General features: G+C 33.4%; 1 long non-coding RNA gene across 1 annotated transcript; it reads right to left on the reverse strand.

Annotated features, from left to right (window-relative positions):
* Nucleotides 1–22,187: 22,187 nt before the first annotated feature.
* LOC107127978 (uncharacterized) lies at nt 22,188–44,482 on the reverse strand. Its single transcript, XR_001486456.3, has 5 exons — nt 44,411–44,482; nt 27,784–27,809; nt 26,814–26,952; nt 25,506–25,562; nt 22,188–22,663 (listed from the first exon to the last, which is right to left on the reverse strand). It is a non-coding gene; the product is annotated as an uncharacterized lncRNA (long non-coding RNA).
* Nucleotides 44,483–72,089: the final 27,607 nt, after the last annotated feature.

Consider the following 72,089-nt stretch of genomic DNA (forward strand, 5'->3'; position numbering starts at 1 on the left):
AACTATTAGATATAAAGCCTGGGAAAATGCTTTGGGACATTGTGTAGGCAAAGATTTTATGGCTTAAGACCTCAAAAGTAAAGGCAACAATAGCAAAAATAGACATGAAATTACATCAAGCTAAAAAAGCTTTTGCACAGCAAAGAAGACAGCAGAATAAAGAGACATCTGCAGAATGGGAGAAAATATTTACAAACCATTCATTTGACAAGGGGTTAATATCGAGAATATTTACAAGGAACTTAAACACATCCACATCAAAAATAACAGTCTCATTAAAAAGTGGACAAAGGATCTGAATAGACATTCTTAGAATAAGACATACAAAAGGAAAAAAAGTTTATGAAAAAGTGCTCAACATCACTAATCAAGGAAATTCAAATCAAAACCACAACAAATAACAAATGCTCATGGATTTGAACATGTTATTGCTAACATGTCTCTACTACTATAGCAATCTACAGCTCCAATGTAATTCTTATCAAAATATCAATGACATTTTTCACAGAAATAGAAAGAAACCCTGAAATTTGTATAAATTCACAAAAGACCCCAAATGGCCAGAGCAAAATTGAGCAAAAGAACAAATCTGAAGGCATCACACCATCTCATTTCAAATTACACTAAACATCTGTAGTAACTAAAACAGAATAGTACCGGCATAAAAATAGAACATAGACCAATGGAGCAGAATAAAGAATACAGAAACAAATTCACTAATTTATGGCACCATTACTGCTGTCAAAGGTGCCAAGAATATAAATTGGGGTAAAGACACACTTCAATAAATATTGCTAGGAAAACTGGATATTCATATGTAGAAGAATGGAACTAGATCCTCATCTTTCACCATATAGAAAAATCAAGTCAAAATGTATTAAAGACTTAAATGTAGGACCTGAAACTATGAAATGACTAGAAGAAAATGTCAGGGAAACACTACAGGACATTGGTCTAGACAAAGCTTTTTTGAATAAGACCACAAAAGTACAGGTAACAAAACCAAAAATAGACAAATGGGATTACATCAAGATAAACAACTTTTATACAGCAAAGGAATTAATCAACAAGGCAGAGACAGCCTAAAGAATGGCATAAAAATTTGCAAAGTATCCATCTGATGAGGGATTAATAATAAGGCTATGTAAGTAACTCAATTCAGTAGGAAGAAAAGCAAATAATCCAGTTTTAAAATCAGCAAAAGACTTGAATAGACGTTTTTCAAAAGAAAACATACAAATGGCCAACAAGTATATATAAAAATACTCAATATCACTTATCATCAGGTAAAGGAAAATCAATAGAATGACTTATCAAAAAGATAAAAAATAACAAATGCTGGTGAGGATGTGGAGAAGGAGAAACATTCCTACATTGTTGGTGGAAATGTAAAGTAGTAAAGCCATTACAGAAAACATCATGGTTTTCCCTACAAAAACTAAAAATAGAGCAATTGTATGATCTAGTAATCCCGCTGCGGGGTATATATTCAAAGGAAAGGAAATCATCAAAGAGATATCACCACTCCCATGTTTATTGCAGCATTATTCACAATTCCCAAGATATGAATCAAACTAAGGGTCCATTAATAGACTGATAGAAAATGTGATGTAGATACACAATAGAACATTAGTCAAACATAAACTGAGAATGAAATCCTATCATTTGCAGCAACGTGGGTGGAACTGGAGGCCATTATGTTAAGTCAAATACACCAGGCACAGAAAAACAGTTATTGCATAGTCTCACTCTTATACTCAAGCTAAAAAAGTTGATCTCATGGAGATGGAGAGTAGCGATGTGGTTACTAGAGTCTTTGAAGGATAACGGGAAGGAAAAATAAAGAGAAATTGGTTCGCAGATACAAAAATGCATTTCGACAGGAGGAATATGTTCTAATATTCAATAGTACAGTAGAGAAATTATAGTTAACAGTAATTTATTATATATTTTAAAATAACTAAAAGGTTGGAATTGTAATGTTTCCAACACAAATAAAAGATACATGTTTGGGGTGATGGATAAACTAAACACCTTGATTTGATCATTGCACATTATATGCATTTACTGAAACATGTGTATAATAAGTATTTATAATATTAAATATCAATAAAAACTTTTATAAAAGGAATTAAAATTCCTGAAAGGATATAGGACTACTTAGTTTTTGTATTTCCTCTTGAGTCAGTTTTGGCAAGTTACATTTATCAAGAAATTTTCAAATTTCTTCTGAGTTTTAATGTTTTCATTACACAGTTATTCATAGTATTCTATTTACACATTTTTCTATCTGTCAAATCTCTGTTGATAACCATACTTAGATCCCATTTATGGTAATTTTTGAGCTTCGTTTTTTCTCTTGATTAATCTAGCAATTAATCCACTTTTTAAAAATTGTTTTAAAAGAATCATCTTTTGGTGTTGCTAAATTGCTCTATTTTCTATGTGTATCTCTACCATCTCCTTCTTTCTACTTATTTTGGGATTGTTAATTATATTTTACATATATTTTTTGAGATAGGGTCTCATTCTTTCATCCAGGCTGAGGTGCAGTCATGGCTCACTGCAGCCTTGGACCTTCCCAGGCTCAGATGATCCTCTCACCCCAGTCTCTCAAGTAGATGGGACTATAGGCATGCACCACCATGCTGAGCTAATTTTTGTATTTTTTGTAGAGATGGGGTTTCACCATGTTGCCTAGGCTGGTGTGGAACTCCTGGCTTAAGGGATCTACCTGCCTCAGCCTCCCAAAGTGCTGGAATTACAGGTGTAAGCCACTGTGCCTGGCCATGTATTGTATATTTTAAGACAGAATGTAAGATCATTGTTTTTTGATATTTCTTCATTGCTATTTTAAGTTTTAATATATGTTATTAATTGCTTTGTTTCTATTTTAGGCTTTATAGCTTGCTATGTTTCCAACTAAGCACTACTTTAACTGCATTGCATAAATTTTCATACATTATCTTTTAATGATCATTCAGTTCTAATTATATTTTAATTCCTCCTGTGATTTAATCTATAAGCCATTAATTATTTAAATGGGAATTAATTTATGTATTTTTAGAGTTTCCAATATAGCTTAGCATAATTTATTTTTTTAATTTATGTCTGTGTTGTCAGAGAATACACATCACATGATTTTTATATTTTTAATATGTATTTGGGAGTTCCGGTTTCTAAAATATTTTATGTCTTTAAATGTATCATGTGCACTGGAAAAAAAAAATCTGCATTCTGCAGTTGTTGGAGGGAGCATTCTGTTCTACATATGTTAATCAAATCAATAATTTTTATAATTTCATTTATATCTTTTCTGACTTCCTAAATATTTGTATAATTGTTCTATCAATTGCTGAAAGATGTATAATTTATTGCTATCCTTCCAATAAAATCTGTGAATTTTTGTCTTGTATCTTTTAAGGCTCTACTATTAGCCTTATACACATTCATAAATTAATATTCTCTTTTGTCACTGTGTGAGTAGCTAGGACTACAGGTGCCCACCACCATGCCCAGATAAGTTTTTGTATTTTTAGTAGAGTCAGGGTTTCACCGTGTTAACCCAGATGGTCTTGATCTCCTGACCTTGTGATCTGCCTGCCTTGGCCTCCCAAAGTGCTAGGATTACAGGCATGAGCCACCACGCCTGGCCCATTTTAAATAATTTAAATGAGGAAAAGAAGTATATTATATTTATACAGGTAGATACTATCATTATTGTTACTACTTCATTTCCTTTTGAGAGTGTAATTCGCCATCTGATATAGTTTGTCTCCAGCCTGAAGAATTTTCTTCATAGCACTTTTTGCAGTGTGTCTCATGACAAAACTTCTCTTAGATTTCTTTAATCAGAGAATGTCTTAATTTGGCCTTTATTTCCCCATGTGAAAATTCTTCATATTTGATTACTCAGCATAGAGTCCTCTAGTAGTTTATTAATATTCACATTTGCATTATGTATTATTATTATTTTGTTCAGAGCTTTTAGTTGTAATCAGTGGAGGGGATGATCTGTATTGGGATTCTGCTATAGCAGAATCTGTTTCTAGTATATTTGAATTTCTGTATACCTGTTTAAAAATGCTGTAGGACACATTTAAAGCAGTGTGTAGAGGGAAATTTATAGCACTAAAGGCCCACAAGGGAAAGCAGAAAAGATCTAAAATTGACACCCTAACATTGAAATTAAAAGAAACTAGGGAAGCAGCAGCAAACAAATTGAAAAACTAGCAGAAGGCAAAAAAAATAACTAAGATCAGAGCAGAACTGAAGGAAACAGAAACACGAAAAACCCCTCAAAAAGTAATTATTTCAGGAGCTGGTATTTTGAAAAGATGAACAAAATAGCTAGACCACTAGCCAGACTAATAGAGAAGAAACGAGAGAAGAATCAAATAGACGCAATAAAAAATGATATAGGGGATATCACCACCATTCCAGAGAAATACAACCATCAGAGAATACTATAAACCCCTCTATGCAAATAAGCTAGAAAATCTAAAAGAAATTGATAAATTCTTGGACACATACACCCTCCCAAGTCTGAACCAGGAAAAAGTTGAATCCCCGAATAGACCAATAACAAGTTCTGAAATTGAGGCAGCAATTCATAGCCTACCAACCTAAAAAATCCACGACCAGACAAATGAATAGCTGTATTCTACCAGAGGTACAAAGAGGAGCTGGCACCATTCCTTCTGAAACTACTCCCATCAATAGAAAAAGAGGGAATACTCCCTAACTCATTTTATGAGGCCAGCATCATCCTGACACCAAAAATGGCAGAGACACAATAAAAAAAGAAAATTTCAGGTCAATATCTCTGATGAACATTGATGCGAAAATACTCAATAACATACTGGCAAACTGAAACCAGCAGCACATCAAAAAGCTTATCCACCATGATCAAGTTGGCTTCATCCCTGGGATGCAAGGCTGGTTCACAAACATAATCCATCACATAAACAGAACCAATGACAAAAACCACATGATTATCTCAATAGGTGCAGAAAAGGCCTTCAATAAAATTCAACACCGCTTCTTGCTAAAAACTTGCAATAAACTAAGCATTAATGGAATGTATCTCAAAATATGACAAACACACAGCCAATATCATACTGAATGGGCAAGAGGTAGAAGCATTCCCTTTGAAAACCGGCATAAGACAAGGATGCCTACTATCACCCCTCCTATTCAACATAGTTTGGAAGTTCTGGCCAGGGCAGTCAGGCAAGAGAAAGAAATAAAGGGTATTCAAATAGGAAGAGAGGATGTCAAATTGTCTCTGTTTGCAGATAACATAATTGTATATTTAGAAAACCACATCATCTCAGCCCAAAATCTCAAGTTGATAAGCAACTTCAGCATAGTCTCAGGATACAAAATCAATGTGCAAAAATCACAAGCATTCCTATACACCAATAACAGATAAACGGAAAGCCAAATCATGAGTGAACTCTCATCCACAATTGCTACAAAGAGAATAAAATACCTAGGAATACAACTTACAAGTGATGTGAAGGACCTCTTCAAGGAGAACTACAAACCACTAATCAAAGAAATGAGAGGACACAAACAAATGGAAAAACATTCCATGCTCATGGATAGGAAGAGACTATATTGTGAAAATGGTCATACTGCCCAAAATAATTTATAGATTCAATGCTATCCCCATCAAGCTACCATTGACTTTCTTCACAGAATTGGAAAAAACTACTTTAAAGTTCATATGGAACCAAAAAAGAGCCTGCATCGCCAAGACAATCCTAACTAAAAAGAACACAGCTGGAGGCATCACACTACCTGACTTCAAACTATACTACAAGTCTACAGTAACCAAAACAGCATGGTACTGGTAGCAAACCAGATATATAGACCAATGGAACAGAGCAGAGGCCTCAGAAATAATACCACACATCTACAACCATCTGATCTTTGACAAACCTGACACAAACAAGCAATGGGGAAAGGATTCCCTATTTAATGGTGTTGGGAAAACTGGCTACCCATATGCAGGAAACTGGAACTGGACCCCTTCCTTACACCTTGTACAAAAATTAACTCAAGATGGATTAAAGACTTAAACATAAGACCTAAAGCCATAATAATCCTAGAGGAAAACCTAGGCAATACCATTCAGGACATAGGCATGGGCAAAGACTTCATGTCTAAAACACCAAAAACAATGGCAACAAAGCCAAAATTGACAAACGGGATCTAATTAAACTAAACAGCTTCTGCACAGCAAAAGAAACTATCATCAGAGTGAACAGGGAACCTACAGAATGGGAGAAAATTTTTGCAATCTATCCATCTGACCAAGAGCTAATATGCATAATCTACAAAGAATATAAACAAATTTCCAAAAAAAAAAAAAACAAAAAACACCAAAAATTGGGCAAAGGATATAAGCCGAAACTTCTCAAAAGAAGTCATTTATGCATCCAACAAACATGAAAAAATGCTCATCGCCACTGGTCATTAGAGAAATGCAAATCATAACCACAATGAGATACCATCTCATGCCAGTTAGAATCACTAAAAAGTCAGTAAACAACAGATGATGGAGAGGATGTGGAGAAATAGGAACGCTTTTACACTGTTGGTGGGAGTGTAAATTAGTTAAACCACTGTGGAAGAGAATGTAGCGATTCCTCAAGGATCTAGAACCAGAAATACCATTTGACCCAGCAATCCCAGTACTGGGTATATACCCAAATGATTATAAATCATTCTACTATAAAGACACATTCACATTTATGTTTATTGTGGCACTATTCACAATAGCAAAGACTTGGAACCAACAGAAATGTCCACCAATGACAAACTGGATAAATAAAATGTGACACATATACACCATGAAATACTCTGCAGCTATAAAAAAGGATGAGTTCATGCCTTTGCAGGGACATGGATGAAGCTGGAAACCATCATTCTCAGGAAACTAACACAAGAACAGAAAACCAAACACTGCACATTCTTACTCATAAGTGGGAGTTGAACAATGAGAACACATGGACACAGGGAGGGGAACATCACACACTGGGGCCTGTCAGTGGGTGGAGGGATAGGAGAGGGATAGCATTAGGAGAAATACTTAATGTAGGTGACCGATTGATGAGTGCAGCAAACCACCATGGCATATGTATACCTGTGTAACAAAACTGCATGTTCTGCACATGTACTCCAGAACTTAAACTAAAATAAAAAGCAAAAATAAAACTAGCTCTAGTCCTATAACCCAGATCAACCACCACCCAGTACCAAATTATTTGATGCCTATAACTTATAAACAATGTACATGGCTACTTCTCTTTCCCAAATAAATAACCACTTTAAAATAATATATTTTATTCATTGATAGATATAACGAGACATTTTGATTAGCTTTGCAAGTATGTTTTATAATCTTCATAGGTTCTTTTTTAAAAAGTAGGATATAGTATACTCATTCTTAGTTATGTAAAATCTGAGGCTGATGAGATACATCTTTACTAATAGACGTTTATAATCTTCCAAATTATATGTATATTCATTATATATTGTAATTTAAATATGTTGAAAAATTATAGTTATTTCTTAACATAATACAGTGATTCAAGGCACATATTCAAAAGTTTTTATTTTAACTTTAATTAAATCAAATTAAACTACATTAATTTTAGAAATTATCAGATTATTATCCATTGTTGTATAAAATTATAAAGTAAGAAAACTTTTCATAATATTAAATATTCTGGCCTATATATTAAAGGAGGTTTTTGAATGTGATACATTTTCATATTTTTTAATAAAATAAGTCTATCAGCTTATATAAAATTGTAGGTAGATATAAAAATATATTCATTATATACATATTGGAAAAATCTTTGTTTTATACTATAACTTGAATTACAAATTATGTATTTCTTTTTAAAATAAGCTTATTATTAAGCATATATATGAATATAAATGAAAGACCCAAATAAAACCGCCTGGAAAGTGACTATAATTAGAAATGAAGAGCAAGGGATAAAACCTGAGGAATTTGACTGAGCCATGGAGAATTCAGTGAAAAGACAGGAAATAGAAAAGGAGACTGAGGAATAAGTGACAATGTTGAGAAAAGCAGAGGGGTTGGTGTTCTTAGCAGCTATTAAATGAATAATGTCTAACAGGAGGGTGGTAATTACCTTTGACAAACATGGGTCCAGTAGGGTAAAAATTAGTAATTGTCTATAGACTTTTAGGATCAAAGAAGACATGAGACTTTTACAGGAGCTGTGTTTGGTACTACGCTTCCAGCAAAAGCCTGATTGGACTGTGTTTGAGAGAATAGAAGAATGGGAAAGAATCCACATATGTATGTCAGACAGGTATTTAGATTTTAAGATCAGCAAATTTCTCAACCTGTGTTCTTAGGACAATTTTGTGCCTAGAAATAAATTCTTAGGTGTTCACAAACGTCTATGTGAGTTGATAAGTTTATTGTGTCCATAAATTCCTGTATGAGTTTGTGCATATATTTTCATTATAAAATAATATAAAATTATATAAGTGTATATTCTGTCATCTGAATGAGCAGCTTATAATTTAGTACTGCTCTGCAATGACAAGACTCAACTTGCATTTCTGTTTACAATCACTTTAACAGGAAGTTATTCATCTTTAAATAGTGATTTAATGTAAACAAAAGCAAGGGGCACTTAGAAGTAAAATGAGGCATTCTAGAACAATGCTGACCACATGAGGTAATGTACTGTGCTGGATTAACATAGGTTTTAAAGTAGTCTGATTAGACAAGTAAAAATGGAAAATATGCATTCAAAACTGAAGTACATGTAGACTATATTAGTCAGAGCTAAAACCATTAGAGGTTATCTGTTTATCTTATGTGATCTTTACAACAGAAACTTATACTATGTCAAGCTACAGAAAGTAATACAAAGGAAAGAAAATGAATATGTCAACACTAAGCAAAATAAAACTGAGAGCTATATTAATATCAGAGAAAACTGACATTTGACAAAAAGCTTTAATAAAGAGAGAAATTTTGTAATAAGAGTTTCCATTTACTGGGAAGAAATTACAATTCTAAATTTATATAAATTAAAAACTTAAAGAAACAAAAACTGTCAAAATTAAGAAGAGGATGAATCAAAATGACATTCAGAATGAACAATAACACACACCTCTCAGTAATTGAGAACTGCCAGAAAGTAATTACTAAGTAAATATAGATTTGAAAAATATGATCAGCAAACATATATATTAAAATAATGGACATACATAACTAGCCTTCAAGAAATATATTTTTAAGTACATATCATATGCTTATAAAAATGTACCATAATTGGCAAATATGGATCAATTATAGGTGGATGAACTCATACTGTTGTCAGAGATCTTTCTTTAAAATTACACTTATATATTGTTTTAAAGCACGGAAATTAGTGTTCCTAAGTGATCCTCTCACACACACTCTCATGAACACAAATCTAAAGTAAAGGTTATATTTAAGGATAGAGAGACAGTGATTGCAGGGAAATTCTAGGAATTGTCAACAAGGTCCTACTTTTTAACCTTCGTTATTGTTACATGAACATTTTATTTGTGATAAATTATTGAGCAGTGCATTTTAATTTCATAAAATTAATGTGATTTGCTATAATTCAAAATTAAAAAATTATGTAAGTCAAACAATAATGGGAGAATGTTCAAAATTTTAAAATTTTTCTATTTTTAAGGTTTAAATTATGAGCAGTTTTCATAATGTTTCCTATAGTACCATAGGAAAGCACTCTCTAGAAAATGAGTGCCTCTTTAGTTGTGATAACTTCTAGGCTTCAGATAGTGTAGTCTGCACTATCTTAAGCTCAGTCACTGCATCATATACTATAAGTTTTGTTTCTTCCTCCACCTCCTTAATATGCTGCTAACATCAGTTTCAACAATGACCTCCCAAATGCTTATTACAATAAACAATTTTTAATGTTTTTACTAAACTCATTCTATTCTAGACATCATCGTTATTATTATTATTATTATTATTATTATTATTCTATGAGACATGGTCTCGCTCTGTTGCCCGGTGTAGTGGAGTGTAGTGGCGTGATTATAACTCATTGCAACCTGGAACTCCTGGGCTCAAACCATCCTCCTGCCTCAGCCTTCTGAGTAGCTGGGACCACAGTTATGCACAACTACACTAGGATAACTTTTTATTTTTCTTATTTTGGTAGAGACAGCGTTTTGCTCTGTTGCCTAGGGTAGTGTCAAACTTCTGGTCTCAAGCAATCTTCCCTTCTTGGGCTCTCAAAATGCTGGTACTACAGACATGAGCCATCATGACGGGCATCATCTAAACTCTTTCTAGAATTTGAAACTGTTCAAACTCCTTGCTTTTTACTGGTTGTTAAGATACTATTTTTTTTCCTCTTTCTCTATCTCTCTTTGTGTTACTATGACCGCCTAAAAAGATTGATCGTCTCCTGCTCCTATTTACACTACCATTTAGAGTTTCAGCGTAATCTTTCTTTCCTCCTCAGAGTCCACACTCTGCCTCATCAGGAATAGACAAAAATTAAACAAGCCCTCTAAGCAAGGTGCTACTCATGAAGTCCGAGTATGTGCCCAAATGCCTTCAAGACATCTCTAGATGGCTTTGCCGTAACAGCTGTATGTCCACATGTAAATACCTGTCTGTCTTCCAAGTCAAGTCCCCAAGATACAACACTAGGGAACTTCCCCTTCACTTCTTAGATTATTGCTCACCATTCTATCAATTTTATCCTTGAGATATCATACCTCCTACTTACTACTTCTTAGATGTGTATATTAGGGAAGTTATAGTTTTCATTTATTTGTGTGATTACTAAAAAAGTGTAGTGAATTATATATTGTTTATTTATGTAGTATTCCTCCCAGTCCTTCTACTAGCAAAGCTCCACGTTTGTATATTCCAACCATGAAATTTGAACTATTACCATATGCTTTACACCCTTCACTCTCAGATTACAGATGATTAGCTCAGCATTTAAACAGGCTGGACAAATACAATAACTTCCCTGAAATTTTAAAGAAGATTTTGTTTAATTACTGTGATAACACTTAACATGATAGCTACCCCTAATAGACTTTAAGTGTACAATGCAGTGCTTTAAGTATAAGCACAATATTGTTTAGCAAATCTATTTAATCTCTCTTTAGCCAAACAGCCACAGAAGACAAAATAAGCTTCCTGAGCAGCCTTCTTCCCCAGTATGAGGAGGAATATCATACATTTTTTCTTTAGGATTAAAAATATGCAAGAAGAACCCAGGAAGAGGAGAGGAGTGCTAGGTAGATACATAGATAAATAGATCCTTTATTTATATAAAACAGATGTTTCATGTAACTGAGCTGTATGGCTTATTGTTCCTCATTCGATCAAAACATTCTGTGATTGAACATTATACTTTTATTAAGTTTCCTTGTTATTTTCTAATATATGTTGAATCTGGCTTCTCTGTTTTGCACCCAAAATATTACTGACTGATCCAACTTCCTATTGTGTTTCCAATCTGCCTTTTTCTAGCATAGCTACTTTGTTAACAAAAAGTTTGCTTTAAAAATACAAATCTGATGATGTAATTTTTCTAAGTAAAATATTGCAGTAGCTTGTTGATACTTTTATACTATAACTAAAAATATAACTGTGACATAAAATGATATGAATTTGGGTTCCTGCTTGTTACAGTCAAATTTAGGATTTTTGTTTATTACCTGTGCAACAAATATTTAATGTGAAATTTCTAATATAGCAGGCACAGTCCTAGCGCAGGGGAGTCCCATGTTTTTATGAAGTTTTGCTCTAGTGAAATGTCACGTTTGTGTGTATTTGGCATATGTGTGTGTGCATGTGTTGTATGTGTATGTATACACATGCATGCCTGTATATGCACATATGTGCATATATATATGTTCGCATGCATACATGAACTATATATGGATTGTGTGCATAGATACATGCATGCATACTTCTATGTATACATATAAATGTAAGAGTGTATGCATACTTGTATACATATATATGTGAGTAATATAGATGACAGTTTCTTGCACTTGTCCACATGTCTTATTCTTTGTCTTTTTTTGTTTTTTGAGACAGAGTCTCACTCTGCTGTCCAGGCTGGAGTGCAGTGAAATGGTGTTTCTCTGTTTTATTATATCTAAAGATGATTTGTATTAACATTTATCCTATTTGAATTAGTGATATTTTGTACATAAAAAGAGAGAGTAGCCAACATTTCTGTGACGACCTCACCTTTTTGTTCGGTAGGTAATTTTGATGTTCTTTTTCACAAATATATTAAATGTTTATCCTCTTAATTTGAAAGATAAAAAAAGAAATAGATATCTTTTGATATCAGGCTATGATGTTTCATCATTACATTTCTGAATAAGTTGTAGACTATTCTGTGTGAAGTGAAACTAAGAGGTGGTATGTAAAAAACTAGTATAGATATTACCAAATATGCTTTCAAAAATAATTTTTTAGGTTTTTTTAGACCTTTATTTATTGTATATTCTGAGCACAGTCCTGTTTCTAATGTACTCCTTGGCATGACAATATTGTAATCTTAGTATCAAAACTTTCAAAATCTATTCCACAGAGAGGTAGTAGCATAATGACCATAGAAACTAAAAGTGTACCCTAATGAACAAATTCCATAAATTCAAATTTTAGCTCCACTGCTTCCCAGCTTTGTAACTTTGACAAATTATAGAATATATTACTTTGAAGTCTCAATTCTCTCCCCCATCCTCTCCTATATAAAATGACAATCATAAAAGTACTTAGAGCAGTGTTATGATATAGATTTATTAAGGATTAAGAGATTAAGACAGTCAATACATGTAAACTGCCTAAAAAGCTCTAAATAAATGTTGTTTGCTATTACATTCTCTTATGCTATCCTAAGCCCTAGTGCGATTCTTTTTTTTTTTTTTTTTTTTGAGACGGAGTCTTGCTCTGTAGCCCGATTCTTTTTATTAGGATGGTAGGAGAAAAGATATGGAAGGCTACGTGTCCAGTTAGCTGTCATGGAAGTTCTAGCTTCTAATCCCCACTTTTTATTGATTAATATATCTGTTCCTTATTTATGAAGTGTGATACTTCATCTTTTGGCACTTGATTTTTAAATTTCCTGTTTCTGTATGTCTACAGAGCACTCTGTAATGGTCAGTTTTATGTGTCAATTTGGCTAGTTCTAGTTTCTAGTTATTTAGTCAAACATCAATTTAGGTGTAATAATGAAGGTAATTCATAGAGGTGACTGAAGTGTGTAATTAGATGACTTCAAGTAACAGGATTCTCCTCGATATTCTAGGCAGGAGTGACTCAATTGGTTGAAAAGCCTGAAGACATCACTGAGGTTTCCAGGAACTTATGTTTGTGCATAGCTGCTTTAGCTTGTACCTGACAGTTCCTGCATGCCTTTCTGATGAGGTATTTGCTGGATTTCAGACTTGGTTTGCCAGCCTACACAACAGCATAACCCAATACCTTGCAATGCATCTTTGAATCTTTATTCTACTAGTTCTATTTCTCTGGTTGAATCCTTACTGATACACAATAATAAATTGACTTGCTATACTACTGGACTGTGAGCAGTTCAACAGTCAATTTCCTAAAGCTCCAAGTAATACTTTTATGGAATTGCAGTTATACTTGAATTATTCTTTTTAGAAATTGACTTTGAATTTATAATCAACACTTTCTTTCCAAGACAAAAAAACAACAACAAAAAAACTGATGAACATATAAAATCTGCTTTATCAGGCTTACATGCCTGAAATAAATTAACTGATGCATCTGGTATATTTTACAAATGCTCTCATTTCTTTCTCTTTCTTTTTCTTTCTTTTTTTTTTTTCCTAACTGCAGCTTTGAAAAGATAGGCTTTATAATGAAGATAAAAATGAAAACTTACTAACACCCAGTGCATTTAATCTCACTTGATTGGTAAAAATAACACCAAAGACCTGTTATATTTTACTCCTTATCCTTTTAGAGAGAAAGTCTATATTCATGACATTGATGGGGGATAATCAAGTTTATTATGTTTATTTTAACACTACTTTCTTAATAACTATAAGAAGTAAATTTATTTAGTATTTACTAGGTAATGGGCTTAGCATTACATACAGGTTTTCTCTTAGAAATAATCTTTTCAAATATTGTTTTTTGACAACTATGAACATCGAAATCATGGATGAATTGTTATTCTTACTAATTGGACATTTATACAATATGAGCACAGTATGCTTAACAACATACACATAAAATGCAAACTTCATTGTAAGATGTGGGGTGCAGGGGAGAAAGAAAGAAGAAATGAGATGAGCAGAGGGAAGGAGAAAAAGAAATGTTCTCTTTCTCTTATAAATTACTCAGTCTCGGGGAAATTCTTTTTTTTTTTTGAGACGGAGTCTCATTCTGTCGCCTAGGCTGGAGTGCAGTGGCGCAACCTTGGCTCACTGCAACCTCCACCTCCAGGGTTCAAGTGATTCTCCTGCCTCAGTCTCCAAAGTGGCTGGGACTACAGGTGTGTGCCACCACGCCCAGCTAATTTTTGTATTTTTAGTAGAGACGGGTTTTCACCATGTTGGACAGGATGGTCTCGATCTCTTGACCTCATGATCCACCCGCATTGACCTCCCAAAATGCTGGGATTACAGGCTTGAGCAGGGGAAATTCTTCATAGCAGTGTGAAAAATACGTGTATTTTTACATGTATTTAAATAAATGTAATACATACTAATACATGTATATACACATGTGTATATATACATAAATGCATATATATACACATATACTTATTTTCTGTCTGTATTCAATGAGAGGAACTATGAGCAAAAAAATTCTCTTACCAATTAGCATATCCAGCAACCAGATCTTGCTTTCTACATACTACTTTCTACTAAAATCAACCCTGAAATTAAATAGAGAAATGCCTCATTCCAGGACTGGGGCAGGGAAATAATCATTAAACATTTGTTGAAACATATGCTGTTAGACTCTCCAAGAGCGACACAAGAAACTGTAGCCAAACTACTTTCATGTCTGGTACATAAAATCTATGATGATGAAGAAAGATTTATGCTATTTGAATAAAGAGGAAGTGTAAAAAATAGAATAATGGAAAGGAAATTGGAATAAGGAGGAGCTAAACCGACCTGAAATAGTCAAGTTGTTCATAAAGAAAGGGATAAAACAGAAGGATATTCAGGAGCTTACTACTGGAGATTTTTTTCACACATTAACGCTGTCTGTGAGGGAGAGAGTTACACCAGTTCAAGCAATCACCCTTGACTAAAAGGCTCCATTATACCATCTTTATTTATTCTAGATTGAATAAATTGAAATAAAATTTTGCTGAAAGAGACTAAGAAATTAAAATATTTACTCGAGATGCTAAATTCAGCATACCTGTTTAGGTAATGGAAGAAAAACATGATTAATTGGAGAACTGGGGTTTTCTTCATCTAAACTCCAATAAAGAATATAGAAAAGAAGATACAGTTGAGGTCAAAAGGTTGGGATTGGGTGAACAAAAGCTTTTGGAATTATTGAATTCTACTATCCAATATGCTATAATACATGCTGAAGAATGGAAGAGCAATTGCAAACGACCAAAAGTTGAAATTGAAAGATACATTGATGATATGATTTAAGGCACCATATTTGTAATAAAGTTATAGGTTAAAAGGTGTGAAAGAAAAATAAATTTGAGGGCCCCAAATCACTAAGCTAAAGGCAAAAAGTCAAGCTGGGAAGTGCTTAGGGCCAACCTGCCTCCCATTCTATTCGAAGTCACCCCTCTGCTCACTGAGATAAATACATATCTGATTGCCTCTTTTGGAGAGGGTAATCAGAGACTCAAAAGAATGCAACCATTTGTCTCTTATCTCCCTGTGACCTGGAAGCCCCCTCCCTGCTTTGAGCTTCCCACCTTTGCTTTGAGTTGTCCCACTTTTTCTGGATCAAACCAGTCTTACATATGTTGATTGATGTCTCATGTCTCCTAAAACGTATACCACCAAATTGTGCTTTTGACCTCCTGAGGCTGTTTCTTGAGCACGCATCCTCAACTTGGCAAAATGAACTTTGTAAATTAACTGAGAACCGTCTCTGATTTTCAGCGTTCACAAAGATAGCAAAGTAAAGTATAAGCAACAGCTATAACTTGTGGTAGCATCACCTATACCTGACTGCTTAATTTAAATAAATATGATGTGTGGGGAAGATTAAATATTATTATATTTGTATGTTAAAGTTACAACTCCCTCACCTAGCTTTACTTTTCAGGCTACATTACCAAAATGCTCATTCCTAACAGACATAACGCATTATTAAATCTTGGGAGGAGAATAAGATGACTATTTGCATTTACTTTATCAAAGTGTCATTCTTTCCTAAATATCTCATGTCTTTATTTTACCTACACTGAGAATCTGAAAATTGAAATAACAAAAAACTCATGGTAAAATACTTTGTATACAAATTTAGATATATTATATCTAATATAATTCAAATGTTAATTAGCTGAAGAAAACAATACTATTTAGCTTCACATTTAAATATTGTCCCTGTATTTTTTTTAAAATAATTTGTTTTATTGACTTAATTTAAGTAATATATTTAAGTTAGATCAAAGTGTGTCACATTTTCCCAGTTCTGCATAAACACTCTGAGAGAGATTTTGGTCCTATTTCATTTTAGGAAGATGTGGAGATAGGTATATCATTTCCCAGTGTTTGGAATTTTGATAATTTATCTACAGTGAAATAATTGTTCCTCCCAATCTTTATTTTCCTTCCTCCGATATAGTCCAAGTTACTCTGAACTAACCTGTAGAATCTGACATATTTCAAAGTTTTAGAGCTCCACATGAGACCACCTTTAGTTTCCATGAATACAGATTGAGAGGTAAGTGCCTGAATCCAACACATTAGCAAAGTGTAGGATTGGATAGATGAAATAAAGCACATGAGCCCCATGAGGCATGGTGATATTTTTACCCTTTTTTGGCTTACTGTGTAACTAAATAACATAAAATATTTTGATATCACTTCACTATTAAGTATTCCAAGATAGCAAGCCACTTTAATAAGATTCATATGATATTATGATTATAAACATGAGTTACTTTCATGTACATATTTCTGTATATAGTTTTGTAAGAATATGAAGCAAAATAAAACTTTTTTATTAAGATAATACTTCAATATGGTAGACATTGGGTTAACTTACGATGAATTGCTACTAATAATATAAATGACGTATAAAATACATATTTATGTATACATTTTTATTATGTCCCAACACTACTATATTTGTAAGACTACTGAGTTTTCTACAGGCTCTTTTAAAATTAGTAAATCAAATGTAAAGGTGATATGTATGTATGTATGTATCTATATATCTAAGTATAATTTTGAGTGAACTATAAGTGAACCGAGAGTGATCTTAAAGGAAAATGTATTGTTTTGTTTAACAATAACAAAACATTTAAAATATTTTACATATGCAAATATAGATAAACAAAGTCATCATGTGTGGCCACAAAATGAATCATAAATTTCTAGAGAGGACAAAGATCTCATCTTCTTTGAATATTTTACCTAGTACACAAGGAAATAATACATTATCTAACTCTTTTTATGTCTCAAAATAAAACCAAGTGACTATCACTAATTAAATCTTTATTATTATTAATTATTCCAATAATGAGGCATAGTTAAATAAATAATATGAAGTAAATATCCATTGTGTATCACAAATATAATACAGGAATAAGTGATAATATACAGTTACAATTAATAATGAGATTAAGAAATTATTATGATTCTCCTTTAAATTCTCTACTTTGTAAAGTAATACCAAGAACATATTTCCCTTACACAAAGATTCAGAGGATTTATGACTTCTTCACTATCTCTCACTAATCTTGGAACACAATGTGGTAGAAAATATTACCATTTCTTTATGAAAATATCACCATCTCATTGTATCTCGTGTATGTGTGTGTGTGTGTGTGTGTGTGTTTTGGCTAAAAATGTATTGAAAGAGGATGTAACCTCCTGTAGTTTAGAAAAAAGTTGTGAAGTATAAATATAATTAATGCCACTGAATGACACATTTAAAATATTTAAAATGGTCTATTTTGTGTTATATATATTTCACCACAATAAAATAAAAAGGAATGTAAATTTCTATCTAGTGTCTGACATATATATTTATTTCAGGGATATACACAATGAAGATTAGGGTTTGTAATTCGTTGCATTCATTTGAAAGTAACTGATTGTTATGTCTTAGAATGAGTTTGTCATAATTTTAATAACTGTTTTAAACCTAAATATTTGAGTAGTGTGATATATTAGTATTAGGTGTTAGTACTACATTTATATTTTATCCTATTATTATACACATTTCATGTTTTGTTCACCCAATAAGCCATATGTTAGTGTGTATTTCTGAATGGCTACACTAAAATTGGTGAAGGGTCAAACTCTTTTCTTTTTAGTGTCAGCAGTAAGGCAGGCTTTGTAACACCTAATTGTGTGGCAAATAATTTGATCAGTAAATATTGTATCACAAATTTTCCCTTCATAGGTTTATGAACAAATATAATTCCTTAAACATAACTGAAAGTATTAAAAGTGATACACGAATGAAATTTTAGTTATAGTGATTATAGACTCTATATAATCAATATCCAGTCAATAACTTAATAAGGGATTAATTATTTTTAAAACAGTCTAACTTCAGAATTACTGCTGTCAAACAAGAAGGTATTTTAAAAATAGTCTAAAGATTTTTAAGAAAAATATAGACATATACAAACACCCCAGTAGAGAATGACATAACCTGCTCATCATTATACCCTCTCAGTATCACCACTAGCAAAAAAAAAAAAAAAAAAAAAAAAAAAAAAGAAAAGCATGACTCAGTAATGCTTACGAGATTAGTTGTTTTTATTTTGAAACGAGAAGAGCCTGAGAGTCCTGTAAGAAAATGCCATGTTGATCAGGGAGAAGGCTCTCAAAACCTGCAGTGGATAAAAGAGAAGAAGAACCTAGAATAACACAAGACCACCTAGACTGAGCCACGTATCTTTGAGAAAAAATGTGTGCCTCTATAATCTGCTAAATTTGGAGGATCAATGTAAATTTATCAAGATTTAAACATTTAGGAAAGTATCCAGCCAATAACAGTATATGCTGTCTATTTTCTTTACTGAATAAATTCTGACATAATAAAAAATTACATAAGTTCGGAAGGAAAAAAAAAATCAAGCCAATGTTGTAAACTCTATACCCACCACCTCCCGGCCAACACACACACACACACACACACACACACACACACACACACACACACGGAAGCTCTAAACATAGTTACTATTGTTTTGAATTCCTATTTATCTTCAAAGTGGCAACTGATCAAAGAATATATCAAAGGCCAGGTTGATAAATCTGCTATTAGAGCAGTGATTAAAATATATCTGAAAAAGATTTTCTTTGTTAAAGAAAGAAGTAGAAGGATACAAAAAGCTAATTGAGGGAGGTTAAGAATAGAAGTAAGCTGAAGTAAGCTCATCCAGGGAAAGGAGATCAGAATTTTCCTAGCATTTCTTTATTGCAGGTAGGTGATCATCAGTATTCAAAATCTGCTGTACTGAGTAAACAAAGCCAAAAATGAAGACAAACCACACAGGATTCCAGCAGGTTGCTGGGCTTCTTCCTGTTAACTCTATACAGTCACATTAACAAAGTGAACAATTAGAAAGGCAATAAAATCTCAGACAGAGGGAATATCATGATCATAAACATAAGATGTCTAGTACAGCTCTGTATATCATTATTATGTGAGTGTGACACTGCAGTTTTCCCCCAGCATATTATCGAAATTTAATTATAAAGTAAGGAAAATTTAAACAGACTTAATAATGGATGAAGAGATAGGAAAAGCTTTCAAAGAATTGTATCCAAGGTAGGCAACCTGCCAACATGGTACTAAAGCAAGTTTTTTTTTTTTTATTAATCATTTTCATATCATAGAAAACCATTTTTATGTTGCAGAAAAGAAATTTAGATGAAAACATTCCCATTTAATGTATTGATATTTTGAAGTTTAATATCAAATGCTGACAAAAAAGTGATTACAAAATTAATATATAGTTTTTTAAATAAGAAAGAATGGTGGTAATTTTAAACATAACAATAATAATTTAGTCTTTCAACCTGTTGTGAATTACTTTATAAATAAATGTAGTAATATGATTTAGCTTATTAGAAAAAAAGGCAAAATGTAAAATGTCTAATGGCTGTGAGATACTTAAAAACATTTTTTTTTTTTGGTAACGTAACACATAAAATCCTCAAAGTAAATTAAGAATATTTGAATAATTTTTTTAAAATTTTTGTTTTAATGTTGCCCAGGTTGGCCTTGAACGCATGGCCTCGCCTTCTTGTGCGCCAGGACAACCAGCCTGAGCCACCTCAGCTCCCTGAATAATTCTTTAACATACCATTCATGCATTTGAAACCATAACACAATGTACTTAGTTTTAAAGACAATTATCCAAGTTATTGTATAACTCATATACAAGATAAGGAAGCAAAAGTTATAATGAAAACATGTTGCACCCTTGGATATTATCATATAACTTGTTTTTTAACATAATCACACCCAAATAAAATATTTTTAATTTTTCACAATTATTCTAATTATGAAAATAATAAGAACACTTAAAAATCTTTTTTGAACACTGGGAATTTAGCACTTGTCTGGCATATACAAGGGTCACAGAATTGCTCATTTTGTCTTAAGAGTAATTTGTGTAGAACTCAAAATTTTGTGCTCAGAACAGTACGAATATAAAAAAGTAAATGGTGCGAAATAGGAACAATGGAAGTTGATTATGGGCAGATGCAATAAGTTGTCATCTGTGCCTTCTCTGCCCTGCCACCCCAATTGCTATGTCTATATGGCTAGCAATTCTTGCATAGACAATTCACTGGAGTTAACAAATGGTCAATGAAAAGTACTAGGTCTAAATTCAAAGTCAAGGGCTATCTGGTATCTTTATATCAGGTACCTTCATATTAGAGGGCAAAAAGTGACAGCATACATCTCCAACTGAGTTATATTAGTCAGATCCAAAAGAGCAAACATAGTTTTATCAATGAATATATTCCTTCTGATGCTAGAAACATGTTTGTTCCTGCACAAAATATGTATTTTATTGTGTAATATTGACATGGCCCTTAATAGCAAAATCAGAAATTGAGTTATGTACTCTATTACTACTCCTGAGGTAATATGTTGAGTATATCGAATTTACATTACCAAAAACAAAAGTTTAAATGTACTGTGGCTATTCTATTACTTAAACTCCCTTTTTCTCCGATCTATATTCAGGTAACTTTTTTATTATTTGTATCTACCTGTTTCGGTTAAATTTAATAAGAGTTCACAACTGAATACAGCACATAGTGCAGGTTAATCTTTCATTCAGCATTTGATAAAGTTAATAAAATAAACAGTTGCTATTACACTGCAAAGTTGATTACTAGGGAGTAATTAATTAACTACCAACACTCTTCAAAGGCCCACAAGAGAGGTGGCAAATTTGCAGATTTCTGAGTGCTTCAGCAATTCTTAGGTTCAAAGAGATATTAAAATGCTGCAACCCCTGATTTCATTTGGACTGTCCTTGGAAAGACTCCAACAAATTGAGTAAAAACCCTACCACAGGAAGTCAGACATATTCTATAGTCTGAGGAACAGAGTAACGTTTTTGCTGAATAGAGCACTTACTGCTTTTCATAAAAACATGATTCTCTAATATACATCTAATAATGCATAATCTATCAATCTATGCATAAGAAAGCTTTTCAAATTTTAGCATCCTACATGGTCTCTGCTGTGGGAGACAATAATGCACTTGTAAAATGGATGATGACATAAAGCCCTGTGCATATTTCAAATGAGACAAGAAGGTATTTATATAGTCGATGATGTTTGCTATTGCAATAATGGCATTATTTTTTCAATACCCCACTCAAGTACTATTGAGTATATGATTCCCTTGAAGCCTTTTCTTGTGTTATGAAGACTATTGCAGGACTTACTTTAACACTTACAATAATTGGAAATTATAAAGGAAACACATTCTGAAAGTTTTATTAAATAAACAGTACAAGCCACTCTATGTTGAAACCTATTTTTCCATAATTGGCACTGAATGAGTGATGTCATTGGTACATAATATGCAAAGGAAGAATTTCATCTTGAGAATGAGTTGGTTTTCCTTTGATAGAATCCATATTGAATGTGATGCCATAAAATGAGTCATTCAGTGGGACTCGGACAAGTGCTCGTTCTAAAACAATTACGTTTTAGGATCGTTTAAAATGTGGACCTTCACAGCACATATACTTTTTTGCTCAAAAACTTCTGTATTAGTCTATAATTTAGGTAATTGTAACATTCCATGAAAGATGAGAGAATAAAATGAAACAAATTCAATACAACAAAAATGTGTAGGGAGAGGCTCTGCAAATCAGCTTCTGGCATCTTTCATCTTCAGGTAGTGCTCTTGATCTCAGCCAGAGGCCAAAAAGTGATCTTTAGGGAGTGTAGAGATATGAAGCAGAGTGAATAGTGTCCATTCAACCCTGCTTTATTACTTGACTAAGGTTGTGAATTTCAAATAACAAAGTACAAATTTTAATGTTACTTTTTGATAAATTGTTTAAATGGCTATGTGAGTCAGGCGTGGTGACTCATTCCTGTAATGCCAGCAATTTGGGAGGCCGAGGCCGGCGGATCAACTGAGGTCAGGCATTCGAAACCAGCCTGGCCAACATCGTGAAACCCCGTCTCTACTAAAAATACACAAATTAGCAGGATGTGATGGCGGGCGCCTGTAATCCCAGCTACTCGGGAGGCTAAGACAGGAAAATCACTTGAACCCGGGAGGTAAAGGTTGCAGTGAGCCGAGATCGTGCCATTGCACTCCAGCCTGGGCCACAGAGCTAGACTCCATCTCAGAAAAAGAAAGAAAGAAAGAAAAAGTCTACGTGAAAGTGTGGGCCAGGTGCGGTGGCTCACGCCTGTAATCCCAGCACTTTGGGAGGCCGAGGCAGGTGGACTGCCTGAGGTCAGGAGTTAGAGACCAGCCTGGCCAATATGGCGAAACCCCTCTCTACTAAAAATACAAAAATTAGCCAGGTGTGGTGGTGGACACATGTAATCCCAGCTATCCAGGATGCTGAGGCAGGAGAACCACTGGAACCTGGGAGGCAGAGGCCGGCAGTGAGACTGTGCCACGGCACTCCAGCCTGGGTGACAGAGCAAGACGCCGTCTCAAAAACAAAAAGAAAAAGAAAAGAAAGAAAGAGTGTGCTAGTGTGTGTGTGTGTGTGTGTGTGTAAGTGGAGGTTTCTGTTCATTGGTACATCATACACAAACGTAAAGTTTTAGAACAATAATCATCTATATATTTGAAGTGAATTTGATAAGCATTTGTTACTGAAATGATTACTAAATATAATAGATGGTGTGACTGAGTTATATCCACAAATACATTTTCATTAGGGATTCATCAATTCATAAGAGATGAAAGATGTATTGTGGAGTCAGTATTTGGTTCCACTTCCTGCCATCATATTTCTTGATTGTCCTGTTACAACACAATGCTTTTCAAAGAATTGTAGTTTTCATCTTTTAATATAGTTCCCTTTAGTTTTCCTAGTTAAGATTCTGTTGCCCTGTCTTTAATTTCATAAAAGTAAATGAACATTTCTGCTCTCTTAATAGATTAACTATTTTTATGCATAGTCTACTTCTGTAGTTTTTGTACTATTATTATCTAATAGGATCTACATCTTATGAAATTACTTTGTCTTTACCAACTCCATTTTGAGGGAATATATTTCGTTATATTTTAGTAAAACTATTTGTTTGAATATGATTTTTTCCTTCACATTATCTGTCAATCAACCCTATTTTATAACAGCTTTTTAGCTTTGCATCAAATTGCCTACTGGCTGCCAGGAAAATAATAAGCCTTACCAGAGGATTCAAAACTGACTAAGTTTAAGGTGAAAAAATGCACTGTATCCAAAAATGCACTGTGTCCTCAGATTCTGTATTTAGCTCTATAACTATTCTTTTTCCATTTTGCTCAGTTACTACTTTTCCTTCTTTTGTTCCTAGCTGTAAAATTTCCCCAAAGATTTGTGTCCCACCCTCTATCTCTTTCTCTTTTCTCCCTAATGTCAAGAGATCCAATATTTTCTAATTGTAGACATGCTAATGGTTAAAAACAATTTTGTGTATTTCATGCTCCCTGGGGGATAGGAGTGATATTATATTTGGGCATATAGAGTATTGATTCTTGTAACTGCATACAATCCACATTTAACATCTTCTATATCAAAATATATGCATAAATTAAATGAAATTAAATGAAATAATCCTCATTTGCTTGCACAATTTAGTTTTCAGATAAGTGAAATTAAACATCAAAGTCATATATTCTCTCAAGAGTTAAGTTACTTATTTGCATTACACAATTTTAACTACTATTAAGCTTATATAAAGTTTAAGAAATAAAAATGAACAAAAAAAGAGTTTAAAAATTAGTAAAACATTGAATGTTATAGAATTTCCTCATATATTTGAGCAAAAATTAGCATAAACATATTATGAAAGCATTACAGTTTTAGTGGTAATTTATAAATTTACAATTTTGCATGCTATCAAATTATAAAATTTCTCCATTAAGGCTTTGCTTAATGGTAAGTGAAAGAGAGAAACAGTTAAGCCAGGTATTACAAAAATAATTCGAGACGTTTAATTCATCCAAGTGTAGTGACTTTATCATTTTTAGAAAAATTTAACTTTAGTCTCTTGAAAAATAACTATCATCAACTGCTGTGTCATCATGGTACATTATGAAGTAAAGTAGAAATGGCCTTTCATTTTCTTGGGGCCAACTCCCAGACTTAAATGCTTCAGAAATTAGGATAAATGATAATTTTGAAGGGAGAAATTTTCCTATTGCAAAAGATGCATTCAAAGCTTTCTTATAGATATTACTTGCTTTGAAAACGAAGTGTCTGATGAGGCTTGTCTGTAATTAGAAAACATTAGATAAACTCTTCCCATTGTAGAAACATATTGGAACAACTATTTCACAGTAAATCAGGATTTCACCATCAAGTTATGTGATAAGCTCTTCTGTATTACTCAGTAAATCATGAAGTGTGACAATAAGGACACTCAATAAGCTCCTAAGAACTGCATAATAAATCATGAAATTTCACAGTAAGTTGCACAATAAGCTCCACTGTATTAGTCTCTAAATCATGGGCTTTCACAAAAAGTTATAAAAATAATTTCTTTCTTCTTTACCATGTCTACTATTATTATGGGGCATTCATCAGTTGAGGATAAAACTTACCAATAAATGGAAGTCTTTCACTTCCATGTGTTATTGAGAAAAATAGGTATAATTTGTCTGAAATAGAAGGAAAAGCTATTGAGTTTTATAAATATTGGTAAATAATAAAATTAATTCCAGCAACAATGTTAGCTTATAAGTGATATAGAATTCATTTATAGTAGATACTATATTTTAAAACGATTGAAAATTAGTTAATATTTACTTTTTATAACATAACATATATAAATATATTAAATATAATTATTGACAAGGGAAAGATGTAAGTATCTAAAATAGAGTGAGTAACCACAATGGTAGTTCATTTTTATTGTGTGTATATGTGAAGAGTGAGAAAGAGAGATGCTTATATGTAATAATCTAAAATGTTTGTTTAATCTTGATGATCAAAAAATGTAATTAAGCTTTTAATAAGTTGAAAATTTGCTGGATACAATGGTATGTGCCGGAAGTCCCAGCTAATCAGGGGGCTGAGGTGAGAGGATAGCTTGAACCCAGGAGTTCCAACCAGTGAAACATAGTGAGACTTTATGTCTAATAAAAGTCAAAAATAATTCGAAAATTTATTTGAGAGATATGTCTTATGTGAAATAGAAGTTAAATAACCACAGAATTAGGATTCCATTGCTTAAATGATAGGTAACTAAATGTAATTAACTACGTTATTTAAATGTCAGTTCATTTTTAAAATTACCTTTAAAAAATCTATTAATAATTTTTTCAAGAAAATATTTTGAGAAAATAACAAAAGTAAGCAAATTTAGCATAAACATGGGACTTCCCAACTAAATACTACTTAGGACTATTTTATCTTTGTAATGGAAAAAAAGCCAAAATATATTTTAAAAATTTTAAATGCAGGTAAGTTAAGAAAATAAGGTTTATACAAAAAGTAAGCTTTGTTCATAATTCTATACCTAGAATTAGAAAATCCTGTTACTCCAAATACGATAAGGCAGATATTCCTATAATGATGACAACTAGGATTCTATGTGAAGAATAGCAGGACAAGAAAGTTCTTACTGCAAATGTCAACATCACTGGGGAGAGAGTTCCGTGGAATTTAGGTCCTACTTTCCTGGGGAAAATTTAGGGAGGTTTTTTTTTTTTTTTTTTTTTTTTTTTGGAGACGGAGTCTCGCTCTGTCGCCCAGGCAGGAGTGCAGTGGCCTGATCTCCGCTCACTGCAAGCTCCGCCTCCCGGGGGTCACGCCATTCTCCTGCCTCAACCTCCCGAGTAGCTGGGACAACAGGCCCCTGTCACCACGCCCAGCTTATTTTTTGTATTTTTAGTAGAGATGGGTTTCACCATGTTAGCCAGGATGGTCTTGATATCCTGACCTCGTGATCCCCTCGTTTCGGCCTCCCAAAGTGCTGGGATTACAGGCATGAGCCACCGCACCCGGCTAGGGAGTATTATTTTTAAAGTAGTATTGAACTACTGCCCCCTTAAACAGAAACACACACATAAACACAGATATATTGTTGAGTTATCTTATGATACTCTACACAAATTCTTCTCCATGTTGATAAGCCACTGAAAATAGGAATTCTGAAGAAATTCAGACATTATCCAAGATGAATCACCCCTACCACATCCATTGCAAGCTAAAGTCTTTGATAAGAAGACGTCCCAGATCTGAAAACATTTTACCCTGAGCCCAGTTATTGTTGAATAAAGTGAATTAACAATAGTTACTTTTTTTTCTTTCTTCCCTACATCAAATATTTAAGGTTTCTCATCTCTTTTTATTTTCTCTCTTTTGTTTTCCTTTAAATTGCTTGATGTTAAAAGAGCTCAATTTAGTGGGATCATGTAAGCCCCACAGAAGATTGAAATCGACTTTAATTATTTTAAATATCTCAATTTAAAAGCTTCTTTCAATAATTCTTAAATATTGTCAATTGACCCTGAGTTCGAGATAACTGTTTTTATGCAGATAATCAGCATAAATGGATTAATATTTCATCTCCAATTCTGCTCATTATATTAAAGGAAAGGCCAGTAACTACTTTTGACACCTATAATCTTTACATCTTTTGTTTTTTTAATTTAAAAAACAATCTGATTGTATCATAAAGATAAATATATAGTAGAGTTACATGGAACGATGACATCTTGTTTTCATTTACTGATACTGGATAAGTTTTTAAAACACAGAAATTTTAGGAATTCCCTGCTCAGAAATAAAGCAACACATTCTAAATTACAAATGAAAACACTGGTTGAATTTGTATGTAAAACTGTACATATGTAAGTTGAAATAAAATTCAGTTACCTTTAAAATTATATTTTCTAAAATCCCTAAGGAATATAGGAAAAACTAATATGAGCAGAATATAAACTTGTTATTAATCATTATTACAATGTTTGAAAAGCTTTGAAACATTTAAATAAAGCCCACTGCATATTCATCTAGTATTAATATACATAAACCATAAAATGCCTAAATCTTTAAGTCAACACAAAAACTCTAAGTAGATGCCTTATTAGTTCACATAGGTGATATTAAAATCTAGAAAGTAATCATTAAACTCAACATGAGTGGATGTCAAGAATATTAATGAAGAAAATGGCATAATCATTATTCTCAAAGTCCCACATGTAATATTTCTATTTTAGCAAAACTAGAAAAGATGTCAAAACTATAAGCTTAGAATTTTGAAAGATTTTTTTTTTTCAAAATGTGTGGAACATTGCAGCATTTAAAAAAAAATTAAACAAAGCGCCTTATTCAAAATAAATATTTTGTCATTTGCATTTAGTTTCAATATTTTATTCAGTATAATTAATCATTATAATTCAATCCATACACATCTGCTTCTAGCCAAGATAGATTAGCTCCATTTCCCCTAGGTGGTTTCTCTTACAAGTAGAAGACCCAGCACATAGCATAATAATATAGTCAAGAAGACTGAAAGTTTCAAAGAGGTAGGTAAACCTCATAAGGACATAGGAGCTTGAGGAATGACACAGTGTTGTATTCCCTAGGTTTTCTTTTTCTCTTCCATTTTTCCTACACAGAGCATCATAAAGGTCTCTGTCCTAGAACCAATAGGCATAAAACAAACAAACAAACAAAAAAGCTCCAAAAATAGTATGAGAAAAAAGCTCCATATTTCTATACTATGCACTGCTTTTTAGCCGACATGTAGGAAAATGGTGGCATCACCACAGGCCTTTTTTGGCAACACTGATCCAACTGTAGCCAAGCACCAACATAACAATCATACCCTATTCATGGTTTTCGTGCCAAGAATAAAGTAGATATTTAACCTCACCCAGTTGCTTGGCAGAAGGAGACAGGATGGCTTCTCCTACTGTGTAGGGCTGATCTTCTTGAGGAAGAAAATGGTGCTCCAACTTAATGCCAGGGTAGTGTCACTGGAATACAGTTAGTGATGTGATGAACGTCTGTAACAGGCCAAGTTAACCTTGCATACTGCCCAGAAAATCCAATGAACTGGGAACAGCAGGTATTGCACCAAAGCAGGTTTAATTAGCACAAGGCCAGCCAAGCAGATTAATGGGATATTTATCTCAAATCTTTCTCCTGGAAAGTTCAGAGGCTAGGACTTTAAATAATTATTTGGTGGGCAGGAAATGAAGAAATGGGTGCTGCTTATTGGTTGGAGATGAAATCATAGGAATGTCCAAATGGTCTTCATGTGCTGAGAGTTTCTAAGAGGGGGTTCCAAGACAGGTTGAGTCAGTTTCCTGGTATGAATCATGGGTCTAGAAAGAGTCAGTTGGTTTCCAGAATGCAAAAATCTGAAAAATACCTCAAATACCAATATTTAAGTTCTGACAACAGTATCATTTTCTATAGGAGAAATTGGGGAAGTTACAAATCCTGTGACCTCCATCTATGTGATTCTCAAGCAGTAAGTGATTACAGAAAGGCAAGATAGAGGACAATGACCAGTTATCATTTTACTATGCCTACATTTTAGCAGAATTCAGGGCCCTCCCATAATCCTATTCTAGTGAACTTTCATTAGTCTTGCAAAGATGGTTTTGGTCCCTGAGCAAGAAGGTAGTTGGTTTTGGAAAGCGACTATCATCTTTGTTTTAAAATTAACAAAGGCATTTAGCTTGTGAGGTTAAAAGCAAGATGGAGTCAGTTAGATTAGATTTCTCTCACTGAGATAATTTTTGCAAAGGTGGTTTTACCTCCAGCCCCACTTTATAACAATGAGACCTAATAAAGCATTGCAAGCAAGGGCTAATTACCACTTTGCTGTACCCTTGCATATTGTTGGCAGGCACTAACAGTGAGCTGAAACTCATCTGGTTGGCATCATCAAGACTGAACTCAAGACTCAAGGCTATAGGATTGAGGGCCAGTCAGAACGCCACTTGTTTTCAACCCTGTAGTCAACTGATTGCAATCCTCTACCCCTACCTAGAGGGAGCTGATCCTCTACCCCTACCCAGCAACCAAAAAAGTAGAATAAGAAAATGGAAGATAGGTCTAGATGATACTTTAGTTTCATCAACCTCCTGTGGTGACAATGAAATCAGCAGAGAGCTGAACTTCTGCCTCTACCCTACTGCAAGAAATAAATGATCAACATAATGAAATAACAGGATCTAATTGATCTATGTAGAACACGTTAGCCAACAATTTTTTAGTGCTCATAAAACATTCATCAAAGATAGAAAATATTATATTCCATAAAACTATAACTAAATTTAAAGAAGTTAAAATTTTATAGCATTTTTTTCTGACCACAATGGAATCAAACTAGATTTCAAAAACACAGAAACCCTTGGAAATTTTCTAAAATATTAGAAATTCAATAATACATTTCTAAATAATGTATGGATCAAAGAGGTAGTCTCCAAGGAAATTTAATAATATACATAGGACTGAATGAAAATAATAATACAGCAAACCAAAATAACTGGGATGCAGTTAAAACAGTGCTGAGAGGAAAATGTATATCATTAAATGTTTACATTTTAAACCACAAAAGCTCTCAAATCAATCATCTAAGTTTCATCCTCAAGAAACTAGAAAGAAAAGAGCAAAATAAACTGGAAAAAGGAAAATAATAATGTTTGATCAGGAATCAGTGAAACTGAAAAAAAAAAATAAACCAGCAGAGGAACAAAAACACTGCTTCTCTCACATAAAATAAAATTTATAAAACTTTAGCAGGAACAGCAATAAAAAGAGAAGACATAATTTAACATGTCAAGTATGAAATAGAGATATCACTGTAGACACTGCATTTAATAAAAGGATAATAAGTGAATATGAGGAGTAACTTTACATGCATAATTTCAATTAACTCAGAAGAATGGATCAATTTCTTGAAAACTAAAATCTACCAAAACTTAGCCAAGATGTAATGAACAATGTAAACAGTTCTGTAACTATTGAAGCTGTTAAATTTGTAAGTAAAATCTGTTTAAAAAATGGCCAGAGTAAGATTATTTCACTGCTTAATTCTGTCAAACAAATAAAGAATAATTAACTATGCTCCTTTTTTTATAGTTTATTGTAAGGGAACACTTCCGTACTATTTTGTAAAGTTACTGTGACTCTGATACCAAACCTAAACAAAGATGACATTTTTAAAAAGAAAAAAAAAACTGGAGAACAATGTCATCTGTAAACATAGATGATAAAACCATCAACAAAATATAGCAAATCTTATCCAGAAATGTGCAAAAAGCAGTATACCCCATGACCAAACGAACTTTATTCAAGTCATGCAAGACTTTTTTAACATTTGAAAACTGATGAAATCTTCATAAAATTGGCTGAAGAAAAGAATCAGAGTAATATTACCATTTTACACAGTACAAATTTCCACATCCATTCAGAATGACTTTTTGTTTAATTAGAAATAGAGGGAAACCTATTTGACTTGATGTAGTGCATCTACAGAACACCCACAGCTAACATTATACTTAATAGTGAAGGTCAAATGGTGTTTTTCTATGACTGGGAACAAGGCAAGGGCGCTTGCTTTTGCAACATTTCTTCAACATAATACTGGAAGATCATTCCACTGTAAGAAGGGAAAAAAAGGAAAAAAAAAACATGCATACAGATTGAAAGAAATAAAACTTTTTTTTCAGATGACATGATTGTCTATGTAGAAAATCCCAAGGGTGACACACGTGCACACACATACACACACTCTCACACACATGCACACACACAATCTCGTAGAATGAATACATGAGTTAAGTCATAGGATATAAGAGCAATTGTATAAAGATATATACAATTGATTAAAAAATACAGTTGCTACATAAATTGATATATGAATATAAATTAATTTTATTTCTATATGCTTACAACAAACAAGTGAAAATTGAAATTAAACGTGCAACATTATTTACTAGTGTTTCAAAGAAAGTAGTTAGCTCTATACTTAACCAAATATATATAGTATTTATAGGCTAAAAATTAAATTATAAAATCATGATGAAATAAACCAAAGCAGTCCTAAATAGATAAATATAGGGTATAAATGGGTAGGTAAACCAAAATAATTTATAGGTTCCTATATCTGTCCATCAAAATATCAGTGATGCTTTATAAAGCACAGAGAAGCTCATTCTAAAATTTACATGAAACAGCACAGAACAGAGGATAGCTAAAATTATCTTGAAAAAGAAGTGGTATCAATTGCTCTGTCAGATGTTAAGCCTTACTGTGAAAGTACAATTTGTAAAAGAAAGTGGTATTCATGAAGTAGAAGGCTCAGATCCATGAAACAGAAGCAAGAACCATGAGAACAGAGAATCCAGACAGAGTTTCAAAAAATTAGACCAACAGATTTTTGACAATAGTGTAAAAATGATCCAATGGAAGAAGGAGAAACTTTTCAGTACATAGTAGTGGAGTAATTGGATATCCATAAGTACAAAATCTTTTACAAAAGAACCTTTACCTAAAACTCACATATTTTATAAAAAATCAACTAAAACTAGAATCATGAGCCTAATTTAAAACGCAAATCTCAAAAACTTCTTAGAAAAAATAAAATAGTAAAGAAAACATCTATAGCTAAAACATAGGGCTAGGTGAAGAGTTCTTGGTCTTAACACTAAAAACACAATCCATAAAATAAAAATTGATAAACTGGACATCCACAAAATGAAAACTTGTTTTTTTCCTGTGAAAACTCATGTGAAGAGAAAGAAAATCTAAGCTATAGACTGAAAGAAAATATTTTCAATCCATATATCCAACAAACATATTTCATCTAAAATATATAACACACTCAAAACTCAACAGTATAAAACCAAATCGTCCAATTAGAAAATGGGCAATAGATGAAGAGACATTTTCCAAATAGTGCATACAGTTGATAATAAGCACATAAAAAAGATGTTCAACATCATTAACCATTAGGGAAAGGCAAATTAAAGCAATAGTGATATATCACTACACACTTAGAATGAGGAAAATCAAATAGGATTAACATCAAATGTTCATGAGCATATGAAGTAACCAGCTCGACCACGCTGACATTGCTAGCCAGAATGTTAAAACAGACCAGTCACCTGGAAAAGGTTGTGGCAGTTTCTTACATAACTAAACATTTGTTTATAATATATTCTAGGAATTGTACTCTGGGGCATTTAATTCAGAAAAATGAACACTTACATTCATAAAGCTTGAAAGTAAATATTTATAAGCACCTTTGTTCATAATAGCCAAAAACTGGAAATAATTCCAATATCCTTCAATACATGAATAGTTGAACAAACTGTGGTGTATCTTTACTATAAAATAATACTCAGTGATAAAAAGCAGTAAAAATGAGATAGCAATTTAGATAATGCTAAAATAATTATTCTGAGTGAAAATGCTAATCTCGAAAGGTTGCATACTGTACAATTGCATCTATATTACATTCATGGAATAATATAAATACAGAGATTCAGAGCAGGTTAGTTATTGCCAGGGATTAGGAAGCAAAGGTTAGAAGTGGCTAAGGTTACAAAAGGAGATCCTTATGATGCAGCTGTCCTATATATTGACTGTGAGGGGGTGGTAAAACAAATCTGCAGATGGGACAAAATCGCATAGAACTAAGGTCACATACACACATATCCATGCACACACATGCAAGAATGCATGTAAATCTGGTGAAATCTGAATAAAATGGATGGATCAGGTCGATGTCAATTTTCTGGTTTTGATATACTGCCGCAATGCAAGAGGTTACCACTGTAGGAAACTGGGTGAAAGGTATATAGATTTTCTCTCGGTATTAGTTTTTCCAACTGAAGGGGAATCTATAATTATGTCAAAAATAAATAAATAAATAAATCCATCCAGTGGTGACACAAATGTAATGGATAATAAAATAATGTAATTTTTAATGTTTGATGGGATATTGCTTAATGCTAAGAAAATCATTTTTGTTTACCTACTTTTATGAAAACGATATGCTCTTGAGAAGAATTTCTCACATTCCTATGTCATCAGCTCATGTGAAAGGTAGCAAGTGATGCAAACTAATGTGTGAATTGCCATAAAACAATAACTGAAATATTTAAATCAAATAAAAATTTGTTACAACAAATAAGATTATTGGTAGGGAACTGATTTCAAAGATATTTTGCTTCTATTCCAGAGTGAAACTGCCCCTTAGAGTAGTGATTACATTGTAATAGTTTTCCTAGTCTTTATTATATAAATATTACATATTATATTAACATACATATTCTTATTTAGATAATTACTTAAAAATAAATTCAGTTTTCAATTACTGTAGGATAAGCTGGTGAAAATAGTCCCCTGTACATATTATGTGCCATGATTTTCAACCCTGCCTCTAAACCAATAACCTTAGTTTATTCTATATTTGAACATCATATTTCATTTATCTGCTGCATTTTTGTTCTCCAAAAAATTACTATTGTTCTATTTAGTGCTAATTTCACTTTTTTCTCTAAAATATTTTAGGGATTTATGTGTATTTAAAACCTTGTCATGATTATGTGAGGTGAATGACTTATAGTGTTATCTTTTCTTGAAAATCAATTTTATCTTCCTGTTCAGTGCATTTTATGTTTTCTTTCCTCTCATCCTAAAAGAAGTTCTGAAATGAAGCCAACTTATAATGAGATGTCCTCTGAAGTAATCAAATATTACACTGAGAGTCATCCATCACAGAAGGCCCACAAGTTTCTGTTACCTATATCCTTGGAAAATGTGAATTAAGTAATTACAAATAAAAAGTTGACAATATCATTTATGCTGTTTCATTGTGTTAACTTATATGGCTGGTTGGCAACTCTAAAGCTGCGCCAGAGACAGGGGAATGCCATATCTTTGTATTATTTTGTGAATGAGTGACTCATAATTTGAGGTCAATATTGTGCTTCAAATACAAATGACATACCTAATGTGGAATGTAAGAGCAAAATCATATGTCCAGATTACGTATATTTCTGTTTTATTTTGGGTGAGGTCAGTTTGATCAATATACATAGCTGAGCTTTAAATATAGAATGGAATCAAGAAATTCGGTTTGGTAAAAAGTTTTAAAGAGAACAAGATGTTCAATTCTACATTAATCATAGATTACATCAAAAGTCATTAAATGGCAATAGCTAAGACAGAAAAATATCTTAGCTAATTATTTGTTTTAAAGATATTCTATAATTTATATTTCATTACTCTTTTATTGTAAATTAGAAGGTAAAATATATGTTTCTGTGTGATGTGGGCATATGTGTGTAGAAGTCAACTGTGCTTTGTCAATAAAACACCACGTAGTAATTTTAAATAGGGTTTTCTTTCTGATGAGCTCTACAGTCATCACCATTATATGCAAAATATGAAAGTAGTAAATAATATAAAATAAACCATTATGCGTCTGGGCACGGTGGGTCATGCCTGTTATCCCAGCACTTTGGGATGCCAAGGTGGAAGAATCACTTGAGGTCAGGAGTTCGAGACCAGCCTGACCAACATGGTGAAGCCCATCTCTACTAAAAATACAAAAATTAGCCAGGTGTCATTGTGGGTACCTGTAAGCTGCTCGGGAGGCTGAGGGATGAGAATCACTTGAACCCAGGACACGGAGGTTGCCATAAGCCGAGATTGCGCCAATGCACTCCAGCCTGGGCGACAGAATGAGACCCTGTCTCAAAATAAATAAATAAACAACCAACCCATTATGCTTTCTTAAAGGGCACATAAAACATTTCTCTTAAAAGTTAAAATATACTGTAGTTATAATAAAAATTTGTTTGTCTTTTGTCCACATGTTTGTACCATGGTCCTCAAACCTTTCAGAATATAGCCCATGTATCTATTCTAAGATGAAAGAAAAAATTTTGTGAATGAATATTGGGTACAGAAAGTAATTATGCAGTTGGGGTTATCAGCCCAATTCAGTGAACCTACATATGAAATAACATAGGTAGCTCAAGTGACTTAAGAAACTTCCTTCCCACCAACAGTGTATAAGCATTTCCTTTCTTCTGCAGCCTCACCAGCATTTGTTGTTGTTCGACTTTGTAGTAATAGCCATTCTGACGGGTGTGAGATGGCATCTCATTGTGGTTTTAATTTGCATTTCTCTGATGATTAGTAATGCTGAGCATTTTTTGTATGTTTGTTGGCCATTTGTATGTCTTCTTTTGAGAATTATCTGTTCATAATTTTTGCCCATTTTTAATGGAGTTATTTGGTTTTTGCTTGCTGATTTAAGTTCCCTAGAGAGTCTAGGTATTAGGCCATTGTCAGAGGCATAGTTTGCAAATATCTTCTCTCATTCTGCAGGTTGTCTGTTTGCTCTATTAATCGTTTATTTTGCTGGGAAGGAGCTCTTAATTTAATTAGGTCCCGCTAGTCTAGTTTTGTTTTCACTGCAATTGCTTTTGGGGACTTAGCAAAAAAAACCTTTTGCCAAGCTTGATGTCGAGAAGAGTATTTCCTATTTTTGTCTTCCAGGATTTTTATAGTTTGAAGTCTTATGTTTAAAGCTTTAATACATTTTGAGTTAATTTTTATATATGGTGAAATGTAGGGGTCTGGCTTCAATCTTCTGCATATGGCTAGCCATCTATCCCAGCACCATTTTTTTAATGAGGTGTCCTTTCTCCATTGTTTGTCTTTGTTGACCTTGTTGAAGATCAGATGATTGTAAGTGTATGGCTTTCTTTCAAAGTTTTCTATTTTGTTCCATTGGTCTATGGGTCTGTTTTTGTACCAGTACTGTGACAATTTGGTTAATTTAGCCTTATAGTATAATTTGAAGACAGATTGTCTGATGCCTTCAGCTTTGCTCTTTCGCTTAGGATTACTTTGTTTGGGCTCTATTTTGTTTCTATATAAATTTTAGAATTTATTTTTTCTAATTCTGTGAAGAATGATGTTGGTAGTTCGATTGGAATAGCACTGAATTGATAAATTACTTTGTGCATTATGACCATTTAAAAAATATTGATTCTTCCAATCAAGAGTGGAATGTTTTTCCATTTATTTGTATAATTTCTGATTTCTTTCAGCAGTGCGTTTCAGTTCTCCTTGTAGAGATCTTTCACCTCTTTTGTTAGATATATTTCTAGGTATTTCTCTTTTTTGTTATTGTAAGTGGGATTGTGTTCTTGGTTTCACTCAGTCTGGACATTGTTGGTGCATAGAAATGCTACTGATTTTTATACATTCATTTTATATCCTAAAACTTTATTAAAGTTGTTTATCAATTCTAGGAGTCTTTTGGCAGTCTTTAGGATTTTCTAGGTTTAGAATTATATCATCAATGAAGAAAGATAGTTTTACTTCTTTTTTTTTTTTTTTTTTCCTATTTTGGTGCCTTTTATTTATTTCTCTTGCCTGATTGCTCTGACTAGGACTTCTAGAACTACATTGAATAGGAGTTGTGAGCATGGGCATCCTTGTCTTGTTCCAGTTCTCAAAGGGGATAGTTCGAGCTTTCGCTCAGTCAGTATGATGTTGGCTGTAGGTTTGTCATAAATGGCTCCTATTATCTTGAGGCATATTTTCAATGCCCGGTCTTTTGAGAATTTTTATCATGCATCTTATCGAAAGCTTTCTCTGCATCTATTGAGATGATCTTATGGTTTCTATTTTTGATTCTGTTTATATGGTGAATCACATTTGTTGATTCCTGGATGTTGAACCAGCCTTGCATCTGAGGGACAAAACCTACTTGATCATGGTGTATGAACTTCTTGATATGCTGCTGGATTTGATTTGCTGGTGTTTTGTTGAGGATTTTTGCATCTATGTTCATTTGAAATATTGGTCTGAAGTTTTCTTTTTCTGTTGAGTCTCTGCCAGATTTTGGTAACAGGCTGATGCTGGCTATACAGAATGGATTAGGGAGGAGCTCATTCTGCTCAATTTTTAGATTAGTTTTAGTAGGATTGGTACCAGTTCTTCTTTGTGTGTCTGATAGCATTCAGCAGTGAATCCATCCTCCAGAACTCTTTTGCTTGACAAGTTCTTTATTAGTCATTCAACTTCAGAAGTTGCAGTCTGGAGATTTCTCAAAGAACTTCAAACAGGGCTAATGTTTAACCCAGCAATGACATTACTAGATATATACACCCCCCCCCAAAAATAAATCATGTTACCTAAAAGACACATGCATTTGTATGTTCATCACTGTGCTATTAACAATAGCAAAGACATAGAATTAACCCAAGTGCCCATCAATGGTAGGTCGGATAAAGAAAATGTGGTACATATAAACCATGGAATACTACACAGCCATAAAAAGAATAAAATTATGTCCTTTGCAGCAACATGGATAGAGCCATAATCCTAAGCAAATTAATACAGGACTACCCAACTAAATACCCTATGTTCTCATTTATAACTGAGAGCTAAGCATTCAGAACATATGGGCATAACTATAGAAACAATAGACACTGTGAATTACTAGAGGGTGGAGTGAGGGGAGTTGGATTTATGAACTACCTAGCAGGTACTAAGCTCACTACCAGGGTGACCAGATCTGTACTCCAAACCTTAGCATCATGCAGTATCCCCACGTAAACAATCTGTACATGTATGCCCTGTATCTAAAATAAAATTTGAATTTTTTTCAAAAAAGAAAATTCAAAGGATTTACCTCCTCCAAAGAATTCCACCTTCAGCCAATTGTACCTCAATTTCTTTTCTTTTCTTTTTTTCTTTTCTTTTTTTTTTTTTTTTTGGAGACAGAGTCTTGCTAGGTTGCCCAGGCTGGAGTGCAGTGGCGCCATCTTGGCTCACTGCAAGCTCCGCCCCCCAGGTTCCCGCCATTCTCCTGCCTCAGCCTCCCGAGTAGCTGGGACCACAGGCGCCCCGCCATCAGGCCCGGCCCATTTTTTGTATTTTTAGTAGAGACGGGGTTTCACCGTGTTAGCCAGGATGGTCTTGATTTCCTGACCTCGTGATCCGCCCGTCTCGGCCTCCCCAAGTGCAGGGATTACAGGCGTGAGTCACTGCGCCCGGCCGATTTTACCTCAATTTCACAGTGGAATTTATGTGTTTATTAAACTTAGGCACCTCCTTGGCTATATAAATCTTTCCAGTACAATGCAAATACCAGATTGTTAGCATACATTAAACAAATAAGGGCTCCTTGGGAATAGGCAGAACCCCTGGTTGTGGTAGGAAGATAAAGGGGCTCAAAGTTAATTCATGGGACTCCTTGTGTGCAGATAAGGGTCTAAGTGCTGATCAATGTCCTAAAACAAGAATGGCCCCATTTTTGAATAATAAAAAAATACAAATCTGTGTTCTGCTTGGTGTGCAAAAGAGCACGTTGATGCATTTTCTCATGCATTTGATCAGCCTAGACTTGGTCTGCAATCAAACTAATAAACTACTATTAAATGAATTCTGAAAATAATGCTGGAGAATATGTATAGTTTTATGTAGAAAAAGTAAATTAAGAAATTAATTCTTCTAATTTTTCTGTGAATTTTAAATTTATTTTCACTTAAAAATGAGACTGGCCAACTACCCTATGATTGGAATTTTAGGTAATTAATTTTACTAAAGGAAGGTAGATTGCACATAACAAGAACTGAATATTTATGATACAAATAAAATTATTTAAATATGTTATATTCACATATAACCCAGGAAATTTAAAACAAATATGAGTGTATGTTCTGATTGGTGTGCGAAAGGGCAAGTTGATGCATTTCCACACGCATTTGATCAGTTATTACCAATCTTTGAATAGACAGACTGAAGGGAGGTATTTTTTAAAAACCTTGTTAGATAAATTTGGTCTGTACACATATTTCACTAACAATGAAGTTCTTAAATTACACTGCCTTAATAATATATTATATAAATGAGAAATTAAAATAATACCCTCCAAACAGCATCTTTTGTAATGTTTGAATCAATAGGTTAAAGTAATATTATGCCAAAATTTAAACTAAGCATTTTAGATGGCCCCAAGATACCAGTGTACCAACAAAAATTATCAGATTGGAAGATACTAGATTTGACCTCATACAGGCGTTTAAGAGATATCCTTAAAGAAGACTCCCGATAAATCACAAGGAACAGAAAGGATATTTCTGCTCGCCTCATTTCTAGGCTGACCTTTTGTGATTTTACAGCCACCCACGGTAACAATTTGCAGTCTTATATTCACCTTCCTTATGCTGAAAACATGTTTGTCCCCTTCATGTGTGTTAATGTGCCTGAAATCCCCAAATCGGATGGAAGCAAATGGGCACTTTCAATGTCACTTTTCATCTTGGGATAAGAGTTTATCACAGTCTTGTGGAAACATATGTTAACAGTTTACTTACGTAGACACAATAATAAGCAGTTAAAGTGTTGTCTTTTTGGGGAATGGGAAAGACCAAGAAGTAGGTGATATAAAAATCGGATTGTTTGGTTTTCCTTTTCTCTCCCTCTTAGCTCCTAGAATGAATGCTCTTACAGCTCAGACGTCTCTTTTTTTAAGACAAATTTTGACTGTGCTGAGACCAGGGCTAATCAATTTTTGTATCCAAAGAAATATTTGTATTTATAAATCGATGCTGTAGGTTAAAGGCAGCTTTCTATAACTGTGGGTTAGCGCTCTTAAAGTGCTTATCCAAATTCCTATTCTACAAGAATGAGAATTTACATTTTATCTGTGTCTCCCAAGATTGCCACAATGGTGACCTCACTTGTGTCTAGTAATTTTATTTATTACTAAATTTAGCACATTAGAAACAGGAAATTTTGAACTTTTCTTTGAAGTTAGCAACTTTGTGACTTCCATTTGCTTAAGTATTCGTTACATGCTCTCATGCCTTCATCCCGTTTAATAAACTAATTCGTAAATTTTAAATTTCATGTCACTCTGTATAGCATGATAAAATCTCATGCTGTCCCTCCCTTTAGTCATCCTCATCCCATGCTCCTGTCAGAGGCATTTTATCATCTGACATCAACACAAGAAGGGTGAGTACAGTACAACAAGATATTTTGAGACAGAGACCACATTTACATAATTTTTTACAGCATATTGTTACAATTGTTATATTTTATTGTCAGTTATTGTTGTTAATCTCTTATTATGCCTGGTATATTAGTTAAACTTTACTATAGGTATGCATGTGTAGGGGAATAATGGCATCTATAGGGTTTGGCACTATCCACAGTTTCAGACAGTCCTTAGGGGTCTTGGAGCACGTCACTCATGGATAAGGGCAGATTACTGCATATTATGCTACATGATTATTACTTAGAAGTAAATATTATATCGCATATATTTTTACTTGACTCTTTTAAATGTTCTATTGTGAAATAAGAATGTGGAAAACTGCATGGAATCAAACCATATAATTTAGCCAATAATTATGAAGCAAACATCCGAGTAAATACTATTTATGTCCAGAGCTTGCCTTCACCCGTCCTGTCAGTTATAACTCGTCCCTCCTCTCTTAAGCTAGTCACTATAATGGATATATTTTTCCTGTGTAGCTCACTTTTAAGCACATTTAACACCTGGAGAAGTGTGCTTTCAAATAATATATATAAATATGAATTGCAAATTAAACTGTAGCAAGCTATTATAAACTAAATTACTACTATCACATATTTTTATAATCTAAGCAAATTATAGGGAAAAGTATTATTTATCCCAATTGAACCATGATGAAATTGAAATTGTTCTCCATAAAATATCATAATTTACAGAGTTGTAAATTTTAGAACCAGTTCTGACACCCAGTCTTCATGCCTCTTTCACTCATTTCTTTATTTTCCTGACAAAATAGAAAGACACTTAATGTTGTAAAAAGAAACTGCATTAAGAATACAAAAGCATTCTTGGTTCTCTTCCAAGGTCGGCTGTCATCTTTGCTTTGTGTGCTGGGTAAATCATTTAATTTTTTTTATATAGAAATAAATATAAAATTGAATGACAGACATCAAACTACCTCATAAATTAAGTGACTGTCAAAACTGTGACTTTTTTCTCTTAAACAGAAATTCTAGTCATGGGACAAAATAATTATTAAACATAATAATGATTATGGTGATAACTATCATTTATGAATTGCTTATTGTCAAGCATGCTAAGTACTGTATATACAGTTTATGATTTATCTTTATTGACTTAAAATCAAGAATGAAATCCAAATCCGCTCCATCTAGATTCCTCACTTTTATCAGTTCTCCCAAATCATTAGCTGTATATGTCTATAGCTGTTATCTGTATTTATTCATCTATGTATCTAGCTACCTATACATGTGAATACACAAACCTGTACAATAAAATAGGAAAGACATTTTACAGTTTAATTTTTGATTAAGATAATTATATACATTGTATATGTGCCTATAAATGTGATTTTTAGTGTGAAAAAACATTCTAAATTATTTGTTAAATCAAATACTTGTACTATTTTAAAAGTTAATGATTGTTCAATATGTGAATACATTTAAGAACCAAAAGAAATGAAAACATTTTAACTTAAATGATGTGTCACTAAACCTATTTATTAAACTAATATCACATAATAGTTTTATAGTTGACAATCTCTTTAGAAAAGCATGTGATAACCAGTAATTTAGTCAAGATTTCAATAAAAAGCATATTCCTTTCATTAATATGTTTATAGAATGTCTAATATTGATAAGGATCATCTATGTAGAATTATATGTAAAAGGACTTATGTCTTATTTTACCAAAATAAAATACTGTTTCAAAGGTACTGTTATGATTTGGCTGTGTCTCCACCCAAATCTCATCTTGAATTGTAGTTCTCAGAATTCCCATGTGTTATGAGAAGGACCTGGTGAGAGAAACTTGAATCATGGGGGTGGTTTCACCCATACTGTTCTCATGGTAGTGAATAAGTATCATGAGAACTGATGGTTTTATAAGGGTTTTCCACTTTCACTGCTCTCTCATTCTGTCTTTGCCGGCTGCCATGTAAGACATGCCTTTCACCTTCCACCATGATTGTGAGGCCTCCCCAGAACCTGGAACTGTGAGTTCATTAAACCTCTTTTTCTTTATAAATTACACAGTCTCGAGTATGTCTTTATCAGCAGCATGAAAATGGACTAATACAAGTACTATTCAAAATCAGTAATTATTTCAATTACTTAATTGACTAAGTTAGCTGAATTTATGTGATATTTAAACAGCTTGATAGTTTTTATTTGAGCTAGTTTATCTGCTAGTATTTTTATGTTTTTATGTATTTCATCATAATTGTATATTTCTACTTTCTTCTTTTTCTTCCTGTCTCCCTTCCTTTCCTCTTTTACTCCCTCCCTTCCTTCATGTGGACAGAATATGGTGATCAAATTTAATTTCAATTTTAATTGATAATTGTTAAAGTTAGTTAAGATTCAATAATATTAAAGTAATTTAGCCCAGTGTTTACCAATATTGGGCTATGTAGCAGATAACTATGTTAGCAAATAAATCTGTGACATTAATTAGCTCTTAAAATAAATAAAATTTTAAGAAAGTCATTTCCTGAAAGAGTAATTCAAATTAGGAAAAAAATACAATATCTCTCTCCCTTACTTTTCTGCTATATTTGAACTTTCATTGCATTCTGCCTCATTCATAACTAGATAAAATGAATGTAATTAATTATTGCTAGCTTTATTATTAGAGAGTTAAATAGAAGAACTGATGGGGAAAAAATTAACAGCACACTGTACCACTATTTACTGTTTCATTCTTGGGATTTTGGGTAACTCATTATTTCTGAGTTTAAAACTTCCCAAGCCATTTTTCTAACAACTTTGGCCAGCAGGCTTGAGGTAGGTAACCTGCTTTAAATTGCTTTGCATAACTCATGAAGAAATATTCTCAATGCGTCCAATTGCATTGTGTATTTATAAGCTCTAGTGCTCTACCATGAACTTTGAATTAACACAACTATAGAAATGAGCTGATAATGCCTTTAATTTCTTAAACTATATCTGTCATTTCAAGACTTTCCCATCAGTGCTTTTAGAAAAAGATACAACGTCTCTGATTTTTATTCACATTTTCCTAGAATACGAACACAATATGCACTTATCTTTATTTTCAATGTCTCAATATTAAAAATTACAATATTTGACATTTGTATGCTACTTTAATTTTTACAATATGGCCAGAGTTTTCTAATATGTACTTTAAGGTGTTTCCAAGTTACAGGTCTACAAATTAACACGAACAAAAATATTCAACAATATTTCCCTGAAGAAACCATTTAATCATGGTAACGCAATCAAATCTGCTAACTCGCATAAGCCCGCATATTTATTATAACTATTTAATTTTAGAAATCAACAACCCTCATGAACATTAAAAGTGTCATCCACGCACTTTTAACAACTATATTTTAATGCCATAAGCATCAAGTGGTTAAAAGAAATCACCATAAGGTAGGTTTTATGAATTTTCAGTGGACTGTATGCTTCGTCAAATGCACACCTAAAACATATGTGACATTCTTTCTGTCCTACTACCACTCATATGAATAATCTTTTGTCAAATGAGTGGTGTCCCATCTTTCCAGATAGAAGCCACATTTTAAAGAAGAATCCTGGGCCATGGCTTCATTTTGCCTAGATTCAAATCCCCTGCATTTCTTATTGTATTCAAAACCTTACTAAGGCATATAGAAAGGAGGTTAAGTAGCTATAAGACATATCTGTCTCTTTGTGTATTTTATCTAAATGTCTTTAATGCTCTCTATTATTCTAAAATTAGGTTTTATTTTAAAGTAAATATGTCAACAACTTCATGTTGTAATGTATGTATCTATGTAATCCTTGTGCACGTCTCCTTCAGCACATACATGACCATTTCTCTAGAGTACATACTGGTGGAACCATAAGCAAATAATTACGGGAAAAAAAGGAGCAAATGAATCTGGAGAGAATCTGGAAGGCAATGAATTCCATTCTTTTAAACTGAATTTTGAAAAACACCAAGAATAGACAATCATATGTAGAATTCTAATAAAAGACATTCAAACAGATGCATATATAGAATTCTAATAAAAATGTATTCAAATAGAGGCGTATGTAGAATTCTAATAAAAGTATATTCAAATAGAGGCATATGTAGAATTCTGTTTGTTTACTAATTGCAATTCTAACTATGTAGAAGAGAATATAATCGAGAGCTATAGTTTAGGGAAATATTAAGTGTTATTTTCATGGAGATGTAAAAAAGTAGACTGCTTTAAAAATATTTAGCAATAGTTGATGTGTGGATAACAGAAAACGTGAGAAATAAGCTTAGATTTGTTGAAAGAGAGCAGAAAAATATACTACAGACATGACAGATCAGGCTAGTGGAATCAGTGTATTTCATCTTAGAAAAAAAACATAAGTGTAGGTATAAAATAGACTAGATTTGAGGGTCAGAGTCCAGAGACAGGACTACCTTTATTTATTTTATTTTAAAAAAGCATGCACATGGCATTTATCATGCTTCAAGGACATCAGTAATAATCTGTAAGTCATAATAAATAGTTAAAACATCACCATAACAACAATGTGAAGTAAATCAAGAGCTTCAAGTAGAGGAGTAGGCACAGGCATATATTGCCTTTAAACATGCTATACCTGTGTCAGTGGTAGCAAGAATGAAACAGGAGCACTAACTCAGAAACCTATGCAGAACTCCTGCTTGGACAGAAGTCAGGCCGCCTTGGGAAGTGCTGGGATTACAGGTGTGAGCCAGCGCGCCCGGCTCAGAAATTTCTTATAATCAACATTACTCACTGGCATTCTCTTAAATAAGCCGTGAAGTACATTTAGGGACATCTACCAACAAGTCTGTCACACCTGGTTTTTCTGCCAGCGACAGAACAGATCACAGCTTCTTGGCTGAGTCCATTGTAAAGTAGCTTGTATTTAGGGGGCATGAACAAAATAATTTTCACTGTATCTTTAAATATTGGATTCACACTCAGGAAAGTGAGAATGTCACACTGTGAGACACACAGGAGACAAAATTGAATGAAGGCAAAGACGTGTAACATCTCCCATCTCATTTTCATTCTATGGCATATGCTCATTGAATAAATTCATGAATTGTTTTAAATACTTGTCTCTGTTACATTACCATTTCTTTCATCCTTTCCCCTCTCTCCTTCCAACCTTTCTTTCTTTGTTTCTTCTATTCTTTTTTTGTTGTTGTCTTCTCTGAGTACATATCTTAAATACATGTACACTAAATGCATAACTCATTTGACCTGAAACCCAGCAGTTTCTCTTAAAAATCATTAGTATGTGTAAATAAATTTTTTATTAAGTTTTTTAAATGTCTTCTACTTACCTGAGTAATATCTAATTAACTGAACACTGAGTTCCTAAATCATTGCTATGTGATCAAATAGATACCCATTATCTACAAGCTGTCTTTTTGAAAAACAAATTATTTTTCTTCAATCAGAAGTTAATACAGATATAAATGAATTAAAAAACATGTGGTTTATGTATTGATATCTTTCCTTATTACGACTTCTTTCACCCAACATTTTCCACAATGTGCAAGGAGGCAACTGGAACATGAAACATTAGGATAAAAAAAATGGTGAGCCGGGGAACTGAACACATTATCTGCATAGACCATATCTTTAGGCAGCTGTGGGATGACTTTTCTAAAAACAAAAAACTGTCCTAAAAAAACAAAGCTGTCTCATTGTTTCTCTCTCCACTGTTATAGAGTGTATTTCAACACGTTTCAAAGTCTGTGAACTAACAGGATATTACCAAACACAGAGGATACTCACTTTTCTAATTTAGTAAGGCAAAAAATTCAAAGATTGACTGATTTTTTGGACAACAAAAAGAAAAATGTTATCAAAATCTCAATTTTGGTATTTCTTAAAAATGTATCTAATGCTCTTTTAAGAATCCAATTTTCATGAGCCCAAGAATTTCCATGTTTGAGTGTACTGTTTGTCTCCTCCTGGTATGGAACAGTTTATCTTCATGATTCACTCAACAAAGATACATTCTGAAAAGTGTGTCATTAGATGATTTTGTCATTGTGCAAACATCATAGAGTGTAATTATGCAGACCTAGATAGTATAGGCTACTACACACCTAGGCTGTATCTGTATGGTTTAGCCTATTACTCCTAAGCTACAAAGCTGCACAGCATGTTACTGTGTTGAATACTGTAGGCAATTGTAACTATTTGCGTATCTAAACATATCCAAACACAGAAAAGTTACAATAAAAGTATAGCACAAAATACAAATAATGGTGCACCTGTATAGGGCATTTACAATGGGTAGAGCTTGCAGGACTGGAAGTTGCTCTGGGTGTCAGACAGTGAGGGGTGAGTGAATGTGAATGCCTAGGACATTACTGTACACTACTATAGACTTTATAAACACTGTATACTTAGGATACACAAAATGTATTTAATTTTTTTCTTCAATAATAAATTAAACTTAGCTCATTTAAACTGTTCTTACTTTATAAACTTTAAAACTTTTTTTTAAACTTTTGCCTCTTTTGTAACAACTCAGCTTGAAACACAAATTATACAACTTTACAAAAATATTTTTTCTTTATATTCCTATTCTTATTTTTGTATTTAAAATAATTTAAAACTGTTTTGTTAAAAATTAAGACCCAAACACATACATTAGCCTAGGCCCACATAGGGTCAGAATCATCATTACCACTGTCTTCCATCGGCACATCTTGCCCCACTGGAAGGTCTTCAGGGACCATGATAGGTATGAAGCTGTCATCTCCTGTGATAATAATGCTTCCTTCTGGAATACCACCTGAAGCTGTTTTACAGTTCACAATTTTTATAAGTAGAAGGAGTGCACTATAAAATAAAAATAAAATATGCTAAATACGTAAACTAGTAACATTATCGTTTATTACCATTATCAACTATTGTGGACTGTCCATGATCTCATGTGTCCTGTTTTTATACCACTGGCAGAACAATAGGTTTATTAACACCAGCATCACCACCACAAACACGTGAGTAATGGATTGTGCTACAAAATTAAGATGGCTATGATGTCTCAAGGTGCTTGGAATTTTTCAGCTACATCGTAACCTTATGAGACCACCATTGTATATACAGTCCCTGCTTGACTGAAACTTCATTATGCAGCATATGACTGTGTGAATGGGCCATCAACAGGCCTAATCTACCGATTTATGGCCTTTCTCCCTTAGCAAAAGTAGTAGCAAGAATTTACCTTTACATAAAGCATTTAATATAAATTATATGTAAAAATACAATCAAATATATAAGCACATAGTGGAACTCATTGACCAATCACAAGCATGATAAGAATTCTGCAACTAACAATAGTGAGTTGCCAGTTAGGCAAAATATACTTCCAAATCCTAAATTGAACCAATGATATCCAAGAAACTTGATATTAGATAAATGATAAAATAACCTTAGCTCAGGTATCTTTTCTAATTATAAAAATAATGCAAATTATGTAGAAAAAATATTTTTGTTGTAATTATGTATTGAAGTTTTATTTTTGCTTTCTTTTTGGACTACTGAATTATACTGTGTTGTAGTTTTGGAAAAGCTCTCAAACTGTGTGTTCCCTGTGATCTCACACCAACACAACTAATAGAATACTTCTGTGACCTCAAAATATATAGTGATATCTTCCCACCAGCAAGCAAGAAATCAGTTTTGTAGTGGACACCAACTGGGTTTCCTCCATTCAATTCCAACAATATCTACCTGGAGATAATGTCAGATCCCACAGACTGGGGTCTCAGTCCCCCAAACTGACCCTTCTTCAGACACCAGTAACAAGTGTAAGCCTCCGCAACTTCTGACCAAATGGCTTCAAGTTAGGGTTCCTACAACCCCTTCTTTTTTTTTTTTTTTCTTTTGTTTTTTTTTTTTTAAATTTATTTATTATTATTATACTTTAAGTTGTAGGGTACATGTGCATAACGTGCAGGTTTGTTACATATGTATACTTGTGCCATGTTGCTGTGCTGCACCCATCAAGTCGTCATTTACATCAGGTATAACTCCCAATGCAATCCCTCCCCCCTCCCCCCTCCCCATGATAGGCCCCGGTGTGTGATGTTCCCCTTCCTGAGTCCAAGTGATCTCATTGTTCAGTTCCCACCTATGAGTGAGAACATGCGGTGTTTGGTTTTCTGTTCTTGTGATAGTTTGCTAAGAATGATGGTTTCCAGCTGCATCCATGTCCCTACAAAGGACACAAACTCATCCTTTTTTATGGCTGCATAGTATTCCATGGTGTATATGTGCCACATTTTCTTAATCCAATCTGTCACTGATGGACATTTGCCTACAACCCCTTCTTTATGTTTGATTAATTTACTGGAGCAGTTCACAGGACTCAGAGAAGCACTGATGTTTCCCAGTTTATTCTAGAGGGTATTCTAAAAGATAAAGATGCAGAGATGCACAGGGCAAAGTATGGGGGACAGGGCAGCACTTACATGTCACCTCTGGGTGCACTGCCCTCCAGGAACCTTCATGGGTTTGGTTATCAGGAGGCACTCTGAACCCAGTCCTCCTGGGTTTGCATGGAAGCTTCATGATGGCAGCATCCTTCTCCAAGGGTATGGGGCAGGTTCTTCTCTAGAATGGGAGTCTTATGACCTGCAATCAGAAAGGCAGGCCGGGGAAGTTTAAAGTCCTGCTATGGGGCAGGTGAAAGGAGGGCAGGAGAAGGTCAGAAAGATTCTCATTCCTGAGGCCTGCTCCTGAGGCCAGGCACACAAAACATTATAACAAAAGACAATTATAGCAAGGGCTATGGGTGTTAGGAACCAGGAACCGGGAAGGAAAAAGCAATGTTATGTATATATCCTTACACCACAATTGCATTATATTTTCTCAGTTATTTTCAAGAGAACTCCATTTGTTAGGTACAATTATATTTACGTTATATAAAAAGAAGCTACAGCAGAGACTTAAGCAATTTACTCAAGGACACACAACTGTTAAATATTAAAGAAGTAAAACCAAGAAAAGTACTGGGATTAAAGTACTTACAAATTTAACCACAGTAATTATTCAATATTTATTTGCTTCTTTTAGTATATTAACATTCTGGCCTTCTTTCTATCCTTTTTATCTCCATAGCTCTGGCTCCCTCATATTTTTCTTCAATGTATGTATTTTAAAATGTGCGATTATAAACCATCTTAAAAGTTGCGTAATCATGTTTTATTCTTAATGTGTAAAAATCTACTAAAACATTTTTCAAAGGTTTCTGGTGATATTTATATTAAACCCTTAGAGAGAAATTAATTGAGATTTGGCTTTTTAAAAATATCTTCAAATCTCTCTTTAAATATTTTAATTATTTACACATAACTTGTCTATCACAGACTATTATAATAGCATATAGTATTTATTTTAATATATATGAATAATATATACAATATATGTAATATGTGCAATAAATTTTATACATTATATGTTATACATTATCTATAGTGTATAATATATAAGTATCAAATAAAATATATTGTAAAAATTTGCATGCATACAATAACTGTTTTATCTATTATACCAGAAAATCCTACACATGTATGATATTGCCTGTTTCATTCATTCTCACCATTGTTGTTATTTTGTCTTTGACTTAATTTTAAATTTTATGAAAGGCATGTTTGTTGATATGATTTGGGTTTGTGTCCCCCGCCTGGTGGAAGGTGATTGAATCATGGGCCGATTTCTGCCTTGCTGTTCTTGTGATAGTGAGCTCTCATGAGATCTTGTTGTTTAGAAGTGTGTAGTACCTCCCGCTTCACTCTCTTCCTCCTGCTCTGGCCATGTAAGATGTGCCTGCTTCCCCTTCACTTTCTGCCATGATTGTTAGTTTCCTGAGGCCTCCCAGCCATGCTTCCTGTACAGCCTGTGGAACTGTGAGCCAACTAAACCTCTTTTCCTTATAAATTACCTAGTCTCAGGTAGTTCTTTATAGCAGTATGAGAATGGACTAATACCTTTGTCTTAAAAACAGAAAGCATTCATAAGAGTGAAGTTAAAATAATATAAACAATAAAAGTTTAGATATTCGGAAAACATGTCTGTGCATAGAAAATTAACACTTTTTAGCATTTTAAATTTATTTTGTACAACATAAGCACGAAATCATATTTCATATACTGTTTTGTAAAATGAATTTCAAATATTTTATATATTGTTTAATTAAATGAAAAAGTCAAAACCAAAATATAGAAGACATTTTTCATGCATTACACAGATTAATGAAAAAATCCATTATTGAAGACTGAGGTATCTTGCCCCATTCTCCTCCTCTATCAACCCATGTCATCATGTTGTATTCATCATATACATGAATGACTTTATAATCTTACTGCAAATACAATAAACCCGTAAATTATATTTCCACTAAGTTTACATCATCTCGCTGATCATACTTTATCATCTTCCTGAAACAATGTTTGATATTGATGGTGGTGGGTGAAAACTTTTCCTATGTTTGAACTCTGTTCAAAATTAATAATATAAAAATACAAACTAAGATGATGATTGAAATGCAATATTACATTAACTCAGGGCTCTAGTTTTAGCCCCATTGAAAAATGTGGTGAGGTGTTAGAACCACTCCAGATTTACCCAGTGATGGACTGAGAAAGTGAAAAATATCTCCCTGCCTGTGATCGAGGAAAGTGGGTTAATCCTTTCCCTAGTTTATTTAAAGAGTTGTACACTATTGGCATGAAAAATCAATCATCAGGTCCAATGCAAGAGAAGTGATAGTCACAAGAAGTGATGAGTAGTGAGCAATAACATATATTAGCCTATGCCAGCATACAAGTACAGATACATGAAAATTAGAATTTCAACATCAAATAATGCCCTCTGAATACAGCATTAAAAAATAAGTGGATGGCCAAAACTTTTCTCAACATCTTAAGTGATTGCCCGCCTATTATTAAAAGTCATTTTATATTTCCTCTTGTGGGTAAAAATATTGTTGAAAGTTTCTCAATTGTGGCCAATGATTGTGTTTTGGAATGAGGGAAATAACAGTGTCTAGAGTGTCATTCATTTGGACGTGACTTAAAAGAAAGATAAAAAATATTCTTGGACATATCATAAAACTCAAGTCAAGAAAAATGGTTGAATATCAAGGACAAATGTACATAGGACCCAGTTTGTTGTCTGTATTTCTCTCTGTGACTTCCCCTGTCTTAGCTCTCATCCTTTCTTTTTTGTTTTTGTTTGCTTGTTTGTTTTGTTTTTTCTTTTTCTGGGTTCTGGAACTCTTAATTTTTCTACTTTATACAATAGTAAAGTACACAAGTTATCCTCAAAGCTTTGCATCTGACAAGCCAAGATACCAAATTCTCTGAATCCTTGTTTGAAAAGTTCTTATTTAGAACTCTGATTTATTATAGGACAGTAGCCACCAATTGCAGATGGCAAAAACACTTTGCAAGTAAACTAGCAGGTAATGAAGAGAGAAAAAGGGCAAAGTCAGGAAAAGTTGTACTGTGCAGATAATGTCGTTGTTTGCATGAAAATCTGATATCAGATAATCAAAGCATAAATTTAGTCTTACCACTTACACTCTTGTTGCCACAAATGACTTTCAATAATATTGAATGCATTGCAATGATTCCACATAAAATGCAATTACATGCCTAAATAACACAATCCAAATGAATATCCAACTGTAGCAACTAGAGGGGTTGAGGGGTGGCTACTATTGTGAGTTCACATACTTACTTCGGCATTAAGTCTAATGGTTCCGCAAACTAAGGTCTTAATGATGATAGCTTACTACCATCAAGTACCATGTATGCAATAGGCAGTTAAAGGAAGATTGCTCTTAACTTTCATATTCACCAAACGGGGAACTGAATAGCAGTTTTGCAATGGTCTTTAGGCTAGAAAATATATTAAGTGGTTAAGGGCTCTGATGTACATAAGAGAAGTAACAGTCAACAGACACAATTTATTGACCTCCTCCTATTATTTTTTTAATAAGCAATATATTGAGAAGAATAGCTAATTGTAGCTTATTTTGCCTTAATTGACTAATTTCTGTTTATGTAGATTCCTGCATCTAGCCTTTTCCAAAAGGATAGTATTAACAATCTCTTGTTCATCACACTTGGTGTTTTTTTGGACTCATAACTCTTTTAAACATCAATTGATTTATTTATTTCACATTGTGGGCTTTATTAACACTGAATTTCATAATTATTCCTTAAACATACTATTTGAATACCCCAAATATGTTTTTTTTGAGACAGAATTTCACTCTTGTTGCCCAGGCTGGAGTGCAGTGGCATGATCTTGGCTCACTGCAACCTCCACCTCCTGGGTTCAAGCAATTCTCCTGTCTCAGCATCCCGAGTAGCTGGGATTACAGGCTCCAGCCACCACGCCGGCTAATCTTTTGTATTTCTTTTTAGTGGAGATGGGGTTTCATCATGTTGGCCAGACTGGTCTAGAAATCCCGACTTCAGGTGATCCACTGGCCTCAGCCTCCCAAAGTGCTGGGATTAAAGGCATGAACCACTGTGCCCGGCCAAATCCCTCAAATTCTTAAAACCACTATCCAAAGCTGAGGTATATGCTTTAAGTTTTTATTGTTAGCGGAAAATCTTGCTTTTATTTTCATCTTATCAAGCCATAAAAAAATGCTTCAAAGGGCATGGATCTAAACAACTTTAAAGGATATGTTTATCTGGTATGACTAATATTCTTTGTGAAGTGTCATCACAAAGATCAATATGCATTGTAATTTAACATTCTTTAATCATAGTGGAAAAATACACAAGGACTTGTCAGGGTGAGATGTAGCACAACTTGGAAGTAGTTTTCAGATCATTTTGTGCCCACTCCTGAGGCTCCCCTGAGATATCTTAATTCAAATGCATAGGTGTCCATAATTTCCTAGCAAGCATTGTAATTTCAGGTTTAAATGCTATGTAGCAGTGTTTCATCATGTTTCGTGATTATCCGAGTCTTTTTTTTTTTTTTTAGATCAGTGATTCTATCTAAAAGTCTTCCCACCTAACAAAATCACTGATTGTTTGCTTTGACTGTTTCAAATCAAGGCATGGAGGACGGATGTTTCTCTTCTGTGATGACTTCTTAAAGGCTAAAATTTTCAGAAAAGAAGGTCTAAATAAGTAATACCATACAAGCTCGTTATTTTTTATTTATTTATTTATTTATTTATTTGAGATGGAGTCTCGCTTTGTCACCAGGCTGGAATGCAGTGGCGTGATCTCGGCTCCCTGCAACCTCTACAGTGAGGTTCAAGCAATTCTCTTGCCACAACCTCCTGAGTAGCTGGCATTACAGGCACCCGCCACCACACCTGGTTAATTTTTATATTTTTAGTAGAGACGGGGTTTCACCATGTTGGCCAGGATGGTCTTGCTCTCCTGACCTCATAATGTGCCCGCCTCAGCCTCCCAAAGTGCCAGGATTACAGGCGTGAGCCACCGCACCCAGCCATATTGTATTTTTATAATTAAAAAAGGTACAAGATGTTGTATTAATCAAGGTTTGATAAACAAACAGAACCAATAGAATATATGTGTGTATTTATGTATGTTCGTACATGTCTGTGTGCATATATCAATATATGGATATATACATAGAGAGATTTATTATAAGGAAATGGTTCTCCTGATTGTACATGCTTGCTAGTCCAAAATCTGCAGAGAATAGCAGCAGGCTGGAGATCCCAAGGAAGAGTTGATGTCAAGGATCCTGTCTCCAGAAGGTTGACTGCAGAGAGATTTTTCACTTCCTCAGGAAATTTCTGTCTTTTTTTCTCTTAAATCTTTTGACTAATTGGTTGAGGCCCACCTATATTATGAAGAATAATCTGCTTTATTCAAAGTCTACTGACTTAAATATTAGTCTTGTCTAAAAAATACCTTCACTAACAACATTTAGACTAATGTTTGATTAAATATTTTGATACAGCCTAGCCACATTGACACATAAAATTATAGTAGTATAAATTTGCTAAGTAATATAAATCTCAGATATTTCATCTCAAAATCTCAAAACACTTGATGATCGACACCCAAAGTATCTATGAAATTTGTATTGCTACCATGCTTTTACAGTTGCTGAAAATAAGGAAAAAGAAACTCTTCTGGTTTTTAAGGTGTAAAACTTAATCAAAATCACTGAGACTAAATTTACTGGCTAAGTTATACTTGCAAATGGAAAGAAAATGAAAAGAAACAGTTGTGTTCCAGGTACTTTGTCTTCCGTAGTCTGTTACCAAAGAGATTTTTAAGAGCTCCAGAAATCTGTTCTACTACAAAAATAATGTCAAAGGGCTTCTGTAAAATAACCATTAAAAGTGTACAGAAGAAATCTATAAATTCTTAATATTATAGGGAACTTCACCAAACTGATAGTATAGAAAAATGCCCATCTTCCTGGGTCTTAATATTGGAAGAAGCTGGATTCTCTTAGGACTCAATACAATATAACTGCTCTGAGCATATCCCCCGATTGCCCAAGAATCACCCAGAAATAATAGCTGATTCTGTCATTTCTGAGCAAGACAGTCTTGAGAACCCCTCAACATCTATTTAAGCTTGTTACTCAATTCTACCTCCCAGTAATGTCTGCCATAATTACATTTCTTAGAAGCTGGAGAGCAGAGCAGAGATAAAGCTTTCTTGTTTTATAATAAAGATTGTGTTTTGTCTTTCCATATTACATAATCTTTCTGTACTCAAATATGTTAAGCTGAGGATGTGCTGTTTCAAGATACAGAATCACATCTACTTGAAATAGCTTAATAATTTTGTCCAGCCCAGAATTTTGTAGAAGACAGAATTCATATTTTTTAATCAAAATAAAAATAAATCAGAATATTTTAAGTTTCTGTCATTTAGCTAAATACATGTAACTTCAGTAATTCCAGTTCAGAGTGCACATATGTGCTTTCTACTTCCCTCATTAGATATTTTAATGTGAATACATGATCTGATAATTGTGTAAGGTTTTTAAGTTTTTATAATTTCCATCCCTTCATCTTGCATCTACCTAATAATAGTCTCTTGATCACTCAGTGAAAACAATTTAACTTGCTAAAATTCAGAACGTATTTCTTCTCTCCTACATTTTTTTCAGCTCCACTGATTTGTTGGCTTACAAATTTATCACTGTTTCAATTCCTTCCACACTGATCATCAAATTCAATGCTACATTTAAGAATTTTCCTGTGGTAGAGGCAGCATTCTTAATGGGGCAAATGGAGTGCTTTCATTGTTTTGAGGAGAAACTTCATTGTATTTACAAAACCTCTAGGTCCTTTTCACAGAGAAGAGTCAGAAACCGATTATATTTATTACCTGGTATTCTATCCTGTGTTTTCTTGTTGTTTTTTTCTGATCTGCATATCGTAGCAATTTCAGTCAAATTACCAAGCTAGGGATTTTGCCTGAAGTTCTCGTCTGGGCAGTAAAAATGGCAGACAGAATTGGAAAAGGTATCATCTAGAACTTTCCAGGATATATTGATACAGGAGCCACAAATATTGTGCCCATCGTTGATGGCCAATGAGTCTTTCAAGTAATCCAGAAGGATGGCCAGCTAAACTTCTCTTGGAGGTTTGTAAGGGCTGTCACAAATTCTACTAAGCCATGACCAAAGGTGGTGGACTACGGAAAGCAAGGCCTCCCTCTCTAGAGCTCAAGACTGAGTGAAAATGAGTGTCTCCCCAGAAACCTCAAAGACTGACTGGCTGTAGGTTTCATTGGTCCTACCAAAGTCTCATTTAGGCTTGCATGTCCATCACATATCAGACCACCTAACGTTAAGTATGATGACTTTCTTCAAGAAAGTAGCCAGAGGTCCAAGAAAGTAATCATTTCTTTACAATCTAGACATCTAAGTAACACTAACTTTATCCGGTAGTGGGACAAACTGATTGCCTGGAGTAAATGGCTCAGAGACTTTGGCCTGAGGTTGTGCAGAAGCCTCTGAGTTATGTTCAGCCCAGGAATGGTGAAACCCCAACATGCCCCTGAGGATGCGTTTCTGCAAAAAAGGTGAACACGGAGTCCACACCATGATTGAGGATTGCCCTGGAAGTAGCCTCTATAGTCTTTTGAAAATCACGCACACACACACACACACTACTCACACACACAAACACAATACAACTAAACCATGTAAACCTGAAACTAAATTCAGCCACAATCTTCAGAGAAAGAAGTTTGCCACCTTTGCTTTATCCTTGACCTGCTTTAGTCTATTGCCAAAAGTAAACCAGATCAATTGGATTAAAACATGTCATGTTGCTCTTCCATGCCCATGATTTTTAGTGTGGCCATTGATCCAAAAATACATTCCGGAGACAGATTCTAGAACTACTGAATCAGAAATTCTAGAGAGAGAGCTCTGCAGTATTTTTGACAGTCCTTTCAGGTAATTTTAATGCAACTAAATGTTGACAGCCATTGCTCTCCACAAAATATTGCAATGGGTTCCTCATAGTTAAACATCCTTACAATGCTCTAGAACTTCATATTTTTTCTTCTCATAGTTTTTCTCTGCTTGTTAACCTCTTTAGATGCACTGCTTTGTTGGCTGTTTGTTCCTTAAATAAACCATTTTCCATAACATCTCCTTACACTGTACTTTTTCTTTCCATTGCCTAATGTTTTCTCCAGAGATCCACATTCTTCAATAGGCCACCTCTTGACTTCAGTGTCACCCTTCCAGTGAGTCCCTTTTTACTCCATGCCTAAAATTTCCACCTTCCCACTGAGTATCTCTATCACTCCTTGTTGAAGATTAATACTCATCACTACTTACCATGTTCTATTTTCATTTAATTTAATTTTCCTGGTAATTGTCTACTCCCTAGAATAGATCCTGAGGTCTGAGATCCTTGAAAACAGATGTGTGTTTCTTATTTTTCATTGTTTGGTTCATTTTTGAGGTCCAAGAATATCTAGTAATGGCATGGAAATGCATGATAAATTGGTGTGTCATGACTGAATATAACATTTCACATAGATTAAAAATACATTCTAAATATTAATATATCAGATATTTATTTTATAGTACAATTGGATATTCTGTCTTTCAAAATATATTTGCTACATCTATAGTTTACATTTTAAAAATCCACACTTACTCTCAAATGTAGGTTTTCTACTTGGGAGTTTAGAATGGATATTACGTAATTGTGTTTTATACATCACCGAACTATTGCATATGAAAGTCTTTATATTTATAACAAATTTATGTGTTTTAGTTTTCATTTTCCCTATGTTATATTTTCATTTTTTCATCCTACAGTGAAAAACCAATACTTTATGCATATTTTTCCCATTTTTTTCAGAAATCTTTAAGAAATATTGGAATTATAACACATTTTCTCATTTTATGTATTTAAAAGTATGTAGAACATGTCCTATAGTAGAGAAAAATGTATTATTTCAGTGAACAAAGTGGACAATTATCTCAACTAATATGTTATTCACAAAGAGAGGAAACTCTTTTCAACTTTTTTGCAAAATTTTTTTTGTTCAAAGGTTAGTTTTTACCCCTTAAGTTTGCGAACTATCTTTTATATGTGACTTACTCTGAAATTGCTTTAACATTGTATATTAGAAACTACAAAGCATGTTAATGGCTACTCCCTAAAGAATTAGTTTCAGGACTCTACCTAATTTTACTGGTCCTGAAATAGAACAGTCTCTTTGAACAAGTAAAAACCACATGAACTTGAACTGAGAAATCTGGATTTTAATGAATTTGCTGCCCATGCCTTTAATGAAGTCATTTAATCTCACTGGGTATCTGATTCCTTATCTACAAACTTAACATTTTGGTTTCTAGAATTCCGTAGTTTGTTCTAATTTTATCTTCTTAAAAATTGCGATTGTTTTAGGTTTAAATTTGCCTTTTTCCCCCCAAACAGATTTCTGTGCAAAATATAGATTTCAAGATTCTTCATTTAATTTTTTGGCACCTGAAATGTTTATTACCAGGGAATATGAACAAAAGAGCTTCTTGAAGAGTGTATGTTGGCTTTTTTTATTGGTCAGCCTGTATACTAAATATATATTTATCACATTAAGCTAATTAATATTTTTTCTAATTCTCAGTATTTATCCATTTTCAGAAAGTTTATTCTGACCAGATAGGGAAATGTATGTTAATATATTTTCTGTTTTATCAGTTTGGATTCAAATGGTTTTGTAGCTCAAAGTTTGCAGTTCAATATGGGACCTCTATTAGATTCAGTAATGATAGCATACTTGCAGTATTTCTTCTAGTTTTTTTGTTCTTTTTCGTCAGTCATATGAAATAAATTTCACAGTAAAACTCAGTTTTTCTAATTACTTTGTTTCAAGGATCATCTTTTTTCTTTTATTTTTATTCTTGGAAAAAGTTGAGGGAAGGATGAATAAAGAGATGGATGGTCAGTTTCATCCATGAAAATAATATTACATCTACAGACACTAAATCACATAAACATAACAGTGGCAAAAGAACAGATAGTCATATGAAATCACATTGCTCCAAACTTTTTAGGAGACACAAACATTTTTACAGAAAATCTAGGGGATGAAAAAAATAAAATATTTTGTTTGCTTGTTAAGAAAATGATTTGTGTGACATACAATTTTAACTATAAATGATTTTCTTTATAGGAAATGCTAAATGAAAAGGATAGGTGTTTTGTGTAGTTCTGAAGCCCTGAGGTTTCAGTTATGTAAATAAGGATTGAACAAAAGAACATATTAAAAATGTATAAATTGTATTTATTTATCAGAAGCATATGGTGCCTTTTGTTTTGCAACGTCAATAAATAAATTGCTTACTTCCAGCGTTAAGGCCAACTTTCCTTTGGAGGGACCATAGAATTTCTCCAAGTGCTGCTATAAGTTATTATTGCTAGTTCCTTTTTGATTACCTCTGTAGATATCATCTGTCTGCAGTTCTTTACATATCAAAGTAAGCCTTGCCATTTTATCAACTGTAGATATGTTTGAGGGATAAAAGAAAAAAATAAAATAACTCAGAATATACAATATAATATTTTCTTTCCTCATCTTTTGAATTTTATTTAGAACTGTTTCACCTATAATACCAACGATCATAATGGTTCCCATGCTACTAATTTTTTTGCTACTGCAAAAATATTAATTTTCATAAAAATTCTATTTAACAAAGAAAATTCTTACCAAAAAACCCATAGCTACACTTTGGGAGGTCAAGGTGGGAAAATCACAAGGTCAGGAGATCGAGACCATCCTGGCTAACAAGGTGAAACTCTGTCTCTATTAAAAATACAAAAAAATTAGCCAGGCGTGGTGGCGGGTGCCTGTAGTCCCAGCTAGTCGGGAGGCTGAGGCAGGAGAATAGCGTGAACCTGGGAGGTGGAGCTTGCAGTGAGCGAAGATTGTGCCACTGCACTCCAGACTGGGCGACAGAGCTAGACTCTGTCTCAAAAACAAAAAACAAAAAACTCGTATCTAAATGGTCTGATTTTGGAACATATTTTTCTGCAATGTACTTATATTTCTGAACTGCCTAATTTTTTTACTGCTTAAATAATTATGTGCTAAACTTTTTCTTAAATAATTATGTGGTAAACTTGATGTATTTATGACTCAAACTTTCTGACAAGATATTTTTTATCATCAACAAAGAAATGGCAGATGAAATAGCTACTGTAAACGTATGAATACAATTTTTAATACAATCAATGGTGGTAGTAATGAATAAGCTAACTTCTTCATCCCAAAAGAGTTTAACATTTAGTCTATATTTTGTGTTTACTTAGAATTAGTTTTTAAAGTGCATTGAATTTCTTTTTCTAAGAATAAGCCTTTTTATCCTACTTATAGGTACAATTACAAGACCTAAATTAATCCATTATGGTTCTTGTCAAGAGTACTGTATGTGGTGACTAATGAGGAATAGATAGAGATTGAGGATAACATGAAAGAGAAAAGTAATGAAAGTGATACAAACTAAACTGAGTACCTAGAGGCACTCACAGACCACTAAAGGAGGATAATTATAAATTTATGAGAGATAATGACTAATAAATAAGGGATATGATTAACTTAATGTACCTGAATTATCAAAGATTTAAAGAGAAAAAAGGAGACCACAAGAAGGATATTTTAGTTTTGGTGTTCAGAGAAGTTCATGGGAGGAAGTGATGTAGACCAATAAGAAGATAAAGGAAAGATGGGCATGTGGGTAAAGATAGGGCTGCTGGGGAGAGAATTCCAGATACCAGATAGAGAAAGGAGAAAGCAGATTCCTTTCTGGTGCTTTTCTTTCTGTTTTTTTTTTTTTTTTTTTTTTTTTTAACATTGTTAATTTATTTTACTCTTTAACGAACATTTGAGGGTTTATTTTTCTGAGCACATACTTAACTATAACATGAGTTTTATTGTATAGTACCTTTTTTTTTTTACTGTTCTCATCTATAAAATGGAGATAAAAATAGCACACATTGGGCCGGGCACGGTGGCTCACGCCTGTAATCCCAACACTTTAGGAGGCCGAGGCAGGTGGATCACCTGAGATCAGGAGTTCAAGACCAGCCTGGCCAACATGGTAAAACCCCGTCTCTATTCAAAATGCAAAAAATTAGCCAGGCCTCATAGTGGGCACCTGTAATCCCAGCTACTCAGGAGGCTGAGACAGGAGAATTGCGTGAACCCTGGAGGCAGAGGTTGCAATGAGCTGAGATCGTGACATTGCACTCTAGTCTGGGTAACAGAGTGAGATTCCATCTCAAAATCAATCAATCAATCAATCAATCACAGTTTTTCTAGGGTTGTTGTGAGGATTGAATTAGTTAATGAATATAAAGGGCTAAAAAGATGGACAGCAATTGATACGGTTTTGCAGTGTCCCCACTCAAATCTCACCTTGAATTGTAGCTCCCATAAACTCCACATGGGAAGTACCAGATAGGAGGTAACTGAATCATGGGGGTGGGTTATTCCTGTGCTAGTCTCGTGATAGTGAATAAGTCTCATGAGATCTGTTCCTTTTATAAAGAGCAGTTCTCTTGCACATGCTTTCTTTGCCTGCTGCCATGTAAGATGTGTCTTTGCCTGTCCTTTGCCTTCTGCCATGATTGTGAGGCCTCTTCAGCCATGTGGAATTCTGAGTCTATTAAACCTCTTTTTCTTTATAAATTACCCAGTCTTGTGTATTTCTTCATAGCAGTATGAAAATTGACTAATACAGCAATAACAAAATTGTGATGTTAGCTACTTCCCCCTTCCTCTTTCTCTTCATTATTATTCTTAATAATATCCATGTTTCATTATGCATTATTTGTGCACTATTTTATGTTATTTGGTTTCATTTAGTGCGCATTATTGACAAATCATATTCTTATATTTACATTTTGTAACTTTTGAAATCTAAATAGTATTTTTACTCCACTATAACATCCATTTAAAAATTAGAACACATATATTTCTTTGTACTAGCACTTAACTCACACTATACTATTTCTTTTGTCACCTCCAACTACACTATCCATTTTAGCTTTATTCATATACATAAAAATTATATTCAGTTCCATAACAGAAGACATGTAGCATTATCTCTATAGTTAAATATTTTTTATTGCCATGTAAACAATTATCCCAAAGCTTCATGACTTAAGCTTGCAAACATTTACTACTTGTACATTTCTGTGGACCAAGATTCCAAATGTTGCTTAGCTGAGTGCCTCTGGTTCCTGATCTTTGATAAGCTACAGGCTGGAATGCAGTTGTTGGCAGAATTCCAAACCTGATGGTAGGCAGAAGCCCTGAGTTTCTCACGGACTCAGGGCCTCTCCACTTAATGCCTCTCCTTACTACAGAGCACATAATGACAGCTGGCTTATCTCAGAGCAAGCAAGGGAGAAACAGGACACAAGATGAAAGACATGGTCCTTTTCCAACCTATACTTGAAACTGACTTCTGCCATACTCTTTTCATGAGAAGGAAACATCTAAATGTAGCCCACTTTCAAGAGGAAAGAATTACTCAAGGGTGTAAGTACCAGGAGGCAGGGACCATCAGGAGGCCTCTTATCAGCTGCCTATCCTATTCCAAGTGGGTACAGCACTCAGTACTTGATCTTTTGTCCCCACAGAAACAGCAAGCATGCATTATTTATTTTGACTTTTCTTATATTTGCTCCTAGTTTTCACCATCAAATAAGTCTTCCTATTTTGAAACTTGAGATTTGAGTTTCTTATTTTAGAATTTGTCCTTTATGGTTACATTTTTGCCTGACCTCCTGACAAAAAAACAAAAATAAAATAAAATTAATAAAATTTTAAAAATTCAAACCCTAGGTCAGGTAGTTCTGGAATCTTTGCATAGTCTGAAGATATCATACCACTCTTTTATAAATCTTGATGCTGAGAAAGATTATCTGTCTCAAGTTAACCTTATTTTTTTCACTTTATGTGATTTTCTTTATAGACATTGGCCATCTGTATGCTAAAGAAATGGAAGTAGGGCAATGATCTGGGTCAGATAGAAATTTCAAGTTACTTAGAATATCCTATAAGAGTTTCTTTAAAAGTCAGTTTTGACTTTTACCCTGAGAGTATATTAATGATAGTAAATGTGGACTGAGTAATTAAAATAAGAGGCAGATATTGAGCTCAGTAACTAATCTACATTATTTTAATTGCCATGAAAATTCTATATGAGAGATACTTTTTTCCTCCAATTCTACAATTGATCAAAAAGGACCAAAAATATACTATGCAGAATTATTTAAACTAGACATGTAGAGCATACAAAATATTTTAGAAATATGATGTGATCGATTTACTCTCTATTTGATAACAACTCTAGAGGTGTCTACAGCAGTACAGTCAAACATATTGAGAAACATATGAATAAAAATATTAGCATGTCTGTATGAAACATTTGGATGTGCATAGGTAACAGAGTTAATAAAAAATTTAAATTTCATTTTAAAGGACACCAAGTAAGTTTGTACCAAACCTCTACAGTCTTTGATACGTCAAAGCTACTGAATTTTGGAATTGCAGATAGGGGGATGTTAGCCTGTGAATTTAGAGACCTGTGTGCAAAGGCTAGCAGCTGGCCAGTGGTTTCCTGGGGAATTTAAGCCAAGTAGCCTAACTTCAAGATCCACATTTTTAAGTGTTCCATATCAGTGCCTTGGACAAGTATGGGGACACTCAATTTGGAGGTTTTTCTTCCACTTAGAATTCCTCCCACCTGGAATCAAATACTGCTTCTGAGACTTACTAAGTGTTTGTGACTTCGAGCAATTTGCTAACTCTTTTTGATAACCCCAGATGAAATGTGGTACTTGGTACTGTGGTCACCCCAGATATCCTTCAATACCAATTGTGCTACCTTAAGACATTGTTTAATCAAGTCCACAAAGCTCTTATCTCAGGAATCAAGTGATCTGAATCCTAAGATAACACTTAAAACTGATGATTCATTACTACCAACTTCATTGCTAATTTCCTGGCTAAAATAAAAGCATTCATAATGACTTCTACTACACATGGATTCAACTCACTTACCTTTTAAAAGACTGATAGGGTTTTGTTGTGTCCCCACCCAAATCTTATCTTGAATGTAGTTCTCATATTTCCCACATGTCATGGGAGGGACCTGGTGGGAGGTAATTGAATCATAGGGCAATTACCCTCATGCTATTCCCATGATAGTAAGTTCTCACGAGATCCGATGAATTTATAAGGGGTTTTCCCTTTCATTCGGTTCTCACTTTTCTCTTTCCTGCTGCCACAGGAAGAAGAACATGCTTGCTTCCCCTTCTGCAATACTGGTAAGTTTCCTGAGGCTTCCTCAGCCATGCTGAACTGTGAGTCAATTAGACCTCTTTCCTTTATAAATTACCCAGTGTCTGGTGTGTCTTTATTAGCAGTGTGAGAACAGACTAATACAAAGACAGTCATGTGATACTCCCAGTTTCTGAGAACAGTTTTAATAACAATCGGAAAACTGGGTAGTAAATTTAAGAAGTATTATTAAGATGTGTGTAATTAAATATGTTTGCAGAAACAAGTTCTAAACAAGTCCTACACTTAGAATACTAATTTCGTGTAGTCACGCTTGTATTCTTTTTTTCTCTTTTGCCTTTTAAATTTAACAATATTTAAAATATAAGAATAATTTGAGCACTATGCCACAAGGAATGATTGATGTCACATTTGATGTATGTAGTTTTATAAATTGATTATGTTTGTTGATAAAGGTCAGGGAAACTCTGTGACTTTGTTCATCCCTTCCACTTTCACTGAGTATCTCACTCTTCTGAAACTGGTGTAAAATTTTTCTATTCATAGTTCTGGAGTTATACTTCACACATACAAGTGTATTATAGCATTATTTGTAAAATTTTGTAAACAACCTAAATGCTTATCAATATGGGAATGGATATCTAAATTTAAAAAGTATGCATATAATGATTAATAAGTATTTTTAAAATATATCTTATTATATTATTTTACCCTTTGAAAATTCATGAGTGACAATATAAGAAAAAGGCTTTCCAGGTGTGCTGATAATGTTATCTGCCTTATCAAATTTGATTAGAAATTTTTTAAAGCCAAGGAGTTTCCTATAATTTATTCAGAAAGTATTCTTCACAATGACCATTAACTAAAGCTGCAAAAATTATGTTGCTAACAGAAGAAGTGCAATTGGAAAACACTGACTGTAATCTAAATATGCCATAGGATAACAATATTTAATTTGATTTACTTTCTCTAGTAATGTAAATTATGCTGACATGGAAATATGGGAGCAATTTTATCAACTAGATTTATATTTTGCTTAGGAAAGCTAGAAATCATGTAATGATGTCCATCCAGATGACTCAAGGGATAAAGTTTAAGTATCTCTGGCTAAATAATTTGATCTACTGCTAAATGTTATCCATATATTTTACAGTTTTCTGGTTTGGGTTGTGAGATTTCAGAGAAGCATATATGTAAAATAAAAATTAAACATTTTCAATAATGTTTTTTATTTACTTGTGCTTTCCCCAATTAATTGAGGAAGAAAATTTGTAGGACTCATGCTGTCAAATTTTAATTAAAAAAGAAAAAGAACAAATTAGTATTCATGAGCCTAGAGAAATCCTTAATATTTTTAATCAGTGAATGCCTGTACCACAGAGAAAATCATGCTGATATACATAGAAAAATACTAATTGCAGATTTCAAATAAATGTTCTTTAAATCTTCATAAAGGAAAAAGTATGTTGTGTTTTCAGAATCAGCTATTATTATTTTTAACAATATCCAGTAGCTGGTAAAATTATGATATCATATTATTAGGATGTATTTATATAAAGAAAGTGTCTCTTTACTTTCAGTTTCCCAGGCTGCTACACATTTTCATTCATTATCTACTAAGAGGACCTTTACTGGGCTGCTAATTATTTGGGCTGCCCTTATTGTGGCTAAGATTGGGCACTAGACCTAGGTGGTCCAAATCTAAAATGCAGCCAGATTTTTGTCTAAGCAATTGCAATTTTTATTGCTTGATTGAATCTAATTCTTGCTTTCTTCTTTCTTTCATGATGTAATCTAGAAGCATTGAAATAATTTGCTAGTTGGAAATGGAACAAGAAAAATGACTTGAACAATGTTAAACTAGATCACTTAGTTAAAACATTCCAGTTTGCTGTCATACAGTTTTGCTTTCCATTGGCATATGTTTAAATGTGTATACAGTGGGCTGTATAATTTTCTATGGGTTCTGTACTCATATCCTTATAATATTTCTTCTTGTCAGTCAGCCTATGAGATTAATTCCCTTTGCAACTAAAACCACTTATCAAGTAGCCTTTGTTTTCACTGCTGAAACAAAAAGGGTTTAAGGAATACATTCATAAACAGGAAAAAAATTCAAACCATGTGTAGGTCTATCCTGAGAGCATAAGAGAACAGGAGGCTACAAAATTGGTATAATGCTTTGCTTTGTCCTCTAGTAGGCATTTTTCTCTTTCATTTTTTTTCCCTAAGTAAACTTAACATCCCCCTGAAATCCATACTAATATATTTGGTCTCAAAATATTAACTCACTTTGGAATATTAAATAGGAAACATTAAATATAAAATTTTATTTGTCAAATATGTGCCCGATAAGATATTTTGTGTTCAAATATAAAGAACCTTTATTTAACTACCTTAGCGAATATGCTTGGAGTTTGTATGCAGGAATTTTAAAGACAAACTTTTAAATACTAGAATACTTACTCTGGAGAGAACTCCAAACATGTAGTTACATATTTACATGTACAAAATTATATATGAGAGCATAAAATTAATATGTTACTTGCATAATGAAAATAAATAATGAAAACAAGTAAGATCTTAAAAATAAAATTTTCACAGATCATACTTATCATCAAGCGAACTTGCTTCGCTTTTACAACATATATAAGTCAGAAAATAAAGGGTTTTTTAGTTTACTGGCTCATTAACATTTACTTTCTCTAGTCATGTAAATTATGCTGACATGGAAATATGGGAACAATTTTATCAACTAGATTTATATTTTGCTTTTGCTTAGCAATGCAAGGGCAGGTATCTGTTTTCTCCTCTATTATATATAGAAAAATAGAGAGAAATATCAGGAAAACTGCATTAAAAAATAACAGTGTGGGAGTCACTTCTAATTGCCTACCAATATGTATTTACTTCCTTCTTTAGGAAAAACCTGAATATTTTGGTTGGGTATTGTATAACCCAGAATAAAGTATATGATCATCAATGTCCTTTGCAGCTATATCTGACTAGGTGACTAATTCTAAAAACTTGGATATAAGCTCAAGAGTTTTATGGGACTTCTGGGAAGTCTCATTCAAAGTAAGAGGTATGCCCTTATGCCTCTCCACCTACCTGAAGAATGAGCTCCAGGAAAAATGGCTGTGCCAAAAAAAATTAATAATATAAAGATCCTTAGTCAGTGATAAAGATATAAGACCATAACATTATTCCTGGAGGGCTACATCCAGAATTAATTTTTGCCCAAGGGAAGTAATTGTCTATGATGCTTAAGCCACTGTAATTTTCTAATTACTAGAAGCAGAATGTAATTTGTAATCAGTACAGAATTTGGGATTTGGAAGGTGGATTCTAAAATAACAGAAAGCTAGTGGTGGTTTGGTCTCATGAAGGAGACCTCTCTCTCTCTCTCTCTCTCTCTCTCTGTGTGTGTGTGTGTTTGTGTGTGTGTAGGGAGAGAGAGAGAATGAGAGTGAGAGAATCTAGAGTTTGCAGATTGAAAATCTGGTAAAGTTTCCAATGACTTAGCCAGACCTCTGTTAATCTCTTACCTGCTGACTTACAAGTCAGATAACCTGCTAACTGGTAATAGCGTTAAGAAAAGTGTAAGAACATACCAAAACATTAATGACAATGTCTGGAAGCTTTTCTCCAATTATGTTTTTCTTATTGGATTTTCTTGGAAAAAAGAGCTGAAAGGTACTCCCGCTTGGAGACTACATATGGGCTGAAAATAAATAAATAAATAAATAAATAACAAAAAGGGTCCAGTGAAGACCAGCAGGAAATAGGTCTTTAGCTTGCCTCATAAAACTTAAGACAACATATCTTTCAATTATCAACATGGAGAAAATAAGATATGCAAACAATAACGTTGGAAAAGCAATATTTATCAAAAGGCTAATTGTATTAATAAACAAGGCAGCTTATGTATCAATATGTTTAAAAAGGAAAAAGTAGCCAATTCACATAAACATGAGACAAATACAAATGGCCAATAAATATTTGAAAATACTCTGTACTTCCTTCATCATTACATAAATAAAAATTCAAGCAAAAATGAAATCAAATATTTTATGTCAAATAGCCAAAAATAAAATAATTTTTAAATTACCTAGTTTTGGCTATGATGTTAGGAAATAGACACTCATAAATATTCACAGTAACATGAATAAATACTATAAATAGCTTCACATCAGTTTTCGTCATGTTTTGCCAACAAATGAGTCTTGATCGTGTCAAATTTTGTTTCCAAATGCCAAAGTTTTCAGTTTCTGTGAATTTGTATGATTGTTGTACACTTTATGAATTTTATTTGATAATCATTTGTATTCATTTACTCATTGATCCCTTTTCCAACCCGCTTATTCCAGTTCAGGATAGAGGGTGACTGAACCTCTCCTGGCAGCTCAAGACTTAAGGCAGGATTCAATCCTGGACAGGGCACAATTTCATGACAGGGTGCATGCACACACCTCCCTCCTTCACTCACACTGAGACAGTATAGACATGCCCATGAACTAATGCACATATTGTTGGGATGGGGGTAAAACAAGAGTACTTGGAGAGAAAATCCACATGGATGTGGAGAGAATGTGAAAACTCCACACAGACAATGGACACGGCCAGGAATCCATTTTTTAAATTTTCTCATCAATGTTATAATGAATTGTGGATGAAGAAAATGATGTTATTCAAGGCCCTGCTGTATTTCCAGTATATCCCTGCTGGATTTGATCGGAAGAGTTAGAAATGATAAAGAACCTTAAAGAGAAAATGATTCTACTCAGAAATCAATAAATGCAGAAAGTCACTTGGCCTCCAGAGGCAAGAATACAAAAGGAGAGTTGGTGCTACCAGAGCTCACAAACTCACATGGAAATGGGGATATGGGAACACTGTCCTTGAACACCCCAGTCACTGAGCAGCCACACCTCACTGTCAACAAGAGGTTGAGTCCCTCCAGGCACACTGACACCTCTGGGCGGGCCAACAACACTGTGAGAGCCCCAATCACCTTTCCTTGACCATCACTTCAGCTCTAAGATTCTGAAGCAGAATATAGATTATTTTTTCTTCTTCTCAGATTTTACATCTCATTGGCCAAATTCAATAAGAAACCAATAGGTAAGAGATTCTGGTAAACACAGCTGCCAGGTCCCCTTGCCTATCTTCTGTGCATATCAGAAAATAAGAAAGTGTGAGTCTAACATCCAAGACATAAATCTTGAAAAGGTATTCCCTTCAACTCATATTTAAACTTCAATACAGCAAGAGGGTAAGAATTTATTCTGCCTGTTGTAATTTTAAATTAGAGAATTTGTTCTCTAGTTCAAACAAAGATGCTACGATTCACTTTTCCCAAATGAGGGAAATCCAATCTCATTTGCCCTTTATTGATTTTATGTTTGGCTAATTTCTTATCTGGTACAGACACAACACACCCAATCTTAGGTAAATCTTTAACCTAAAGATTAAATTGCAGTAATATCACCACCAAAATTCCTGTATGAAAAATATAGGAGAAGAAAGAGAAGAAAAACATATTGGTTGATAAATACACAAACATTACAATATAAGCAAGAAAAAAATCCTGATGTGGTCATATATAATTAGTGTTTCTAATGTAAATTATATCAGAGCATTAAACATTTTTCCTTTTTATTTTGGTAATATGATTTATTTTTGCCTATGGACCTTGTATCCTATATTACTAAATTCATCATAAATATTCCACAGTTTATTTTTAGATTCTTTTGTAATGTTTTTAAACACAGTTATTGAAAAAGCGTTTTTAAATTTTTTAATTCTTATTTATTTCCTATTGCTTTATTGCACTGGAGAGACTACTAATATAATATTGACTACAAATGGTGACAGAGGTATTGTCTATTTTTAATCTCAGTCAAAAATGTTCCCAATTTCACCATTAAATACAATATACTATAGATTTTACAATTACAATTTTAACATATTAAGGAAGTTTCCTTTCATTCCTGCTTATCACATTTTTATTTGGTTTCATAACCCAGAATTGTGTACATTTTTTTCAAATGGTTATTCTGTACCCAAATAATCATATGAGTTTCTTCTATCATTCTATCAATTTTCTTAATATTATGTTGATTTTCTTACAGTAAATCATACTTGCATTCCTAAAATAAAACCAATTTTATGATTAGGTATTCATCTTTCATTAGCATATTATAATTTTTATTGTCCTTAATGTTCTTTTATAACAGAGTTCCTAACCTTTTGATTATGATTATGAAATATTTGCCTGTAATCACTTGGAAATTTGTTTATAATTCTTAAAATAATTTGTTATCAGTGTTCTATCAGGCTCAAAATGTTGCTTACATTTCCTGGAGTGTTATTGTCTCCTTAAATCCTTAGAAGGATTTACCAGTGATATCATCTAAGCTAATGGTTTCCTTGAGGGTAGAATTTATGGACTCAGTGCTTTAAATATCAATGGCACTAATTATAATTTTATTGATCTGTTTTGGTTATATTATATTCTCAGGAGTATTTTCATTTAATTTGAAATTTTATACTATAAGCATGAATCAGTTCAATATTTCTTATTAAGATTTTTAAATGACAGTAAGTATATTTAATGTGCATTTTTAAATTTTGACAACCTTTACCTGTTTTTCCTTTTTCAAAAAATTTTTGTGGGTACTTAGTAGATGTATATACTTATGGGGTATGTGAGATGTTTTGATACAGGCATGCAATGTGAACTAATAAGATATTTTGATACAGGCATGCAATGTGATACAGGCATGCAGTGTGAAGAATGGAGTATCAATCCCCTCAAGCATTTATTCGTTGAATTAACAATGCAATTACACTCTTTAAGTTATTTTAAAATGTACACTTCTTATTGATTATAGTTACTCTGTTATGCTATCAAATAGTAGGTCTTATTCATTTTTTAAACTATTTTTTGTACCCATTAATCATCCTCCACTTCACCAACACCTTCACTACCCACACGAGTCTCAGGTAACTATCCTTCTACTTTTCAAACCCATGAGTTCAATTGTTTTAATTTATATTCCACAAATAAGTGAGATCATGCAATGTTTGCTTTTCTGTGCCTGGCTTATTTACTTAACATAATGATTTCCAGTTCTAGCCATATTTTTTTCACATGACTGGATCCCACTCTTTTTTATGACCAGGTGGTGCTCCATTGTGTATACGTACCACATTTTCTTTATCCATTCATCTGTTGAGGAACAATTAGGTTGCCTCCAAATCTTAGTTATTTTAAACAGTGCTGCATCAAACATAGGAGTGCGGATATCTCTTTCAGATTCTGATTCCC

This window comes from Macaca fascicularis, chromosome 17, assembly GCF_037993035.2.
Source record: "Macaca fascicularis isolate 582-1 chromosome 17, T2T-MFA8v1.1".
Taxonomy (NCBI): Eukaryota; Metazoa; Chordata; class Mammalia; order Primates; family Cercopithecidae; genus Macaca; species Macaca fascicularis.